The sequence below is a fragment of the Heterocephalus glaber genome, unplaced genomic scaffold (assembly GCF_053883595.1).
Source record: "Heterocephalus glaber isolate CG9 unplaced genomic scaffold, H.glaber_assembly_v1.0 deba00001744, whole genome shotgun sequence".
NCBI classification, from domain to species: Eukaryota; Metazoa; Chordata; class Mammalia; order Rodentia; family Bathyergidae; genus Heterocephalus; species Heterocephalus glaber.
This window is the reverse complement of record NW_028258450.1, coordinates 1,648,259-1,706,344: the sequence shown is the minus strand read 5'-3', so window position 1 is coordinate 1,706,344 and position 58,086 is coordinate 1,648,259. Positions and strand designations below refer to the sequence as shown.

Below are 58,086 nucleotides of genomic sequence, written 5' to 3'. Positions count from 1 at the left end.
TGGAACTCAGTTGTTAAACAAGGACTGTCTGTATTATGCTTAGGGGTTTCAATACTGTATCCCTGCTGCCTGGAACGCTGCCTAGTACATAGTAGCCCATCAATAAATATTTGAATGAATAGATATACTTCTATTTAATTTGCTGAGCAACTTGGTAAGTTAGGTATTAGTGCTGTGTTACAGATGAGAATGCTAAGGCTTTAAAAGGTTAAGAAATTCGAGAGGCACACTTGAATAGGAGGTGTTATGACCAGAAATCCAGGCCTTTGCACTTGCACTTACTTCTACCCTCTTCTCAGCTCAGATCTTGACAGCTGCTGTATTTTCATGCAGTCCTAGCAACTATCCCTGACAATCTGATTCAATGTTGCCTTGCCTATACCCGCTATATATATTCCATTTGATAGAATTTGCATTTTGGTTGGTAAATAAGAATCTGCCACATTCATTTTATTTTTCCCATGCCCTTTTTTGATTAAAAGATATCCATTAGTAGATTTCTTTACCTGGCGGAATGCAAGCACCCTCAGAATGGGTACCTTGTGCATCTTATTTACTGCCATATCCCCAGTGTTTGTTGTGGTGTCCAAGGTGTGCTTAGGCCCTGAATGCACTTAGCATATAACTTATGAAATGAACAAACTGGGGAATAAAATCCATTCTGGTCTAAAGTTGGTATCAGAAGAACCCAGTATCCAGCTCTGAGCAGCTTCAGTTCAGGTTAGTGTCATTCTCCCATTTAAGTATTTTATTGAGCACCTGCTATGTACCTGGGGAAAACTAAAATCGCAGTCCTCATAGAGTTCATATTTTAGTGGGTGGAGAAAGACAGGTAAGCAAGAAAAATAAATGGGAGGTCAGATAAGTTTTATAGAGAAAAAATGAAGCAGAGAAGGGATTTGGGGAATGCTAGCAGAAGGACTTGCCATGTTAAGTAGGATAACTTCACTTAAGAAGCTGGTGGTTGAATAGGAACCTGAAGGAGGTGAAGAGGCCTGTAGACATCTAGGGAAAGAGAGTCTTTGGCAAAGGGAACCTCCACAAAGACCCTGAAATGGGTGCATAACCATCTATTAAAAGAACAGGATGCCATAGGGGCTAAGCACAGAGAGAAAGAGGAAAGATAAGTCATAAATTAGGTGTTAGGAGGTGAGATAGTATGTGAGCTTTTGGTCATTGAAAGGACTCTGGTGAAAAATTTTGTGTGAAGTGATGGTTTTGGCTGGAGTGATAAGACTTTTAAAAATCCACTTGAAGCCACTACATTCGTGTAGTCTCAGCTACATAGTGAGTCTTCATTTCAAAAAAAAAAAATTACCTGGACATTGTGTAGAAAGTAGGGGGCCAGGACAGAAGCGGAGTGATTTGATAAGAGGTTACTACAGTCTTTCAGGCAAGAGGTGATGGTAATTTCCATGTGTCAAGGCAGAGCCTCCTGGGGGGCAGCTGAAGGGGTCTGTTCATTGAGGGGTGGGGAGGTCGTTAGGAAAGCTCACCCATGGTTGGGCTTACCTGAACCGAGCAGTGTTACACTCTGTCAAGTGCACTCAGCCATGTCTCACTGAGTTTTTGGACACGATTTCTGAGGGTGCTGCTGCAGTGTACAGTTGGGCAGGTTGAGTTCCACACAAGGGGAACCACATTTCAGTTGTGCTGTTCAAGTTGAAGAACACACACACACACACACAAACACAAAGTTTTTCAGTGGGTAATAGTGAAAAATATCTTGTGCTGGCAAAATCAGTACAACAAGTTTCCAGCAGGTGGGAGAAAGGTACACTGATGAAAGGATGTGTTTTTTTCCTAGTTTGCCCAGCATTGCATGAACTGGCAAGAGCCCTTTTTGCAGTCTTGCCACAGACCTTTAGGGCCTACACTGATCTCACAGAGTCCTTTGGCTCAGACCCTCACAGATCACAGAAATACAGCTTTGACATGACCACACACAAAAGAAATGGGCTTTACCTGGCATGGGGTTGCTAGGCACATCGGGAAGATCTTGTGTTAGTCTCTCTCTTTCTGTCTGCAGCTTCTGGAACTTCTAGGGGCAGGCATCAGGAAGCAGGGTTTGGGGGAGAACATAGGACTTAAATTTCTATTTGTCTTTGTGGGCAATTGCAGTAGCAGCAGCTGCACTTTTCCTCTGTGTCCTCATCCCTCAAGAAGTTGGTATGGCTCCCTGGTCACATTCCTGTCACCAATCTGAGTAGTGAGCAGATTGAGAGATCAAAGAAGCAATTGTGGGAGAGAGTTGTGTGGACTTCGGCAGGTGGGGAAAAAGCAAGGGTCTTGAGGTGTCCCGTGGTGGATAGCTTTAGTGCCTCACCTGCAGATCTACTGTCCACCTTTCTTACCTGCCTTCTTCCCAGAGAGGCCTCCATTGCACCCTGGTCTTTATTGCCTTTAGCCTGAGGAAAGAGTTTGCACAGGGTGGGGAAAGCCAGCTGGAGTGTTTTTGGTACCGGGAATCGAACTCAGGACCTTGCGCTTGCGAGGCAGGCGGCGGAACCACTGAGCTAAATGCCCGGCCCCAGCTGGAGTGTTTTAATGAGAGAACATTCATTAGACTTTTAGTGCTTGAGGGAACTTGTGGGGTCTGATTGGTGAGTGGCAGCGTTACTGTGTACAGCTAGCCTTAAGGTCCTAGTTGGCAGTTTCATCCTTAGTTGCTCAGAAGAAAAAAATAGTCTTACAGATAAGGCAGGCTGGTGTGCTGGACTGTCTTAGCAGTGCCATTCCTGGAATAACTGTCTGAAGCCTAAGCAACCTCACTCCACCCCGCCTGGCTTCTCAGCTGTATTTTAGATAGGTACAGAGTGTTTTCATTTGTGCGCCCAGGTTTCCCAACTAGCAACTTTAGAGGGTTTCTGCAACCTGTTTGGTCTTCCTGTGGAGTTTGTCTTCCTGAGTTTGTAGCTCAGTCTGTGTGCATGTTTTCAGAGCAAAGGATGTCCTAGGTGTGTCCTCAATTTTTGCAGAGGCAGTGGGGCTTCAAGGGGAGAGAATGAGAGAGAGAGAGAGAGAGAGAGAGAGAGAGAGAGAGAGAGAGAGAGAGAGAGAGAGTTGTAGAGCTCAGAGTTAAGGTATTAGATAAGGTTTTAGACCACAGGCCCCAGCCATATAGGAAAAGGTTGTGCATATGGAGGTGGAAGCACAAGTGGCCTCGGTCGTCCTGAGATTGCTCCAAGTCAGTCTTCCTGGAGCCTCTTTCAGAGTAATGAGGATGGAGAGGATGCCAATGTGCCATAAGCCTGGAAAGGACAAGAATGTATAGGTTTTGTTTTGTTTGTTTTTTGGTACCAGAGATCAAACTTGGGACCTTCCACTTGCAAGTCAGGCGGCGGAACCACTGAGCTAACTCCCTGGCCCAAGATTGTATAGGTTTTGACCCACAAGCTCGAGGAGAGAGATGAGAATTATACAGGGGCCTAGGGTTAGGGTCCAGGGTTGGGGGAGTCTTGAGGATGTGAGAGTTAAGTCTGATGTGTGTGACAAGAAAAGAAAAGAAATCCTGGGGAGGAGAACCTGTGGGAAAATTGTACAGATAAAAAGGAAGCAACACTCATTCCTGCTAAACTCTTGGGTGCTTTCTTCTCTGCAACTCTGCTTTCCCAGGATCCTGCCCTTTCCAGGAAGACAGTGTGACTAAGTTCCAGGTAAGATGAGATTCCCTTTCTTTCTCTTTAAATATTCTGTCTGTTCCGAGGAGCCAGCAGTCTGTTTTCTGCAAGGAAGCCAGCGTTTTCCAAGTGACCACCATGTGTAGGTACTTTCCCTTGCTTCTAACAGCTGCGTGAGGTAGGGGTTGTGGAAGAAACAGGCTCTGAGATGTCAGGATGTCCAGTTCATGCTGCTCCAGGTGCCAGCCCATGTGAAGAGAAGTACAGAAAGCTAGAGTCAGAGTTTGGAAACTCTTCTAGCTGTAACACTGCATCGCACCCAAGCACGTGGCCATATGTGTGACCACACGATGAGCAGCACCAGTTTAGTTCACAGAAATAGGAAGATTTGAATGGTGCGTGTTGATCAGAGTTCCATCAGCCAAGCAGAACCAGTGGGAGACAGAGATGATGCAACTGAATTCAAGGAATCAGCTCATCTGGTTGTGAGCTAGCTAGGCGGGTCTGGAATCCTCAGAGCAGCTTAGAGGGCAGGCTAGAACCCCTAGACACAGCCCGAAGCCGGTGTCCGCAGGGGAAACTTCTTCCTCAGGGAAGCCTCCGTCCTGCTCTTAAGGCTGAATCAAGCCCAGCTAGATTAAGGAGAAGAATTTCCCTTAAAGTCACCTGGTTATAGATTGTAATCACATTTACAAAATATCTTCACAGCAACACCTAGATTGGAGTTTGCTTCAGTAGCTGAGAACTGTAGCCTGACCAGGGTGACATATCAGATCACCCCAGTGTAGAGCAAGGAACTTCTTTTAATCATGAAATGAAGATTAAAGACAAAAAAATACATACAAAAAAGCAAACAGTATTATGAGCCTCCATCTATATATAGTATCACTTGTGCAATTCTAAGATTAACATTGCCACATCTATTTAATTTTTTTCATCTGTCCTAGTGTATTTTAAAGCTCCCAGACACACATTATTTCATATTGTGTCAATTTTTTCTGAGCTTGTCACTTTTTCTTTTTTTCCTTATCTTTTTTCCCCCTCCTTCTCTCCTTCACTTCCTTCCTTCCTTCCTTTTTTTTTTTTTTTTTTTGAGATGAATCTCACTCTTTTTCTTTCCTGGACTTGAGTGAGCCTCCTCCTGCCTTAGCCTCTCAGGTAGCTGGGACTACAGGCATGCCACTGTGCCAGGCTCATCACTTTCTTATAGTAACTTGTTACATGCAGCCAAAACAAACAAGCTCACACTTTCATCCTTCTGTTTGGAAACCATCTTGGCCTAGGCCATGGATTCATTAGGTTCTTTTTTATTTTGAGTCAGGGTCTTGCTAGGTAGTTCAGGTTGGCCTTGAACTCACATTATAGCTTAGGCTGGCCTCGAACCCCTGGGCTCAACACCTATCAAAGTATTAAGTATGTACACCCACAAAATGCACTCATCTCTGCTCTAGGGGTTTATTCTGTGGAAAGGTTCCTTTACGTGCTCAAAGACAGATGTTCATGGATGTTTACTGCAATGTCTTTTGGATGCCCATGGGCGGATAAGAGTGACATAAACAGTACAGAGGACAGAAGAGGAATGTCGACCCACTCACAACTTTGAATTTCCTCTGTGCTGCTCATTTCTTGGTGTTAGAAAGAGTCCATTCAGGAGACAAAAACTGTACCAGCTATTTGAACACAGAGAATTCAATATAAAGAATTGTTAATGAGGTACTGAGTTGTTAACGAGCTGACTGTATGGTGTCATGGAAGTAGCAACCACAAGGAGGAACTGTACATCTAGGAAAGGAAATAAAGGAAAAAGACCAAATCATTAGGACTTAGCACTTTGAGAAAGGGCCCAGGGAGCTGACACTGAGACGGGGTCCTAGCTGGCTGGTGCTGCTGAGCTCAGAGACGGAGCCCTGTGGCCATGGGCCCAGACTTCAAATGAGAGGACACCAACTGGCCTGTGCTGGTGTTTGTGTGTGGGCCACAGTGAAACCAGTTCTGCAAGTGTTGGAAAAACTCATAAAGGAGTCACCATTGCTGCAGAAAGAAATCGCTGCCATCAGAGCACAGTGGCATTATTGGGTGATAAGGAACAGAAAGCAAATTGAGAGGAGTGAGCCCCTTCTTCCTCCGGTAGGTTTGAGAAAGCCCTCTGGTGTCCCTCAAGTTTCAAGCTAATACAGAGGCATCTGGCAAATTAGAAGTGTGATTGATAGAGTCCCAGCTCCAACAGGACAGGGTGGTTTAAAGATGGCAGTTTGGAGCAGACAGGTACCCAACAGGTGGCACAGCTTCCAAACTGCTTTCCTTCCAGCAGTCAAATTATGGGCTGAATGTTTGTGTGCCCCCCCCCACCCCTTCCCCAGTTCTTATGTTGAGAGCCCAATTCCACATGTGACTATTTGGAGAAAGGGCCTTTATGGAGGTAATTAGGTTAGACGAGGTCATAAGGGTGGGGCCCTAATCTTATAGGATTAGTGTCCTTGTAAGAAGGACATACAAGAGAGTCTGCTCTTTCTTTTTCTGCTGTGTAAAGGCAAAGTAAGAGAAACCAAAAGAAAAGGTCTCAGGATGAAGCCTGTCTTGCTAGCACGTTTATCTTCGACTTCTCAGCCACCAAAAGTGTGAGAGATAAATTTCTGTCTCTTAAACCAGTCTGTTTTGTCTTGTTTTGGTAGCTTGAGCAGGCAGAGCCAGTCACCTGTGTGGATGGCGTGTGTGCACTTGGCGTTTTAGGAATACGTGACCTTCAAGGACATGAGTGTGACCATCGGGAGGAAGAGCTGGCGCTGATGGACCAGGGCCAGATGAACCTGTATCAGGATGTGATGCTGGAGAACCTCAGAGACCTCATCTTGGTGGGTGAGTAGCTGAGCATCTGACCACTGGACATCTTTCCTCAAATGATGAGCTTCACAGCAGATAGAATATTCCAGCTGGAGTCCAGAGAGAAACTTTGGCCATTGGAGAGAAAAATCCTGTAGTTAATGAGCTTTTCCAGATGCATGTGGCCCTTAACGGGGTGCTGGAGAGGGGGTTCTCCCCAAACCCTGTGTGCCCAGCCTGTGGCCTCTGAGCAGTTACCCAGCCCGCCCCTGCCCTTCGTATTTTTCTGAGTGAGATCGATAAACTTCACATTACCACCAAGGGCCTGATCCCTTGGTTGTTTCTGGAGAAAATCCAAGGTTTTGGACAAATAAGTGTTAAAAGAAAAAAGGGAGAATTTTGGATGGATTGCACGTATTCAATAATAGTACCTGGTATATTGTAAGTGTAACCTAAGCGTTAACCTATTTACTTATTTTTGGATAAATATCTAAGCTTATTTTGATTTCTGGAGGTCCATATGCAGTTGTGAGCTACTGTCGTTTAGTTTATGAGACACTTGCTATTATTTATCCCTTTTACAAATGAAACCACTGAGATACAGAGTAGATGAATAACTGGCCTTTGATCACTCAGCTTGTAAGAAGAACTAGGATTGGAGCCCTCCCAGTTCAGCTCTAGACCCTGGGCTTTAATAACCATATGAAATTAAAGTAACAGTTATGTCTGCAGATTAGAGATGCAGGGCTATTTGCTTAAATCTGCATGTCTCTGCACTTACTTCCCAAACTTTAGGATATAACCCCATGGATCAGTCCTGAAATCAAGTTATAGTACTGTGTCATTACCAGCAATTTTCACAAGGCAAAATGGGCTAATAGAACTGAAAAGAATTGACCAGAGTCTGTCTGTATCTCTTGATCTGTGTACTGAATTGCAATATAATTGCTTCTTCTGTTGTGGGTTACAGTCAAAACATTTGGGAGACCACCACCCTGAGCCTGTTCTGAGCAGATCAAAGTCTGCCTTTCCCTGATACCACCTTATGAACAAAAGTCATTTGCAATAAAATCGCCCAGAAACTGCCTTGAACCAGAAGCAGGATGCAGATGGACTTGGCCATAGTACTCAGTCATTCTGAAGCCCATTTTAGGGTCATAAGAATGTGATCACCCTCTTCTTCCACAGCCCCCTATTTGTAATGATACTGTCTTCCTTCCCTGGTCCCAGGCCATCAGCATTGCCACATCTCCCATTCCTCTTTTTCATAGTCATGGCTGTTTGTAATCTGCAAGAACTTAAAAGGGGAAACATAGAGGAAATGGATTGCAGGATCTCAGTGGAATTCAAATCTTCGTGAAGACAGAGAACCTTATAGAAACTAAAATGGATGTTTCTTAAAGCCTGTCTGAAAGGTGTACATGTATATCCCATCTTCAATCCCAGGGCTATCTCACAATATTATCCCTGTTTTAACCCCCACTGCTGATGTAGCCCCCCATGGACAGTTGTATAGATTGTCCTGTTCCATAGGACAGTGATGTGAAAGAAGGGATGTTATCAGGAGACAGGATTTGTTGCTTGTGCCTGCAACCTTTTATGTGGAACCTTGGAAAGTCATTGTGCCCCTTTGTGTGTCTCACCGTGTACGAAATATAACACCCCATTATTATGTATTATTTCTGTATATATATTATGCAAATAGACTTACATTATGTGGATTCTTCATAAATATATTCTGTGGGAATGATTTGGAAGCTTTTCTCCTACCTTTTATAGCAAATTGTTTAAAGGTTTTTTTATTGACCATTCTTACATCACGGAGGTAAATTTTTTCATATATAAATTCTTCCCAGGATTTCTTTTGATTTCCCTGCAACACCTCATTTCTAATTGGCAGCTCACAGGTTTGAATGTCTGTGATGCCAGTTGCTTCATGAGTGAACAGAAGCCAGGGATAACTTCTGACCCTATCCTGCTTGATTTTCTCGAAACCTCTGGACAGATGATTCACGTGTTTGCTTAGCTAAATTTTCTCTCTCTTCCTAGGAAATGGGCTTAAAAACATTATCTTGAATCTTTGGAAAAAAACGTTGAGTTACCTCTTACAAGAAGTGCTCCACTGCTGCCAGGTGTGGAAACAAAAGGCCTGTGAATGAACTGCCACTCAGGACTACGGGAATCGTCGTAGACCTTCAGGAAGACCGTCCGCCATACTTAGAAGCGGATGTTTCCCTCTGGGAAGAGTGGGTAGGGGTGTCTGTTCAGGTTTCTAAAAATGAAAACTTTGTAGTAAGTGCCTTTCATGTAGAGAACCAAGATGTTCCAGCTTGGGAGGGCCTGACGCAGACCCTTCCCGCAGAATCTTGGAGGAAAGGTGACACAGTGACTGGGCCTCAGGGGACAGATAAGAGAATTCCTGTGGAAGAGAAATTGTGCAGATGTGCTTGGTGTGAGGACACCTTCAGCCAGCCCTCTCTTGATCATGATGGTTCTCAGGAACCTTGTAGATGTAGTGACTGTGAGAAAAACTTGGTTTTAAAATCAACAGTTGAACAGCATAATGTGGTCCACACAGTACTCCCATCTTTTACAGGCAATAGCGTGGATTTAGATTTATGGATGCTGCAGATCCTCATGTTCATCACAGCACTCAGAGAAGAAAAGTTTTACAAATGTGACCAGTGTGTAAAGGACTTTAGTCAGAGCCCAGATCTTGTTCCTTACAGAACCCGTGTGGGTGAGATGCCTTGTGAATGCCATGAATGGGCTGAGGGCCCAAGTAGAGCTCTCACCTTCTCAGGTTTCAGCAAGACCCCTCTGGAGACAAACCCTAGAAATGTAAAAAATGAGGCAAGGGCTTCCAGTGCAACTCCTCTCTCCACAACCATCACCGAGTGCACACCAGCGAGACGCCCTACAAATGCAATGTGTGTGGGAAGGCATTTGTATTCGTACTGCTTTGTATTCATCAGGGAGTGCACACAAGGAAGAAGCCCTACAGATGTGAAGAGTGTGGGACAGGCTTTGATCAGAGCTCCGACCTTCTTGTCCACCATGGAGTCCACACCTGAGAGAAACCCTACAAATGCAGCAAGTGTGGCAAGTGCTTTTTAGTTCAAGCTCCAAATGTTCTTCAGGTGCACGGAGGTTGCATACGGGGAGAAGCCCTACAGATACAATGTGTGGGGAAAGGATTTTGTGTACAGTTCGGTTCTTCACACTCATCAGAGGGTTCACACTAGAGAAAAACCATATAAATGTGATGAATTTGTAAAGGGCTTCAGTCGGAATTCAGATCTTCGTGTTCATCTCAGAGGCCACATGGGAGAGAGGCCCTGTAAGTGTAAAGAATGTGGAAAGGGCTTCAGTCACAACTCCTATCTTTGTGCCCATCAGAGAGTACATGTAGATGAAATGCGATATCCATGGTATGAGAGTGGGAAGGGCTTTCATTACAGCTCAAAACGTCTCCCTCGTGGAAGACTGTATAAGAGGACAGAAACATTATAAATGTAGAAACTTGAGATTCAATCATGAAGACAGAAGCCACTCTGCATCCACACGACTGAGGCTTACTCAGCCATTGAGAGGATCCTGGGGGGCAGAACACAGGGACTCTGCCATCCGAGATGTCAACCAGCAGCACCAGGGCAGGTTCTTAAGAGCATGCCACATGGCTACTGTGGGTCTCAAGAACCTCTGTGAACTCCAGTCAACTGCTATATACTGCAGTGGCAAAGTAAGTGATTCTTGACAAATGTGTAGCAGTGGAAACAGGTCAATTTTTCATTAAAGGATGTGTCCAGGAAGGAAGTTCTAGTTGGGATGAGTACAGTAAGTTTTCAGTCCACCCAAAGGTTTTAGGTTTTTTTATTTTTCCAAGCATCACCACTAAATAGATACTTTTTATGTAAACATCCTAAACTGTGCTCAGAAATGAAACCCATGCTAATTGGTAAGAGCATCCATCCTCATGTTTTCATGCCCATTAGATTTTCTACCTAGGAGACAAGCACTGTAAAATGATATTTGGAGGTTATAGCAAAGACAGTGCTATGTGTTTATTATACTGGTTCTGTTTCCTTAGTCCTAAGAAGATGCTCTTTCCCGGCAACCTTTTCAGTTAAGAGTGAGTTCTAGCCAGTGGAGTGTGAGCAAAAGTAGTTTAAGCCACTTCCAAAAGTTTTAGCCCTGTCTTAATTACTTTTTTGTTGCTGAGACAAAATACCTGACACCCAAAGTTAGAGGAAAAAAGGTTTATTTCAGCTCACGGTTCAGTCCATAGTTGGCTAGCTCAAAGGCATCATGGCATGGCAGAGGAGCAGTGCAGAGGAGAAACAGTTCATGGCCTGGAAGGGCAGGCAGAAGGCACCAAAGCAGTGAAGCAGCAAGTGACAACAGCAGTCCTCTTTCTGTCCCTTATATTCATACCCAGGTTGGGGCACCTGTGAGACCAGAATGTACCCACGAAACGCCAACTTACAAAACTCCATCTTGGCCTGTAGATGAACTCTCCTCATACCCCTCCCTTATAAAGTAGATGTATTCATAACTGCTTGTTCTGCTTCTGTAAACTTGCTCCATTGCTTCTCGGAAAGAGGTAGTGCCTGGTGCCCTCCCTTTACTGTAAAGTGCCCTAATCTGACAAGATAACAAGATAGCTGACTTATGAAAAATATTTTTGCAACTAGTCAAAAACATGTTAACCTTCCCTTGAACTTGTCTTCTTAAAATAACACCTATAAAAGCTATGCTGCTATAACATCCTATATAAACTGTGCTGTTCCAGGACTCAGGACTTCACTTCACTTAGGGAGTGGAGTCCACGTGCGTGAATAAACTCCTTTCAGTTTAACTTTGTCATTGGTCCTGGTGTTTGATGATTTACCGGCTCACTTGGCACAACAGCACCCTTAAGCCTAGCATCACTATGAATCAATCCCAGCATCACATCCTTAATCTCAGCATCACACACTCTGGATCCAGCCATCTCTGAAAAGCTCCACCTATGACCATACGAGGCTTTGGGGGGACATCTAGATACAAGCCGTAACAGGCTTTTACTGAGCATCTTGTGATGTCCTAAGGTTTCTCTTTTCCTACCAAGGTGCCCCTGGAGGCTGCTTGTTCCACACTGGCTTGCTGTCTCATCCATGTTGGATTTTTTCTTTTAATAAGAAATAAACATGTATTACATTACACCACTGAAATCTTCTGGTGGTTTATTTGTAACTATGACATTGCCTGAGCTATCCTAACTAATATAGAGGGATTTAATAGCAACACATTGCCATCACTGGATAGTAATACTGTACAATTCAGAGTTCAGAACTTTTAAGTCATTAAGGCTTGATGTAGAACTGAAGCTATCTAACCTTTAGATGTATGGATGAGACTTCTTTAGTGAGAATCATCATTCATTGGTATATATACAAAAGAAAGATGTTCTAGGTGGTATACAAAGGTGCAGTCTACAGACATAAATCCTATGCAGTAGAGAAATTCTGTAATGTGTGATGGCATACAAATTTGTCAGCTAACACCTAAAGTAAAAATTTCACATTGCAGGTACCCTGCAATGAATCTTGATAAAATTAATTATATAACTAACACTAAAGTGAGCGACTACTTTTAGAAGACCAATAGTGTTCCTTGTCAGAAGCAGACCAACACAATCCTTTCAGTAGTCTTGGATGATAAAGGATTTTTAGAGGATACACTTTTATATCAACTTTCCTAAAGAATTGTAGTATACTTTGGATTATTTAGACATTAGTTGAGATAAACTATGCATATTTTCAGTAAACAGGAATTCAAATTGGGATGCCTATTAGGTAAGACCAAAAATTGTTAATTTGGTTTCATAAGGTAATGAGGGCCTTCACACTGAGTTGTCTGGTCACCAGTTCAGACTGGAGAGGTTCACATGAGATTTGGGTAGCCCAAAGAAGAGACAGAGAATCTGGACATGTCTGAATGTGCCTTTATTCTCTGGTGCTGCTCAGTTGCATGCACTGGTGTGGCAATCCTTGGCTAGTTTCCTGCCAGCCCTCATGGCAGTCTACTTTTTTTTTTTTTTTTTGTACCGGTGATCGAACTCAGGACCTTGAGCTTGCAAGGCTGGTGGCGGAGCCACTGAGCTAAATCCCCAGCCCAATCTACATTTATACGAAGACACACAATAGTGGCCATGTGCCAGTGACAACCATGGTTGTATAAGTTATTTATACCAGCCACCATCGACCTTGATTATATCAGTTATTTACACTGAGACCACCGAGGTGTGCCTTTGGTGAAAGCTTGCTGACTTGGATTTAATGACCACGGAAAATCACCACCCCCCACCCCACAGCCTGAACCCAATTGTAGCTGTGTTAGCCGTTCATTTTTCCCTACATGAGTTAACCGCCTCAACCTTTTTTTAGTTTTTGTTTTTTGAGATGGTCTTAGCTAAGTTGCCTAGGCTGGACTCAAACTTGCGATCCTCCTGCTTTTGTCTCTGTGTTGAGATTACAGATGTGTGCCACCGTGCCCTGCAATATTGCTATTTATATTTTGTACTTGGGAGGAAATTATGTCAAAGATTTGATCTAAAATGTTTGGTAACAAAAGGCAAAATGGTGATGTGTTGAATTTAGGGTGAGTGGATTTGGTGTTTTATGTCACTATTCTCAATACTTTTTATAATTTTTAGAGGTTTCATATCAAAATGTATTGCCTACCCAGAAGAAAGTGTTAAATACATGCTATCTGTAGATTCACTTGATGTAGTTATCTAGACTCCATATAGTTATTTACCACTTCCACCTATATCCCTCCCCTTGTCCTGAGTAATTATGAACACACATGGTTTAAACAAGATTGAGCCATGACCTCATTCACTGTCCTGCAAATCCTCCTGCCTTCCATTAGCAACTAACAGTATTTATTCTATCAAGAACAGGATGAAAATAGGTGATGTGACAGTAGAAGTTCCAAGAAGAAAAAATTTCAAGATTTCATAAAGGATATATCCTTCCAGTGTTGTAACATTTGTATCAATGTTGTAAGCCTTTCCCTTTGCGTTCTGACTCACATCTCATAATTAGCAGTTAAAGCCAAGAAAAATGGGAAAAATTTGCTGTTGCTGCTTTATAGGCCCATTAACGGTTCCATCTGTGGGCGTTTTGTTGTTGTATTTTAATTCTTGGCACCTACGTTCAAATCTTGAAGATTCTGGAAGTAACACTTTATTGTAGGTAGCAGTTCCATGGTCGAGTTCTCCATGCACCCATGTTGAAAGAGAATGAAAAAGGCAATCCAATCAAAGTAAGGTTGAGATCTTGCATTCCTTAAATTCAGCACCTAGTGCAAGCCAGTTTCCTTTCAGTATCTGCATTATTAGCTCATGCATCATTTCCTTTTTAATAACCTGCTTTACTTTTTCAAGCCTCTTTCTCTTTTATAGGGCATTTTCTTGGAATAGGTAGGTAGTGTGCTTTGATTGAGTTTACTTGGGTGTTTGGCACGTTTGAAAGAATTTTTAAGAAAGGGGTTGGGGTGAGGACAGCTCAGCTCCACTAGTAGTCTAGAATTAATTCAGATTGGCCATCCAAGACTACGGTGATTATCCAAACGCTATCCAGCCTCGTTGTAAGGGCTGTCGGGCAGGAGATTCCGGGGAGTGTAGTCCAGAAGACTCACATGGTCACAGACAGGCTCTAGGAAAAGCGCCTTTAATGCGCAATCTGCAGGAGGATATAGAGAAGTATACAATACGTCAGCATTATCTGTGTTTGGAAGATTTTGTCAGCAGGTAAGCGGAGCCGGGGAACCCATTCCTGAGGGGCAGCCTGTGAAATAATTCAGGGTTTCTAGCAGCTATTACTTCCGCTCTGGGAAGTTAACGGGGAACAAGGAATTCTGGGAAGTGTAGTCTGGGAACGCTGGGTAGCCGAAATTTCCCCTACCGGAGGCCGAGGCTGCGGCCCTGCTCCCGTCGGGAATTCTGGGAAGCATAGTCCAGATGCACTCGGCGGCGGAGCCCACTTCCGCCCCAGGTATGCGAGGCCGAGGCCTGCGCTTCTCGCCGAAAGGTGAGCCCTCCCCTCGGCGCATTTGCTCCCGGCGCCCGTGCAGATCTTTCGTCCTTTACCTGGGGCCGGTGGCAACCAGACGAGGGACCTGGGGGAAGAGAATACGCCTGCGGGGAAAGGTGGGGTTTGTGGTCCCTTTGAATGGACTTTGACAGTGTGGGGCGGCTGGCGCATCCCCGCTCGGGCCGGGACCAGCGTCGTACGGGACGGGGATGAAGTGTCTTCTGGGCTCTGTACGTCCCCAACTCTCTGCTGACCATAGCCAACTTTGCCATTTCCCAAAAGAATACTAGTTGACTTTTGCTCTTCTTTAAAATGGTATTAGTACCTACCAAGTATTTACTGTACAGGACGTTGAACCCTGGGCCTTTGCACTGAGCTACAACCCATCCATACTCTCCTCGATACCTTGCTCAGGCTGGACATGAACATAATTCTCCTGCCTCAGCCTCCCAGAGTGCAAGGATTACAGGCGTGCACCACCACGCCTGGCTCCTAAGAGTGAGTTTGAGAAGAGTCAGGCGCGTGGTAGAAGAGACGGTAGGGCAGTTGTCACTAGTACTCTGTAAAGTTTTGAGAAGCACTCAGTTCCCTGGAAGCTTCAGTGTACTTAGGATGGGGTCAGAACTCCAGTTGCAGCCTCGCTGGCCTCTCTGATCCTTGAAGGAAGTGGGGCTGTACCAGAATCCCAGATATGAATGACTTTATTCTTTTCGTTGAGAGGGTCACTCCCAGCTGTTGTCTGGGATGTCCATTGTAATTTATGGGGAAGTCCTGATAAAGTTCTGCTTTCTCTCCTCTTTTACTTTTCCAGCCTCCACTTGGGAAAGGCTGTAGGAGGAGCAAATGACCCTTTGGCTCCAGGCAGCAGAGTCTTATCTGACTAGAACTTGGCATCCTTTCTTCCCCAATGTCTTCTCTTCTTGGGAGAGAAGATATTTTCTTTATTTATTGGCTAAATCTGCTAGGAAACTGCCCTGGTATTTGTTAAATAAGTGCAGGAAGGGATGAGAGAGTGCTTAGGCATGAATAATACAATATATAAACATGGTGTTAAATATTATTGTAGGATAATTTTATGAATTACCATCAGTAACCATCACAAGACTCCTACGGTGGAGGGGACTGTCAGCTCATTCTAAAGATGAGGAAACACATTGGTTGCTTGTCCTAGTTTTTACAGCTAGGCAGCTAGGAAGAAGCTGACTTTAGGTAGTTTGCTCCATTGCCTTTGTTGTTTGGTGTGTGTGTGTGATTTTTTTTGTTTGTTTTGTTTGGTTTTGGTTTTGTTGTGAGACGGCGCCTCCTTATGTAGTCCATAACTGGTGCCTGGAACTGGTGATCTTCCTGCTTCAGCCACCTGAGTGCTGGGATTACAGGCATGGGTCACCATGCCTGGTTCTACATTGCTTTAGTTCTGAACATTCCTGCCAGCTTGAACCTCCTGTGGTACATGCACGACTGTCCCATCTGGTGGCTTGTACTGCTGGTTTTACATAGGCATAGATGGGACAGTCGTGTATGTACCACCAGTGCTTCAGGCCGTTTGTCTCGTCATGAACATGTTTTGTATCAGATTGAGAAGATGTGTTTGGGTTTTTGTAGAGTCCCAAAAGCTATGTTAATGAACTTTGACTTTTTGATAATTTTTTTTTTAATCATCTGCAATTGTAGTCATCTGTATTTTATTTGAAATATATGTGGTTCACATTTTGATTATAGAAATGATTACATATTATAAAGATTAGGAAAATATATAAAATATAAGGAAGACATTTAATTACCCATGAACACAGGGTGTACTAGTGATGATAATATTAGTATTTCCATGTTTTCCTATTGAGTAGATTTAGTTTTGGATTTTTTTTTTGGTACCAGGGATTGAACTAACTCGGGTCCTTGCGCTTGCGAGGCCGGCAGCAGAACCACTGAGCTAAATCCCAGCCCTTAGTTTTGGATTTTTACCTAAGGATAGGTTTTATTTTTCCCTTGTGTTTTATTGCTTTGGAAATTTATAAGAATAGCCCTGATCTTCTCCCCACCCCTATATATATGGATGTTCAATTGTTTGAGCACCATGTATTGAAAAGACTCTTTTCTGAATTGCCTTTGCATTTTTGCAAAAGTTACTTGACTGTGAGGCCAGGGATTTAGCTCACTGGTTTTGCCGCCTGCTGGGCAAGTGCAAGCACCCACGTTCGATCCCTGGTACCGAAAAAAAAGAATACCAAAAGTTACTTGCCTGTGATCTATGGCTGGGTTCTGTGTTCCGTTGCCTTACTCTGTGTGTCTGTCCACTTGCAGATGCCACATGGTCTTGATTGCTGTTGGTTTGTATCACACTTGAAGTCAATGTTAATCCATCAGAATTCCGCTTCAAAATAGTTTGGACAATTGTAGTTCCTTTGCCTTTCCATTGAAGTTTTGAAATCGGTTTATCCTTATGTACCAAGAAACCCTGCTGAGATTATAATTGGGATTACATTGATTCTATAGATTAGTTTGGGGCAATTCGTATTTTCACAGTATTGAATGTTTAAATCTAAGAACATATTACTTTTCCATTTAGGGCCTCTTTGATATCTCTCACTACTATTTCATATTTTAGGTCCTTCAAGGAATTTAGTAGTTGTGTTTAACACATTGAATTCATGAATGTAAAGTTATTATTTTAATATCTGTTGAGTCTGTAATGATATCTCTTTAATTCTTTTTTTTGGTGGTGGTGGGGTTGGAACCCAGGTCCTTGTGCCTGCTAGGTGTGCACTTTACCATGAGCTACATCCTCAGCCCCATTTTTTCATTTGTTAGTCTGGCTAGAAGTTTAATTTTGTTTGTTTGTTTGTATCAAAGAACTACCTGTGGGTTTGATTTTGTTCAGGAGTCAGTAAAGATTTTCTCTTAAGAGTCCAAATTGTGCTGGGTGCAGTGGTGCACACCTATAATCCCAGATACTCAGAGGATGAGGCAGGAGGGCCACAAGTTTAAGGCCAGTTCGGGCAACTCAGCAAGGCCCTATCTCAAAATAAAAAGGAGTGGGAATGTAGATCAGTGGCAGAGAATGTGCCTACCATGCACAAGGCCCTGATTTGATCCCTGGTACAGCAAAATAAAACATGCCCTGATTATATTTCAGCTTTTACATTCCATTGGCAAAAATATTATTATTTAGGTACTTTTATAACTTGAGAGAAGCTTTTTATTGACAAAATTGAAGCACTAATGATTGAATACAATTTTTTGTATTCTATATATTAATGAGAACAGTGGAATTCTTGTTGGGGGGATAAAATTTCACTTAATTGAAGTTTAAGGTTACTATTCTCTATCATCAAAATTGACTGCAAATGTTCACCTGTTACTAGCTGATATGTAATGAAATTATATGTGTTTATCTTTGAAAATGACTTTAAAACAAATGAGTACTTCCAAATACTAGTATCAGTCCATAGGCAAATGATTTTAGTTGTGCATACTAATAAGTAGATGTGGTGGGCTGAATAGTGGGTCCTTGTAAGAGAAAAGCAGGAGGACTGAAGTTAGGAGTGATGTAGTGATGGAATCAGAGATTGGAGTGATGCAGCCATAAGCTAAGGAATTCCGTAGCCTCTAGATGTTGGTAATGGCAGGCAAATGGATTCTTCCTTGGAAGTGTTGTGTCTGTGGGATTCCGGGGATGTGTAGCTCACCGGGATTTGAAACTCCATACCAGTAAAGGATCAAAGATACAGAGATTAAGGAAAGGAAGACATTTTATTGGAGACTTTATTGGAAGGGAGGGAAAAAGGAGATGGTAGATAGCTACCTTGGCAAATCAGAGTATAGGGGCCTCTGGAAAGATGGAGGACCTGAGGGCCCTTTGTTCCTAGCTGCTTTTATCAAGTGACAACCCCCCCCCCCAACTTCTCACAACCTGATTGGCTGTTTTCAGGCCATAAGCCCCTTAATTTGGTACCATCTCTTGTTTTTGTCCTGTCAGTCTTATCTAAAAACTAAAATTTATGGGTTTGTTAAAAAAAGAAAAAAATGACCTTACTTATGAGGTCAAGTTAGCAATTCAGTAAAGGTAAACACATATCCAGGCTCGAGTATCTGTTTTATATACTAAGTGAGTTTTCTGTTATGTAGTCCCCACCTTTGTCCCATGGTGAGCAGGGACAACTAACTTCAGTTGGGGCGCCTAACAGAGCCACTCTGCTTATCAGCTTCTCCTCTTAATTGCTCCCTCAAGCAAGGGTTTAACTCTTTCCAGTCAGGATTTGCCAGACTGCTTACTGAGGCCTTTAGCCTGTTATTTCCCTGCCTGTCTATCTGCCCCTTCCCTTACAAAAGGAACAGGCCTTCTGACACCTTGACTTTGTCCCTGGTTTTGAACTCCTGCCCCCCATAAAGAAACAAGGACAATTATATGTTCTTACACCAGAAAATTTGTCGTAATTTGTATACAGCCGCAATAGGAACTAATGCAGAAGCCACTTATAGAATTCTTGTAGGTTCTTTTGATATTTCCCTTTTAATGTGTCATTACATTTCACAGTAATCACTTCCAATGGAAGGTCAGAAGGAAGTGCTGCAATTGGGCATTGGATCGGGTTTTGAAATATGGAGAATCTGTGCACTTGCAGCGGGATCTGAAAACACTGCTATATTTGTGAAGTTTAAGCTCAGAAAATGTATAGATGCCAGTTTATGTGGGAATGGAGATCCCGCTTGTTTTAGTTTCTGACAGCACTGGAAATTTATAAAGTAGTTTGGCATTGCCTGAGATTTAAACATTAGTTGTCTTTGAAATGACTTTACGATCTTCACAAACCAGGGCTGTTTTGCCTTCTGTGTTTAGGGTGAATTCATTAAAAAACATTATAAAATCTGTAGCTAATGCTAATTTCCAAAGCCATCCAATATCCAATAACAATGATTGAGGACACATCTTCAGAAGCATTTCAGTCATATCCCTGAGTGGGGGAAACCACAATAAATTTTATTGTTTCTCAGGCTATTGAACTCTTGCATGATTGGCAAGCCAGAATTCTTCTATTTCTGACAAAATTCATGAAACTGATGATTGTTAAGTCCGTGAGAGTGAATGGAGTTCACTGTTGACCAACACCGCTGGGTCAATCACACATGATTAAAATATTGCCAGCAAGATTGCTGCTGATGAATAAATAACACAGTGAACAATAGGCTTTAAATGCACTTCCCAAGAAGCCTTATAAATCTGTCCATTTGGCCATTTTCTGCTCCAACATATTTTTACCATTATCATTTTTCACACATTAGCAGATTTAGTTTGATTATGCTGCTTGGGTTTATACTGAATTAGTATTCTTTTCAACTCCCTTGGAAATGTTTCATCTTTGGTTCTTCTTACAGACTATTCCTAGAGCCTCATTTTCAGGCACTTCAAACTTGGCATTGATTCCTAGAATAAACAACAACTGAGCAACCTCAATAACATCTGTGGAATCAGCAAGAGCCAAATATAATTCAGCAAAATCTTTTCTCTTGTATTTTAATGGATTATAGTGCTGTTTCCATTGTCATCAACTCTTACAGCAACTATTCTTGCCCAAAGTCCCATAATTTTAAACAAAATTATTTTTTTCTGGACACATTTCCTTGCCTGCCGCAATCAAACAAGATCTAATCAACTCCACTGGTAAATAATTTTCTTTGCTTGGGTGAGAAATAGAAGCTGAATATCTGAATAACCAAATCTTGCTTTGGTTGCAGCCTCATTTTCATTATTGGCTTTTGTGAAAAAATTCCGCTCTGATGAAACATTTCATCTGAAATTTTTCTAGTTTTCCCTAGTATTGCTTTATTCTGAGTTACTGGGATGAGTGCTGACAGTGTTGACACGTATTCTTTCAGTGTGGCTATGTTGTCACTGCATAATAAGCAAAGGCTTTGGCATCTAATTCGATATGTCATCACCATTATGCCTCAGAAGTATGACAAACCCTGTTTTTCTGTTCTTTTGTGATGAATATGTACTGACAATAAAAAATTAAAATACGTGATACAGCAGTACATGTGGTACTTGAAATGCTGTTCAGTTAGCAGCATTTTAACACAGTTGAGTCAACCCAGTCCTGGGTCCTGTGATTTGTATTGTGCTTAGCAACAGTACAGAGAAATGGGAGCGCCACACAGTTAGAGCTCAGCTGCTTTGATCCGATGCGGCACTAGGCAGCCATGACATGTTTTAACCAAGAAGGAACATAGTCAGATATTAACTGTATCTAATAGGAAAAGAACCAAGAACAATATGTAGGTTGACCATTGTTTAAATGCTTATGAAACAAGAATTGCCTTTTATTTTTAATGGTTCTGTGGTTTGCATTACTAGAACCCAAGGCCTCGCAGGTGCTAGGCAAGCTGCAGTCCCAGCCTGTCTTTTTAATTCTGAGTCCCTGGGGCGGGGGGGTTAGTGAGGCCCTGCTTGGAAAAGCTGATGAGGCAGGTTTTGACTGGAAGCCTTCTTCATGCTGAGTGTGTGCTTGCAAAGGCATCCACAGCACACCTGCTACTCTTTCCTCCTAGCGACAGCTCATCTTACAATAGAGACAGGGAGCTGGGAATCAGGAGGCTTGGATCCCGGGCCCTGCTGCTTTGTTCCTAGCTGTGGTTCCATGACAGTTCCTTTAAAGGCTGTTAATTGTATGGGCTCAACTTGCAAACTGCCTGTATTCATCCTGTAGTCTGTAGTTTACAACTTCTCTGCAAACTCTGGTCACCTGTAGGGATTTCATAAAAAGGCTTTGATAGGTCCTGATTTATAGATCCACCATGGGACTCTGGGCATTGATACTATTTTTTAAAACTCAGGGGATGCCAGTGACCTCGCATACTGAGAGCCACAGTCCTAGAAACTGAGAGCAGAGTCCGGGCTAATTATCCTGGCTGTTTTGCTAGCTAAGTGGATAATTATGAGCAAATAACTTAAAATCTTCATGTCTTGGTATTCTCATCTGTGAAGGAAGGTACTTACCACTGTCCCAGTGAGGATTAAGTGGGGCACTTCCTCTAAAGCATGTGCTTTGGCTTTTGGCTTCTCACCATCTTCTCTGTTTCCTCTTCTGCTCCAGGTATTCTTTAACTCTCATTCTTTTCAAGCACTCTGAGGAGCCCCTGTCTTAGAGTTCAGCTCTGAGTCAGATCAGCTCTCCACTTCCCATTGAGACCCTGCATCCCTCTTCCTCATCAAACCTGGGCTGTGGCCTTTTCCCTGTTCCCCCAAAGGAGGCTGTGCACACTCTGGCATTTATCCAGGAACTATATCCCTTTTAGTAGGTGATTGGAAAATGGGATATGTGAAAGAAAACTCCATTCTTCCTCTGCTATTACTCAACCAAGTTGTGCGCACATTCCATGGATTCCCCAGCAGCGGCCCTTGGGCAGGGAGTTTGGAGGAGGTGAGGTACGGGTGCAGCAGACCTCTCTCCAAGGTGGTGCTCAAAGGCTCTGCCTGATCTTCAGTTCATAGTTAGCTTTTTTTCTTTTCTTTCTTTCTCTTCCACCGGTGGCCTTGAAATTACGCCAGAACATTCATAAAGTAACAAACCTTGAGGAAGAACTCGCAAAATTAAACTTCTGATTTCCAGATCCTTCCAAGGGTCAGCGCTGAGTGGCTTCACACACGTGAGCACGCTTCAGCCCATAAACAACCCTGTGGGTTGGTGTTATCATGAGTGCGAGCAAAGTGAAGCAGAAGGTCGCATCTTTTAACATCAGAAATATATGGGAGTAGGGCTGGGGATTTAGCTCAGTGGCACCGCACCTGCGCTGCAAGTGCAAAGTCCTGAGTTTGATCCCCAGTACCCTGGGTGGGTTTATACGGTAGTAGCAGGCTGGGGGAGTGTAGCTCAGTGGTAGAGCACCTCCCCTAGCATACTCAGGCCCTGGGTTCCATCCTCAGCACTGCAAAAAAAAAAAGCCTAACAGATTTCATCTTTTTTTGTTGTATCCATGTGGGATATATTTGTTGTAGCTGTGAACCTCCTCTGGCTTCAGGAAGAATATTAACCAACCATTTGGGTGAAGGGTGACTTTCCCTGGACAGAGCAAGAATCACTGCATCCAGATGTCTCACAAAATACACTCACAAGGGCAGTTTTATGATGCAGAATAGTGTCTACTTCTCTGCAGCTGCAAGGAAATAGAGAATGTTGGTGTTTTATGATAGCTTTCCACCTTTCTCACATGCAGTCCTAACAACAATCCTATAATGTTGGCACTATCAGTCTTCCTAACAGCAGTCCTGTAACGTTGGCACCGTCATGATCCCCGTTTTGCAGATGACAGAATTGAATCACTGGGGAGGATAATGGATTTAACTGTGGTTACTCAGCAAGTAGAGAGCAGCGCCAGGTTCTGAACACCGGTGTTTTGTACCTGGACTCCACTTTTAACCCGTGCACTTCACTGCCACATCTTTCCCAGGTTTCGTGGCATCAGAGTGAACACCCGGGGAGACACGCTGGGTACAGCTGTGCAGGCTGTTGGTGGCCAAGTGGTAGCTGGAAGCCAGCCCACCCTGCTCACTGCTTGGCAGATGTGTGTGGCTGCATCTTCGAGCAGGGAACAGACAGACACCTTTTCCCTATATGCACAAGGGTACATTTCCCTTTCTCTCATGGCTTCTTTCCTGTTACCCTGTTCTGCCTTCTCAGGTCTCTGCTTTTCCCTAGAAAAAGGAGGAGAAAATGCCCAAAGTCCAGGTAAGTTCATTTTCATTTCTGCCATTTATATCTCATTTCTCAGAGGGCAGACTCATCCCCCACCCCTCTCCATTCCTAGCCAAAATTAACAATGGTGACATTCTGTTGACACTGTTTACCGTCAGGCTCTTGGCTTCTGTTTGTGTCCTTTAATTTTTTTCTTTAGTTTTTTGTTTGTTTGATTTTTTTGTTTTTGGTACCAGGGATTGAACTCGGGTCCTTGCGCTTGTGCAGCAGGCAGCGAAACCACTGAGCTAAATCCCCAGCCCGTTTGTTTGAGACAGGGTCACACTATGTTGTTCAGGCTAGTCTTGAGCTCATTATGTAGCCCGGGCTGGTGATCTGTGGGAGGGCAATCAATCCACCGACTGCCTAGAAAGGGGGACGTTGAGGGTGAAAGAAAAAAGGACAATAGAGACTTTCGTAATTTCTGAGTATGTGAGGGGCTAGAAGGTCACACCTCAGAGCGGCCGAGACAGACTCTGAGCTAGCCGCTGTTTATTGGGTTCCTAGGGAATATCAGCTGACTCAGAGGGTGGTGGTAATCCTAAATTGACGAGGATCTTATAATCGGAGGGAGTATCAGATGGCTCGTGGGTGGCGGTGATCCTATGAGGATGAGGATCTTAGGTTGCTGAGGGTCTTAGGTCGGTGAGGAGCTCAAGTTGATTAGGACAGTGAGATGAGCAAAGCGTTCTTACAGCAGTAGGCGGGATGAGTTAAGCTGTAGGTAATTTGCTCTTCCCCAGGTGAAACCTTTCTCATTTTGAATTACTACTTGGTTCTTAGAGAACCAGGATGTCTTCCAGCTGATGGAATCTTGCCCTTGAGCCCCACAGCATCACGGGACCATTGAGGCCTCAGCTGTGGCTGGAGGCAAAACAGTTATGTTTCCACGTGCCAGAGCCCGCCCGCAGGCAAGAAGACTAGGCCTCTGACAGCCCTAAGCATAACTTGTGAAATGATTTGTCCCCAACATTATGTAGAATGGCTCTCAACCGTGACCCTCTTGCCTCAGCCTCCCCCGTGCTGGGATTAACAGGAGTGCACTACCACACCTGGCTTCTTAGTTTTTGACTTTTTTGTTTCACAAATAATAGTGTAAAAGAGAATAGAAATTTTAAAATCTCATGTTATTTTGCTTACAAATCACTTGGTTTTTTCATAGTTATTTTAAAATATGCTTTCATAAATATATTTGCAATAGGAGATATAACTTTAAATTAATTTTTTCTTACTTCAAATAACGTTATTATCCAATACTATTTCTGTTATTTTTTTTGTCTTTAATGTTCTAGAGACTCAAACACTCCTCTCCCAGTGATGCCTTTGGATCATTTTAAGAAGAATACCTAAAATACAGTATTGTGTAACAAAATCTTACTGAAGCTAAACTTGAAAAAAATATTTTTCACATAAGAGTTAGATAGTTTCATCCCAATATCTGAATCTTTCTGTGTGTGTTCTCTATGTTTGTGTGTCTTGGTATGCTTCATTATTCATGAATTAATTTATTTCATTAACTAATTCAGGTGAAAAAACTAATATAGGTGATTGATTCAGGAAATTTTATGTCCTACTATAGGACTGATAGGGAGTTTTTAGCTGTCCCTTTTTCGTATCTCCAAGCAACTGAATGGGACCTTGAGAGCATTCACACCATTCCCATGAAGATAAGAGGTTCAGGTTCTCAGAGACAAGGGTCCAGCCAGCTTCAGAGCCTTTGCCTTCTGGTCAGCATAGTCAGGCAGACCCCTAGGGGAAAGAGACAAAACTGCTGAGCAAACCAAACCAGAGTTCATTCAGAGCTGAGGTTGGGATACTCGGAATTCCAGCCAGCCAGGACAAGTGCAGTGTTGGACAGGTCTCCATGTAAAAATGTTTAATTTCCCTGCAGCAAAAAGTTATAAGACAAACAGCCACATAGAAGGAAAAATATGTTTTCAAGATGCATCCATTGACTTAGAAATGTCTCAAGTTTATCCTTCTTTATGGCTGAGTAGTACTCCATTGCATTGTCTCTCTGATGTGAGAAACTGAAAGTGTAAGGACCAAAATGTATAATAGATATTGTGAAATAGGAAGAAATTGTTCAAAAGGAAAGGGGAACTAGGGAGGGAGGAGGGGGAAAAGAAGGAATGGAAAAGAAAAAAATGAGAAAAGGAGGATACAATAGAAATAGAGCTTTGTAAATAAGGAGGGGAAGAGGGGTTGAAGGGAGGGGAGAGGAATCAAGATATACCATGTCCAGGTACAAATTCCCTGTGATGAATGTGATCATTATGTATATCTAAATTGTACTAATAAGCTTAATTTTTAAAAAAGAAGGAAAAATATTTCCATTGTACTTGGATATACTTTTGTGCCCCCAATGAATATTATTATAAAATAAGAAATAGAGATAAACAGCAAATGTATGGAGAGTCATCTTTATTACTATTCAACTTTGTGAGAATATTTAAAATTTTAAAAATAACTAGTTGTTACTTTCCAAATTTACTTCTGAAATTATCAGGGTTTTTGTTCATTTGTTTAAGTACAAAGTTTATATTTAGTGTTGGACCAATATAGGATTAATATTTTCTTGGAGAAAGACTAAGTTTGAAAAACCTTTTCTTGGAGAAAGGTTTTTCCAGCTGCCAATATGATTTCAAAATGTTAAAAGTCATTATTCTTCAACATGGTCATTTCTACTTTCTGGTATTTAGTTTGAAGAGCTAATCAACAGAAATTCCAGGACTAAGAAGTATGTAAAAGGATATTTTTTTGCACCATTTTTTATAATAGGTAATCTAAAAGTAAGTATGTATTAATTGAATCAACTCATTATATTTTAGATCAATTCCGTGAATTACTATGTAGCCCTAAAATGGTATAAAAATAATGATAATGAGGTTAATACTGATAGCTGACATTTATTGGATACTTACCATGTGACAGGTACTGTTCCTGGATGCTTTACATACAGCTACTAGTTTCATTACTGAGACTCTGTGGCCCAGGTTTCAGCATATAAATGAGAGAAGAAGAAACCTCTCCACGATCACAAGATCTGCTAGCGCAGAGCAGAGCATCTGGATGTGAACACAGGCAGTCAGGCACTGGATATCAGCAGCCCAGGCTGCAACAGAGTTCCAGGGGTGTACCTTTAAGAGTGCCAACAAAAGGCAGCAAATGCAAGGATTTCTTCTCCTGCAGCCCCTTTGGTGGCTCGAATCAGCAGTATAAAAGGCAAACCAGAGAGACCTACTTGAATTTGATCCGAGTCCCTGAGAATCCAGAGTAACTTGCCTCACTTTGTGCTTTCTCAGCCTTCATCCTGTTCCATAAACAGTCAGTATATGTTTGATGTGGTAGGAGATGGTGACCTTCAAGGACGTGGCTGTGGTCTTCAGCGAGGAGGAGCTGGGGCTGCTGGACTCTGCCCAGAGGAAGCTGTACCGTGACGTGATGCTGGAGAACTTCAGGAACCTGCTCTCTGTGGGTGAGGCTGGCTCCCTGCGTGACCCATGGGTGCCTCCTGGGTGTCTCTCTGGGCTCAGCTGTTTGAAGTTCTGGGACTCTTGAAATCATACTCTGAGCTTGGGTGCCTGGAGGGCCTGGGTTCCCTGTGCAGCACAGACAGGAGGCCTCTGATTGTTCTTTCCAGGCCAGAGTCCGTCTTTTGAGCTGTAAATGGGCAAATTAGGGCCCTGCTCCATTGGTTTGTCATGAAATCAGCTCAGTTAGTTGCTCTAGTTTTGTTTTGTTGTTTATTTGGGCACCAATAACTGTTTATTAATTTGATTTATGGGAAATATTACTATTTTTTCTTTAACAATATATTTGTAAATAACTTCAAATTTGTAGAAAATTTATAAAAATAAAAGAGCAAGAGTACCTATGTGGGTTTATCTAGATTCACTTACAGTAACATTGTACCCCATTGGCTCTCTCTCCCATATATGTATAAGCAAAAGCATATGTATACTTACAATATTTTTTTCTGAACCTTTGAGGGTAATTTACATATACTATAGTCCTTTTTCTCAAAATACTTCAGTATTTCAGTATATGCAGAGTTCAGGAGTCCCTAAGACCTCCCTCACTTCTGACACTAACTGAAGTTTGGGCCAGGGATTTAACTCAGTGGTTCTGCCGCCTGTCTCGAAAGCACAAGGTCCTGAGTTCAATCCCCAGTACCAAAACAAACAAAGAAACTCAAGTTTGGAGGTCCCCAGGACCACTCTGAGGCATGAAAATTCCCTGGAGGGACTCAGAACTCACCAAAGGGCATTATCTTCACAAGTCTGGTGTATTACAGGGAAAGGAGACAGATTGAACCCCTCCAAGGGAGGAAGCCCATGGGCAGGTCCAGGAATGGTCCAAACCTGAAACTTCCAGTTATCCTCTCTTTGGGGAGTTAATTATTTAAAGTCAGAGTTGTTTCAATCTGGTTCTTTCAAGCTGGCTTCTATGCCTGTGTGACGTGCCCTCACAGTGTTTTGAGCAGTCTACAGCACAGTGGTCTGCGCTCACCTTTTACTTTGCCCCAGCTCTGAAATCATCCATGTCTTTTATTGGGCAGTGATTTAACAACAAGATCTGGATGCTATGGTCATTGCCACTATGGTATCTTGGTTTCTTGGATTCAGAGGATAAAACTCAGAAGTGTGTGTGTACACATGTATGTGTATTTACTCATACACATATACTTATAGGTACATGAATACACAGATACCCATACAAATCTTTATACGAGTGAATAGATGTTCAGTTTAATTCAAAATAAGAGAAATATTACAATTATACTGATATATCATTTTTTACTCATGAAATTGACAAAAGTTCAGAACTTCACACTACTTTTTTGGCAGACCATATAGAATAAAGTATTCTCACACATTGAAAATAAAAATGTGGAGGCCAGGGATTTAGCTCAGTGGTTTCGCCACCTGTTGGGCAAGCGCAAGGACCCGAGTTTGATCCGCAGTACCGAAAATAAAAATGTGAAATGATGCGACCCACAGGGAGGGGAATGGGTCACTACCTAACAAAGCTATGTATTTATCCTTCCTCAGAGATCCATTTCTGGGAATTCTCTCTAAATACAGCCAAGTGTGAAAAAGCATTAATAGTACACTACAATTTGGGTAAGAAAGAACAGAAAATAAGTAAATGTGTATCTGTTTATCTTAAGAAACACAGGAAGGAAAGATTAATCAGAAAGCCATGAGGTTGGTTTCTCACACTGAGTGGGGTAACAGCGGAGAGGATGTCACAGAACACCATACTTGGCTGTGTGTACCTGATTAGCTAGTTTTGACAAAGTGGACGTTATCAGGCTTATTTTGCTTTGCTTTTTTTTTTTTAACAGCACATCAGCCCTTCAAACCAGACCTGATAGCCCAGTTGGAGAGGGAAGAAAAGCTTCTGATGGTGGAGACAGAACCCCAAAGAGATGAATATCCAGGTGAGAACTGTGCAGTAGGAACAAGGCAGTCAGAGCCCCTTAAAGACGTGTCCATTCTGCTTAACTCTCCAGCAGCTCCCACATCACACATACTAAAGAGCCAGTGAGGCCCTGCCGTTTCTCTCCCTTCCCCCTGGAGCCTTCCCTAGTCCCTACTGTTGTTTGTTTCTGCCCACCCTGTCTGTCCCAGCTGCCTGTCAGACCTGTCGGCTCCGCTCTATGTTAGGTTCATAACTTGCTCTTCTTTCTGCCTTGACCGAATGAATCGGTTAATAGATATGTGGTCTTTGCTGTCTTCAGCCCACCTTCAGACAGCGAACAGGCATAGAACAGACAGTGTAAATGAAGGACACTACAGAATATTGACTGTCGTCTGATGAATGCCTCTCCTGAGTGTTCAGTGTCCTTGGGTATTCATACATAGGTAGCTATTATTCTTAAAAGACAAGAATAGGCTCTTAAAAAGTTCTACATCTGTATTAACTTTAGACAGAAAATATGGATAAAATTGCATCTTGCTAATAAAATGTCAATTTTTTTTTTTTTAATGAGACAAGGTCTTGCTATGTAGTTCAGGCTGGCCTTGAATTCACTATGTAGCCCAAGCTGGCCTCATGCTCACAGTGATCCTTCTGCCTCAGCCTCCCAAGAGCTGGGATTACAGATGTGTGCCCCCATACCTAGTGACAAATCTATTTTTTGAATTACACATATTTGGGCAACTTTTTCTTATGATTTGTAGATGACTTTTGATCATCTGTATTGATAGTGATTCTGACATCCAGTCTCAGGCCAATTTTCTGCTATAATATCAAGAGAGTCTTTGTTTTCTGCGTTTCACTCACGCTGCCCCCACCCTGTGTAAGTTTCTTCTGGTTTCCATATATTATATGTTGTTCCCTCTGGACTGAGTTAAAACTGTGACTGGGGTGATAGCTTTGTAGCAGAGCAACATGTTAGAACCAGTGTTGATGTAAATGATTGAAAGATAGGACTCGTTCAATTCCATCCGAATGTGAGAGAGAGAAGTGGAAGTGGACAGGAAGTCTCCTCAAGGCTGAATATACTCAGAGAAGTAGAGGAAAAAGATAAGCCGAGGTCTGGTTGAAAGGACAGCCAGCTCAGCAGCTTACCAGTCTGTGGTCAGACTCCGCCCCTGCTGCTGTATCTAGTGCTACCCGCAAACATGCCTCCGTCTCTCCTGCTGTCTACGAGCACAGTGAGGATGTGGGCAGTCTCATCCTGGGCTGCCTGAGCTGATGGCCTTAAAGCTTCTATTGAAAGAGAAGTAAAAAGGGAAACATAAACAAAGGTGGTTTTCTCTTAGCTCATTATTGCCATCTAAGGATTATTTTGGTGTTTACTCAAAAATAACATCTCTGTTATTGAATTGATTGATTTAGGATGCTGGCATGTTTGGCTAAAAGCGCTAAAGCAGGGTTACTGTGAAATAAATCCTCAGAAATTCTCAACCTCACCTCCAGTGAGGCCCTTTTGTGCTCTTTCGTTGTGTGTATTTTCTCCATTAAATAAAGTTCATTTATAAACTTGACTTAAAACAATTTCTCATTAGCACTGTACCACTGACATTAAAATTTAAATAGTGGTACCTCGGTTCATGAACTTCTTTCCATGCTTCTGGTTGCAAACCAAATTTTCTTCCGTTCAGCATTGAATCTAACTGTTGAATTTCATTCGGTTCTCGTTCAATTTGGTTTGTTAATGGAAATGTGGGAGGAATCAAGTTCGTAAACCAAGGTACCACTGTACTGAGATATGGAAAGGAAGTGACCAAAGTGCTTTAATCTGTACCACTGACCAAGGGCAATTTAAGTTAATGTTTTTAAAATGTGGTGGTCTTTTCCATGAGTCCTTGAGGCAAAGTGAAGTGACCCTTTTTTTCTTCCTTTACCCTCTAATATTGTAAAAACCACTGGTTAGAGAGAAACTTCAATCTCTTTTATACACTGGAGAGATTATTATATCGTAAATTATATATGAATATATATTGAAACAATTGATTTGTTTTTTGTCTGTTTTGTTTTGTAGTCCTGGTAATTGAACCCAAGGCCTTCCAACTGAGTTACATCCCCATCCCTGTTTTAAATTTTTTATTTTGAGACAGAGGTGGGGCTCAAGTTTGCGATCCTCCTGCCTCAGCCTCCCACAGTCCTGGGATTACAGCCCTGCACCAGCATACTTAGCTGAAACAGTTGCTTTGTGAGAAGCTTCTTTCATGTCATTCCCCAAAGACTTGACATATTAAATTCTATCTATGGATGTTTACTGGATATTTTTGATGACATTAAAACAAAACTATAAGCATCAACTAACAGGAAGCCCAAACTTCTTGTGTAGAAGCTGTTTGTCTGACATGCCTCCCTATAATGTGTTCCTTTGGTTCACTGTTAGGTGAGAAAGTATTAATGTGGTTACTGAAAGCTTTGCTTGTGAGAAGGCAGAGGTATCCGTAAACATGTTTTTAAAATACCAAGATGAGTAGTTTTGGATGTGCGGCCAGTGTTTTCCCACCGTCAGTGCCCTGCTCCAGAGCCATGGCACAGGGGACCTTTCTTCATTGCTTTTTCTTAATTTGGGGATAAGGTGGGTCTTACAGGTAAAACTGTGTTCAAGGAAAAATACATAATTTTTTTTTTTTTTGAGACAGTGTCACTATGTAGTCCACCATGTATCCTCTGCCTCAGCTTTCCAGAGTGCTGGGATTACAAGCATGTGCCACCGGCAGAAGTAACTTTGAAAATTAAAAAGCAAGTGCAGTGGCACATGTCTGTAAACTCAGCACTTTGGGAGGCTGAGGCAAGGGGATCAAAAGTTCAAACCCAGCTTGGGTAACTCAGCAACTTAGCAAGACTTTGTCTGAAAATAAAAAATAAAAAAAGGGCTGGAGATGTAGCTCACTGTGAAGGAACTAGTTCAATCCCTATTACTGTGGGGTGGGATGGGACCAAACAAAATTTAAACTACTCGATCCATAGTTCCTGCCTATGGGTCTTTTAGATCACTGGCTTTCACTTCATTCACAAGAAATCCTTGTGAGCTTTGCTTTTCTCACCAGCAGCATGACCCTGAGTGCAGGCCTGCTTCTCACACAGCCTAGCAGCCTCCAGCAAAGTTACCTTCACCAGTTCCTCTCCCAAAAAATATAACTTGCATTTGCATACCCTTTTAGTTCACTGAGTGAGAATGACTCAGACTATTATTTAGTCATCAATCTGTGTTTATTGAGCAACTACTATTCCCTAGACTGGGTTGGAGGCAGCGAGCATAACGCAGTGCACCATTCAAAGTGCCTATCCTGTGGATAACACATTAGCTGTGGAGAGACAGACACACACAAATAAGTTAAGAATTACTGTGTTTGGGGCCGGGGATTTAGCTCAGTGGTTCCGGCACCTGCCTCGAAAGTGCGAGGTCCCAAGTTTGATCCCCAGTACCAAAAAAAAAAAAGAATTACGGTGTTTGAGGGTAATAGACATAAAAAAATTCCTTTTTTACTACCTCTTTTCTGGTATATGTGCTGCACACTACCTGTTTTTTGGATACCTCAGAAACTTAATGTACTTAACCAGTTGTCTTCAGAAAGTATACTTCTCATCAGGCAATAAAGATCTACTATCTGCCTACCAATGAAGCTTTAATAACTAGGCAGCAAGCCATTTCTACCAAAATATGCCTGTCTTCAGCTTTTTTTTTTTTTTTTTTTGTTCCTCAAATTCCCAAAATGTTAATTTCCCAGTAAAATGGTACAAGTCAGAGTCAGTGTTCGCTGAGCTGTATTCATGACTGATGAAATCCCTCAGAGGATACCTGATAGGTGTCAGGAAACTTAACTGTCCTTACCCTCCTCAGCCTCTAGGTTGTTTTGGTTTTTTTTGTACCGGGGATCGAACTCGGGTCCTTGGGCTTGCAAGGCAGGCAGTGGTACCACTGAGCTAAATCCCCGGCAGCCTCTAGGTTTTTTTAATGATGTTTTTTGAGTTGAATCCTATAACACTGTTCCACATTCTGATCTACACCATGCTCCTTGGTAATTGTAAAATATCTTTTCAAAGGAGTTAAAAGTGATGATGGTTTACAGTGACATAGAAGAGATTATTCTCATGAAGATAAATACCTTGTTAGAGACAGGGTATAATCATGTCTCAAGCATAGATTAAAGGTTTGTGTTTACCATCTTCAGCACAGCATTTAACACATAACTGCCTCACAAACAAAAACATTATCGTGTCCATGTGCTAAAGAAAAGAGAAAAAGTTATTATCAGGACAAAAATCATTTGTCCACTTACAACTACTACTATTCTTTACAATTTGAGAATATTCCCTTCTGTTTTATCCTTTGGATCTTTAGGCAACCTGTGATAAACCCATAATAACATGCTTTGCTTTTACTAGGCCTTTTGAATGGGATCACCATATTTGCTATCTAGTGGTTATGTTACAAAACCCTGATTTTGATGCATACAGATATCCTGAATTTTGTCCATCATGCTTACATAGCTATGTAGCCAAACAAGAGGCATTTTTCTAAGAATTCTTAAAACTGGTGACGTGAATTTTCTTCTGTTCATTCAAGTTTCATGTTACAACCTAAGTGTAAAATTTTGAAATCTCTGAATAAAGCATTCATTTGTGCACTTGTCTGAATTCTCTTTATCCTTACAGGAAGCAACATTCAACATAAGAAGGAGTGTATTCAAGAAGTGGGATTAAGTTACTTTTCCCCCAAAGAGCTTTCCTCTCATCAGACCTGGAAACAAGGTGCCGTCAAGTTAGCCAGCTGTCAAGATTCAATGAACAACTTTCAGGGAAAGAATTTTCAGTTGCAGAAGCAAGGTGATTCTCCCTACCAGATCTGGGCAGGAATGCCAATCGAGATTTCTGAAGATGGGAACTACAAAGTGACTCATGTAGTGGATAATTCCAATTATGTAAAAAATCAAGAGTTTCCATGCTTGAGAGCCCAGCACTCTTGGAGGAAAATGTATCTGGCTGAGCCCCATAATCCTCAGTGTAAATGTCAACAAATTTCCATGAAAAATAATTTCTGTACGTGTAAGAATATCAGTTGGATCTCACATCACAATGATAATCTGGGAGTACACAGAAATGAAAGAAACTATAATTGCAATGACTGTGGAGAAGATCTCATGGACGTATCATTTCTTAATCAGAACTCAATTCAGGCAGAGCAGAAACCCTCCCCAGGTACTGAGTATAGAGAAGATTTCAGTGACCACTACAGCTCTGTCGTTCATCAGCAGCTGCACCTAGAAGGGAAACCCTGTATATACAGTCCATGTGGAAGGGGCTGTAATTATAGGTCAGTTCTTCACAGTCATCAAAGTGTTCAAAGAGGTGAAGATGACATTGAGAGTTTACATCTGCAGTCCCATCAGAGAACATGTACAGAGAAATCATGCACATGTGGTGAGTATGGCAAGAACGTCAAGCAGCACTCCTCTCTGAGCTCTTATGAACTCGCCCACACAGGAGAAATATCCCGGAAGTGCAAGGTTTATGAGAAAGCCTTCAGTTGTAGCTTAGACCTTAATATTTTTAGGGTCCATACTAGGGAACAATCCTGTGAATATGAGGAGAATGGGAACATTTTTAATCGGAATTCATGTCTTCAGGTTCATCAGAATTTCCATACTGCAAAGAAACTATACACCAATGTGGAGTACGGAAAGGATTTACTTTGTAGTTCACATCTTAATGGTCAGCATAGAGTACACATGGAAGTGAATCCCTGTAATTCTGAGGAGTGTGGTAATGACTTCAGCCTGGCCTCACATTTTCAGGACTTTCAGATAACCCACCCCAGGGAACAACCATATAAACACTATGGGTACAGTAATAACTTTAGTCAAAATTCATATATTCAAGACCGCCAGAAGATTCACATTAGAGAAAAACCGTATAAGGAGTGTGGAAATGGCTTTGACTGGAGTTCAAAACTTAAAAATCATCAGAAAGTCAATGTTGGGCAGAAGCCATACAAATGCAATGTGTGTGGCAAAGGCTTCAGTCACAGATCGGTTCTTAATGTTCATCAGAGAGTCCACACAGGAGAAAAACCTTATAAATGTGAGGAGTGTGATAAGGGATTCAGTCGGAGTTCATACCTTCAAGCGCATCAGAGAGTGCACTCTGGGGAAAAACCATACAAATGTGAGGAATGTGGGAAGGGCTTCAGTCGGAATTCCTACCTTCAAGGCCATCAGCGTGTACACACTGGAGAGAAACCATATAAGTGTGAGGAGTGTGGTAAAGGTTTCAGTCGCAGTTCACACCTCCAAGGCCACCAGAGAGTTCACACTGGAGAAAAACCATTCAAATGTGAGGAATGTGGGAAGGGGTTCAGTTGGAGCTTTAATCTTCAAATTCATCAGCGGGTTCACACAGGAGAAAAACCTTATAAATGTGGAGAATGTGGTAAAGGCTTCAGTAAAGCCTCAACTCTTCTGGCCCATCAGAGAGTCCACACAGGTGAGAAGCCGTACCAGTGTAACGAGTGTGGTAAGAGCTTCAGTCAGAGATCATACCTTCAAAGTCATCAGAGTGTCCACTCTGGAGAGAGACCATATATATGTGAGGTATGTGGGAAGGGCTTCAGTCAGAGAGCATATCTGCAAGGTCATCAGAGAGTCCACACTAGAGTGAAACCATATACATGTGAGATGTGTGGGAAGGGCTTTAGTCAGAGTTCACGCCTTGAAGCCCATCAGAGGGTCCACACAGGAGGGAAACCATACAAATGTGAGATGTGTACAAAGGGCTTTAGTGAGAGTTCACGCCTTCAAGCACATCAGAGGATCCATGCAGAAGGGAGACCCTATAAATGTGAACAGTGTGGTAAGGGTTTCAGTGGGTACTCAAGTCTTCAGGCCCATCACAGAGTCCACACTGGGGAGAAACCTTACAAATGTGAGGAGTGTGGGAAGGGCTTCAGTCAGAGATCAAACCTTCAGGCTCATCAGAGAGTCCACACAGGGGAGAAACCCTATAAATGTGATGCATGTGGGAAGGGTTTCCGTTGGAGCTCGGGGCTTCTAATTCACCAAAGAGTCCATAGTGGTGATAAATTCTATAAAAGTGAAGAGTATAGTAAGGTTTATTCTTCCTCAGAGAATCTACACAGAAATAAAGTTTTGTAAAATGATGACCTGGTCTGTTTTGAAGTCCTCCAATGGGAGCTGAAAATTTGCTAGAACTAGAGTTCTTTTAGTAGAAAATATTTTTTAAAAATGAAAATGTAATGTTTCTTCCAACTTCAACAGCTGTGATGGTTAGGAGGCCACACAACAGAGATGTTTGATGAGAGGGGCTCCATAAGAGATTTTGTCAGAACTTTAATAAGTTACCGCACAGGAGCTAGGCCTTATAAATATGAGTATGGTCAGGAATTTAACAAAATTACAGTGATAAACATGCCTAACTCTATATCCAATGGAATGTAAGCTTGATGAGAAAAGGGACTTTGCTCACCATTGAATCTATAAAACCGTGACATTTTGTAACTCCTAATAGGTACTCAATATTTTCTCCTAAATGACTAAAGTGTGTAAATGTATAATATTTCAAAATTTTATTCAGCTAATTTCAAAACATTTAAGAATGGATTTGGAGGAGAAATTATGCAAATACTCTCAATATTACTTCAAGTAAATATTATTTGAATGTAGAGCACCTAGCAATATTGCAATCTGAAGTAACATGAATTTGGTTGTAACCCTGTTCGAATTGGTTCCCATCATTTGTCCCATCTTAAGGAAGGATGAGCTGAATTTCTTAATATGTGGTCTCTTTCTACACAGTACACAGTCAGTTTAAGTGTGTGTGTGTGTGTGTGTGTGTGTGTCTGTACATGTATGCACTTTAAATGACAATACAAACATTAACAGTGTTTCTGGATGGCTGCAAAAAATGGAATGCTGCATTTTACATAATTACATTTTTACTCCTGCCCTCTGTATGAAGGCAGAGTTTTACTGTAACATTTGGAAAGTTTCAGAAGTGATTACTAATGACAAATAGTTTTAAATAAATGTCAAAGTTATAATGCTTGGTGTTTTACTGTCTGTATTTCCATTAAACTTCATTTATCTGACTGATTTCTAAAGGTAGGCTTTGCCCAATCCAAACCTTAGCCAGGGTTTATGACAATTTTGAAAGGCTAACTTTCTCCTCCCCTGCCTTTTCTCACAGTATTGCCATTTACCTACTGGTCTCTGTCTTCAAGAACATGTATTTTGTTGGTGGGAGTGAAAAAGACAAGTTTATCCAATAGATACCAAAATCTGAATATATAGAAATGTGTTAACTACCAACAGGGACACATTCTGAGAAATGTCGTTGTGTGAATATCACACTGTACTTAACACAAACTAAGAAGGCTACAACCTCACTAAATCATAGTCTTGTGGGAGTATCATTATATATGCAATTACTGACCAAAACATTACATAGTGCATGACTATATCAAAAGTAAAATGTGCATACCTACCTGGAAGTCAGAATAATAATTTATGATTAAGCAGTTTTAATAGTGAAAAAGGGTTACATAATACTAATTTTTAAACTAGAAATAAATGTCACCAGATGTTTGGATAAAGTTGTTTCTATACTAGGGAACTACAAAAATAAGAAATAGATCTAAGATGATAGTATAAGATCATACACAGTGTTTAGAGAAAATGCAGATTGTACCTCCATAATGTCCAGTTAAATTTGTATAGAAATACGTTCAAATACATGCTTATAGATAGTTTGTGAAAGATTACTCATTATGTATACAAAAGTTTTCTCTGGCAAGCAAAATTTTTCTTTGTGTAGTTTATTTTTAAAAATTACAATGAACAGAACCTAGGGATTTAGCTCAATGGTGCCATGCCTGCCTTGCAAGTGCAAGGTCCTGAGTTCGATCCCCAGTACTGGAAAAAAAATTACAATGAACAGATACCAGTTTCACCCAAGCAATAAACAACCACTGAGCTATTAATCCCTTAAGAACCTATGATATAGTTGTTCTATTTCATTACATGGCATTCTGGCCTAAATTAAAGAATAAAACCTGAAGTTAATTTTCAAAATTTCTACGCTTTTGAGAATACAGATGAATTAGGTGTCAGCAACTTTATCTTTCTGTGTGAAATTTCTTTAGGTTTCAGTACGCCTCAGAAGCAGAAGCCTAGGACATCATAGTGTAATTCAGCAGCATTAGTTGCAGCAGGGGTTTTGTCAGATGGATGAGTAGGGTGAACAAAGCCCTGGCTTGACCTGGCATCCGAGGTGCTGGTTCAGGAAGCACATTATCATCCCAAACCTGGGGCTTCTGCTGTATTTCTTTGCTCTCATCACTTCCAAGGGAAAACAATGAGAGCCCATGATGGTTTTATCTATTCGGATGCTGTAATTTCTAAATATCAGAATATTCACAGTTGTTTAAACCAAAACTATTTCTCAGTCCACATAAATAAAAGACATAGAGGGGCCAGGGATTTAGCCCAGTGGTTCCAGCACCTGCCTTGCAAGCACAAGGTCCCGAGTTCCATCCCTGGTACCACACACACACACAAAAAAGACATAGAGACTGAGGTCTGGGTTGCAGAAGGCCTTTACATTGCCTCCTCTCCTCCCCTGCAGTATTGGGGATTGAACTAGGCCATTTACATTGAGCTATATCCCCAACCACGTCCCCCTTTTTTAAGACAGAATCTCACTAAGTTGCTAAATTGCCCAGGTTGGGCTCAAACTTGTAATCATCTTGTCTCAGCCTCCCAGAGTATTGGAATTATAGGTGTGTCCCACCCCTCTGCTAAAATTCTCTCACCTCTATGTGGATTGCTCACAAGATGGCAAGATTACCTGATTTTTTGGTTCACAGCCAAGAAAAGAGAGTTTATATCTCATTTAATGGAGTGTATTTCTGCTCCTGAAATTGCACAGAATCTCTGAGACAAAACCAAGACAACAGAGGACACCCCCCCCCCCCACCCCAAACAGGCTAGACTGCTTCTGGTGACAAGCAACAGCAGGCTTCACTGAAAAGGGGAGAACATGGACAGAGAATTCTTCAACTACACAAGTGCACAGGGACAGAGGGTGCAGCAGGAATACCGGGAAAAATCCTTCAGCACTCCAACACCCACCCTAAGCAAAAGGTCATACAAGAGAAGTTTGAAACCAGTGGTACACTTCAAATAACTATCACAAAAACAAACTCAATACCGAATTCCTGGCCATATCAATTCAACCTTCCAACCTACTATCATAGCAAAATGGTGTGCCAGTTTTTAGGCAAAAATATTGTTTTCTTCAGTGTCTACTGTTCTGTATATATTATGTGGCTTTTGATTTTAAAAAGGAAGAACCCTCTGCTAAGAGACAGCAGACTTAAAAATCACACTTAGAGATGACCTATTTTAGACCTAGTAGGGAATTTTACATAAATGGTGTGCTCAGGTTTTTAGTGAAAAGGGCAGACAATGCACATGAGCAGATGCAGGTGGGGGGTTCAGTGGAAATTAATAAAGAGTCAAATAGAAAATACTAAAAAATGTTATTGTAAAGAATGCTTTTGAAGGACTGACTCATGATTAGGCTCCACATAGCTGAGAAAAATGTCAGAGAACTTGAATGTAGTGGGTCAGTGGAAATCACCAAAACTAAAACACAAAAGCAAGTGTGAAGAAAATCATAAAGCACACAGGAATTGGCTAACACTGTGGAATCTAATATTTGTATAGTTGGAAACCAAGGATGGAGAGGAGAAAAAAGAAGAAAAAATATTGAAGAGATAATAGCTAAATTTTCAAAAGCAATGAGACCTAACCTTGATCCAAGAAACTCAAACTACTAAAGCAAGATTTAAAACAAACAAAAACATGTAATCCTAGACACATTGCCAAACAGCTAAAAATGGACAATCTTAGAAGAATTGCTGGTAGAGGGGTGAGAAAAATAACAGACTTCTTATCAGAAATTATGCAAGGAGGGCCGGGGACTTAGCTCAGTGGTTCAGCTGCCTGCCTTGCAAGTGCAAGGACCTGAGTTTGATCCCTGGTACCAAAAAAAAAAAAAAAAAAAAAAATTATGCAAGGAGAAAACAGTGCAGTGACATCATTAACATTTTGAAAAAATTATAGTACTCCCAATCAAACATGCTAAGCCCTATGAAGAGTTATTCAAAATTATGCAAAATAAAAGACATTTTCAAATAAAAGTTGGTAGAATTCATCAGTAACTGACATGCACTACAAGAAATATTAAAGGACTTTCTACAGACAGAAGAAATGTCATACCAATAATAGATTTGGATCTACCAAAATAAAGAAGTTTGAAAATGGTTAAAATGAAGATATAATTTTTATTTTATACATTCTAATATGTCCACTAAAGCAAAAGTAGGAATGAGGTTTATGAGCTTATATCATATATAAAACCAGTATGTATTTATAACAATACCACAAAACAATGCAGATAGTAATCAGAAGTATAATTTTATACTCTGCATGAATTGGCATAATACTTGAAGGCAGACTGAAAAATTATAGAAGCATATTTTAAGACCTACAGCAACCATTTAAAAAGTTTGGTTCAATCATAAACCAGTAGTAGAAGTAAAAGAGAAACATAAATATTGCTTAAACCCGAACAAAAATATTGAACAGATAACGCATCAAATAAGGAAGCAATTAGCATGATGGTTGGCTTTAATCCAATGATATCAGTAATTACACTAGATGTAAATGATCTAAGTATCCCTTAAAATTGGGATTACCAGGTTTTTAAAAGCAAAACTCAATTGTATGCTATCTACAGGAAATCCTTAAATACAGAGTTAAGTTAAAAGCCCAAGGATGGGATGAGAAAAGGCATATCATACTAAAACTAATTAAAACAAGCTGGGCTGGCTAAATTAATATTTTAAAAGAATTTATAGTATGGAATATCACCAAATATATACCAGGAAGATGTACAATCTGAAATATGCATGCACCTAAAAACAGGTTATGAAGCAAAAGCTGATTAAAAAAACAAACTACAATTGTAGTGGAAAGCTCAATATTCCTGTCTTTGTCAATGATCAAACAAGATGACAAAAAATAGTAAGATGTAGAATACTTGAACAACACTATCACCTAATTTGACTTATTTGACACAGAACAGTTCAGTAACATTAAACACATAATACAGTGTTAAAGTGCATTTGGAATATTCACATATTCTTGGACATAAAAAGACCACATCAAGGTCAAAAGAAGTAAAAATCATACAAAATAGAATCAAGCTGGATATCTGGGGGAAAATTATTTGAAAATTCAACTGCTTCTAAATACCACATGAGTCAAAAAGAAAACAAAGAAATACGAAAATATGTGGAGAAAGCTTATCAGCAGGCCAAGATCCAAGGATTTCTCCAGTAAAATCAGCTAGCATAAATGGTAGTGACACAGACTGTTGAATCAGTTTCAAATTCCCTGCAAGGAATGGGAAAAATAACCTAAGGATCATAACTGGATAACTGATTAACTCTTTCTACCCATGACAATAAGAGAAGCTATGAGCTTAGCAGAACATGTGAGGTTTTTATGGCCTCTATGGCTCAAAAAGAGGCATTTTAAACTTTTTAATGTAAGAGTCAGTTGTCCAATAAGTCCAGTAGGTAAGCAGGGAGTGGGAAAAAGAAACAGTTCAATAGGAAATTGTGGATCTATATAATGAATAACTTGTTCCACTAGCTGTGATTCCTTTTCAGCTTCTGGGGTGAAGGTACGAGGGCAGGACATATCAGGATTACCCCAAAGAATATTAAATAGGTATATCAATTGGTGAGTAGGAATCCTTGAACCAGGACGGAGCCAATTAATATCACCTAGCATTTTTTGCAAATCATTTAAAGCAGCCAATTGGTCCCTCCTAACAGAGGGCTTTTGGGGCTTGATAGTACACTCTGTTAAAATGTAACCCAAGTCATGTATTTATCAGGTGCTGCAATCAGTCTGAAACTTTGGGCTTGTTCTAACAGTTGATGATATAGCTTTAAAAGCTCTAGGGGGTCTGCATTACTCAACAAGATACCATCCATGTAATGAAAAATAATTGCTTGAGGCCACTGCTGTCTGATTGGTGATAGTGCCTGCGCCACAAAGTTTGATATATAGTAGGATTTTTAAACATACCCTGGGCAGCACTTTCCAATGAAATCTCTGGGAGGGAGCTGAGTTGTTGATAGAAGGAAAGGTGAAAGTGAGCCTTTTACAATCTTGAGGAGCCAAAGGACTGATAAAGAAATAATCTTTTAGATCAATCACTATCAATGGCCAATCTTGGGGAATCATAGATTGGGAAGGAAGCCAAGGCCACAAAGCCCCATAGGTTGAATGACTACACTGATCGTATGGAGGTCATGCAGTAGTCTCCGTTTCTCTGACTTTTTTGGTATGACAAAAATAGGGGAATCCTAAGAACTCTGGAAAGTTGTATACGTCCCTGTTGTTACTGCTCCTGTACTAAGAGGTGAGCTTGATGTAATTTCTCCCCTTTTAGCGATCACTGCTCAACCCATTGGCTCCTGTGTGAGCCAGGTAAGAGCAAGGGGAGTAACAGCAGTGGCACCTATGAAAAAGGTGGATTACCTAATGAAAAACCTCACTGTTGTCACAGGTCTCTGCCCCAAAGATTAATAGGTATATCAGCAATATATGGTTGGATGAGCTCTGTCTTTCCCTCTGGGGCAGTTACAGAAAGAATAGCACTGCTCTGGAGCTCAAAAGACTGGGTTTCAATGCCTACCAGCCCAGAGGAGGTTCTTTGGCAAGGCCAAGTTTGGAACCATTGTTTTTTTTGCAATAATAGTAACATCTGCTCCTGTGTCTAGCAGTCCTAGGAAGGTTTTTATTTTTTATCTGAACAGTCAGAGTAGGTTGAGAAGCTATGATGGGCTAGGCCCAACAGACCCCTCCATCTCCAGTGCTACTAAATCCCTGATCTCCCCTAACCTTTTCTTTAGACCGAGGAACCCAGTATGGCAAAAGGAGGAGTTGAGCAATTTTCATTCCAGAAGTAAAGATTTGGATTCCCTTTCCCTGCATTCATACTGTAACTTCTCCTTGGTAATCTGCATCTACAGTACCCAGAACTACTGTTACCCCTTCAGCATTTAATCCAGATTTTCCTAAAATGAGTCCTATGGTCCCAGTTGGAAGGGATCCAAAGACTCCCATTGTGACCTTTTGATCGACCTTTCCCTGTTACAGCTTAACTTTGATTCTAGTGAGCAACTCCATTCTGATGTGTGCCTGAGTGTCCATGCAGAGAGAAAGGATCGTTGTTTTCCCATCTGATCAAAGGCCAACACCCCCATTATTTGTGGGGCCCAGGGAAGGCCCCATTGGGAGTTTCCTGAAGAGAGGGTTGCTGTCCTTATCATATTTAGAATGGCATTAATTAGTCCAAAGGCCTGGGGACTGAGAAGTATTAATTGGCCCAGCACGTGAAGATTCCCCTGTCCTCTGTCTGCAATCTTTTTTTTTTTTTTTTTTGGGGGGGGGTACAGGGATCAAACTCAGAACCTTGCGCTTGTGAGGCAGGCATAGCACCACTAAGATAAATCCCTGGCCCTTGTCTGCAATCCTTGTTAAGATGACCAGGTTTTCCACTTTGAGAACAAGTAATATTTTTCCCTTTATTAGGAGGCTGAATGTCGGCAGCAAAAACCCTAGCTTTATGTGTCTCTGTGCTCGCCAGTTGACATGCCTTTATGAGATCCCCCACAGCCTGAGCTCAAACACAAATAGGTTTCATAACATCCTGGCAGTTCCTTTTAGCATTTTCATAGGCAAACTGAAGCAAAATAATATCTATGACATGTAAATGGCTAACCTATGCAGGGGACTGATCAGACCCACAGATACCTATTGAGGGGCTGACAAGGAATAAAGAAAGACAGAGACAAATTTCAAAGTTTAAGGGGACTTGGAGGAGATATACCTCTAGTGGACAATCTCAACAATCTCCATGGTTGAACCACTTTTATTAGAAAGTGAAAGGTGCAGGGGGAAGGAGTTGAGCATCATTTGGAGGAACAGTAACAGTTGAAAAGGTAGTTTGAAAAACAGAGCAGGTTAAACTTTTATAAGGGGAGTGTGTGAGAAAGGAACAGGTTAAATTTCATAATAGGGGACCAAGTTAATGAAAAACTAGTTCTTTTTGTTTTCCTGCAGTTTTACAAGAGCCTCAGTAGATGCTATCTTCCCTCAAGAATGCCACAGTCACTGATTTTCCTCTCGAAGCTAAGAGACACCATTTTCAGTGTGTCCCTTGCTATGGAGACAAGGTGCATCAACCTCAGGTCACTGGGCCTGGGTCATGTAGCCCCAGCCCCCAACAATCATAATTTCTAGTTCCTAGTAACCATGTGGGTGAGTCCCCAACAACCTGCCTCTGGATGGTCTTTTTAATCGGTCAACAAATTGCACTAAGGGCTCCTGTTGGGCCCTGCTTGATCTCCACAAATGACCTTGGGGGCTGGCTGGAGGCAGGAATGCCATCCCAGGCCCACGTAGAAGAGTGCATTGTTCAAGAGCTGGGCTTGAACCACGGTGTACAACCCTCTCCCTTGTAACATCTAAGCAATGATTTGTACTCCCTCGTGTTCTTCACAAAGATCATCAAACTCAGTTCTTCACAGCAAATAATGAGTGGCTTCTAAGCAAGCACTGCTAATGAAATGGCACTCAGAGGGCAGGCAGACCAAGGAAGTGAGCGGCACTCAGAGAAATGAAGGGAAGCAGGTTTATTCGCTAGCTAACGCTCCCAGCAGAAGTCACCTTCCAGAGTCTGAGCCCTGTTTCTCCTTTTGTTCTCATATTTATCTGTTCTTTTTTTTTTTTTTTGGTACCAGGGATCGAACTCTTGCGCTTGCGCAGCAGACGATGAAACCACTGAGCTAAATCCCCGGCCCTATTTATCTGTTCCTTAGCCAGGGCTGGACAGCAAGCAGAATTATTCAGAAGCAGAACTTGGCAAAGGGAAGGGAGGTGGAGGTAATGTTCCTTTTTTCACTTTCCTTACAGTTTAAGACATAGGGAGTAGGCAGCTGTGTTTCAGCAGTTCATCTTCCAGGCAGAGTGACCTTCATGAGTTTAGCGGGAGGAGCAAGTCTTAGACTGTCAGCCTTGAAACCAATGGTCTCTGCTCTGTCTTTTGTTTTTCCCATTTCACTAAGGTACTCTAATCCCAGGGGGTCATGTGATACTGACTGCCTAAAGCATAATCAGCCTTTTAGTAAAGGGGCTAGTTAGCCCATTTTCTCTGATACTCTCTCTGATCTCTTTATAGACTTCAAACTGTAGAGGGGGGTATGTAACCTGTTCCCATTTTGTATTTGCACTGGGAAAGCTGTAATCTCCCCCTCAACAGCTGCCTCCCTCAGGCAGTCTGTAAGTGCAGATTGGGCCATAGATTCGGTGGTGATGAAGGCAAAGAAGTTGGCCATAGCTCAAGATCTTTTAAGCTAGCAGTCAGAGGGCTTGATAGCTGACTGATTAGCCTCCTGACTTTCATTCTCCTGATTAACTGAGACCAAGGCAGTGAGGACAAGGCCCCATGTTGTCAGGCTGTCTTTGAGCCCTCCTCAGATTTCCCCCCACTCTATCCCATATTTCTAGGTCTAAGGGTACCATGGTTGGGAAACCATGGATTATGTTCAAGCACAAGCTCTAAAAGCTTAACAAGCTGTTCTTCAGTGACCAAAGCATCAGCTGCCTTCAACAGCTGGCACAAAACCTTGATGTAATACTTTTGCTCTGTTGTTAATGACCACACCATTGTTACCCTGACTGAAAAATCGTTCCAAAGGCTCAGAAAGTCCCTAATTGAAGATCCACTTACCAAGTTCCTCTTCCAGTTTCACTTTCCTTTGGCTTCCTCACTCAACCTCACACCAGCTTCAGGTCCCTGTTCCAGCACCACTTGCTGGGTTCAGGCCAGCCAACCCTAATAGAAAGAAGAATGACAACTTGAGAGACAGAGAATTTCTTCAAGGAGGATCAGGGGATCCCACCAAAATGGAGCCTTGAACTGACTCAAACTCCCAGATTTATTGAGGAACAATAAAGGCAGAGTCTGCTGAGCACAGAAGTTTGTTTTAGGTTAGCAAGGCATGGTGATAGTTTGGCTGAATAATTAACTTTTATCTGATTGTCCCGTAGGGAGCTTCCTTGTTTTTTTGTTTTTTCGTTTTTTTGGTACCGGGGATCAAACTTGGGTCCTTGGGCCGGAGATTTAGCTCAGTGGTTTCGCTGCCTGCTGCACAAGTGCAAGGACCAGAGTTCAATCTCTGGTACCAAAAAACAAAACAAAACTTGGGTCCTTGCGCCCAGGAGCTTCCTTGTTTTCCCCATAAGATCCATCTCTGCTCAAGTTGGTAAAACATCCCATCTTTCAAGGCATTCTGGCTCTGGAATTTGCAGTTTTCCAACCCAAGTCAACCTGAGCAGACATTGACCCATTGGGTGTCGCAAGGAACTCCATAAAATTAGTTTGAATTAAAATGACACTGCATATCAAAATGTGTGGGATGCAGCTACAGAAGTTATTAGAGGGGACTGACAGCATTCAATGATTACATTAGAAATCATGAAAGTTCTGAAATCAATTCTCTAAGCTTCTATCATTAAGAACCAGAAGAAGAGCAAATTAAACCTCAAGAAAGTAGGATGAAGACATAAAAGAGCAGACATCTGTGAATGCAAAAATATGTTAATAGAGAAAACTTAAGCCAAAACCTGATTCTTTGAAAAATTTAAATATAATAAAATAGAAACACTTCTAAGTAGACATTAAGAACAAAGGAGGAGCTATAGATTTCTAGTGTCAAGAATGAATAAATTTCTTCTGTGATTTTCATCTTATTGGCGTATAGGTTCTCAAAGTAGGTATTGATGATCTTCTGGATTTCTGCTGGGTCCGTTGTAATTTTATCCTTTTCATTCCTAATTGCATGGATTTGGGCCTTTTCTTTCCTTTTTCTGATAAGGTTGGCTAAGGGTTTGTCAATTTTGTTTATTCTTTTAAAGAACCAACTCTTGGCTTCATTGATTTTTTTTTGTATTGTTCTCTTAGTCTCCATCGCATTGATTTCTGCCCTGATCTTTGTAATTTCCTCCTTTCTATGGACTTTGGGTTTGTCCTGCTCTTCTTTTTCTAGAAGCTTGGGGTTCAGCATCAGGTTGTTTAATTGGGCTTGCTGTTTTCCTAATATGAGTATTCACTGCTATGAATTTCCCTCGTAAGACTGCTTTCATTGTGTCCCATAGATTCCGATATGTTGTATTGTCATTGTCACTTAATTGAAGAAACTGTCTGATTTCTTCTTTAATTTCCTCTGGACCCATTGGTTATTCAGAAGTGTATTGTTCAATTTCCATGTGTTTATGAAATTCTTGTGGTTTCTTTTGCTGTTGATCTCCAATTTCATCACACATAGGTCTGATAATATACAGGGGATAACTTCAATTCCTTTGCACTTACCTAAATATGTTCTATGAGTGAGTATGTGGTCTATTTTGGAGAATGACCCGTGTGCAGCTGAAAAGAATGTGTATTCTGATTTTGTGGGGTGGAACACTCTGTAAACATCTGCTAAGTTAATTTGTTCAAGAGTTTGATTGAGTTCTAGTATTTCATTGCTTGTTTTTTGTCTAGTTGATCTATCTATTTGTGACAATGGGGTATTGAGGTCCCTCACTACTAGTGTATTAGTGCTTATATGATTTTTCATGTCTGTTAGTATTTGTTTTATATAGTTGGGCACACTAGTGTTTGGTGCATAGATATTTATGATTGTCATCTCTTCCTGTTGGATTGTTCCCTTTACAACGATGTGGTATCCTTCTTTGTCTCTCTTAATCAGTGTGGGTTTGAAATCCACTTGGTCTGCAAAGAGGATAGCTACTCCTTTTTTGGGGGTTCCTGTCGCATGAAGTATTGTTTTCCATCCTTTAACTTTCAGTCTATGAGTTTCATTTTGAATTAAGTGTGTTTCTTGTATGCAGCATATTGTTGGATCTTGCTTCTTGACCCATTCTGCCAGTCTATTTCTTTTCATTGGTGAGTTGAGACCATTAACATTGATGGTTATAACTGATATGTATTGACTTATCATTGTCATGACTTTTTCTTTTTGTTGGATTCTCCCCTTTTGCTTCTAATTTCTTGTCGTGCCCGATGGATTCATTCTGCTGTGCTTCCTGGGGTAGTGATCCTCATTGTCTTTTCCTAGGATATTGTCTAAAAATTTTTGGACTGCTGGTTTGGTATTCATGAAGTTGCTAAGGTGCTCTTTGTCATGAAAGTATCTTATTTCACCACCAATTTTGAAAGATAGTTTTGCAGAGTACATCAATCTGGGTTGGAGGTTTTGTTCCTTTAGGGCTTGAAATACATCACTCCAAGCTCTTCTTGGCTTGAGGGTTTGCATTGAGAAGTCTGCTGTGATTCTGATGGGCTTTCCTTTATATGTGATTTGTTTCTTTTCTCTAACTGCTTATAGAACTTTGTTCTTCTGTTGAGTTTCTGGAATCTTAAAAATTATATGCCTATGTGTACATTTTTTTTTTATCAAGGCTAGTTGGAGTCCTATATGCCTCACTTATCTGTATGTCAAGTTCTTTTCTCCTGCTTGGGAAGTTCTGTGCCATCACTTCTGTGAACAGTTTTTTTAGGTCATCTGCACTCTCCTGTTTCTTCATTGACTCCAATTAGTCTTATGTTATTCTTCTTTGCATCATCTAGCAGTTGCTGGATTGATTTCTTTTGGTCCCCTACACAGAAGAAATGGACAGATTCCTAGATAGATGAATTACCAAAGTTGAACGAAGACCTAAAAATTCTAAATGACCCAATATCAATCAATGAAATTGAAAATATAATTAAAAACTCACCAACTAAGAAAAGGTCTTGATGGCTTCACTGCTGAATTCTACAAGACATTTAGAGAGGAACTACTGCCACTACTGTTTAAACTCTTCAATGAAATTGGTAGGGAAGCAATACTCCTGAATTCATTCCTGGAAGCAAGCATCACCTTGACCCCAAAGCAGAGAAAGACCCAACCAAAAAAGAGAACTATAGGCCAATCTCACTAATGAACATAGATGCAAAAATCCTTCATAAGATACTGGCAAATAGAATGCAGAAGATCATTAAGAAGATCATACACCCTGACCAAGTGGGATTCATCCCAGGGATGCAGGATGGTTCAACATACACAAATCAATAAATGTAATACACTATATCAATAGAGACAAGAACAAAAACAATATGATGATCTCAATAGATGCAGAAAAAGCATTTGATAAAATCCAACACACATTTATGATAAAAATCCTACAAAAAAATTGGAATAGATAGTCTCTACCTCAAACTGATTGAAGCCATCTATGAAAAACCAACAGCCAATATCATAGTGAATGATCAAAAACTGAAATCCTTCACACTAAAATCAGGAACAAGACAAGGATGTCCACTATCACCACTCCTGTACAATATAGTTTTGGAAACATTAGCCACAGCAATTAGACAAGAGAAAGAAATAAAAGGAATAAAAATAGGAAATGAAGAAGTCAAACTGTCATCATTTGCAGATGACATGATACTCTATATAGAAGACCCCCAAGAACTCCACCAAAAGTCTTCTAGACTTAATAACCAAATTTGGTCAAGTAGCTGGATACAAGGTCAACACACAAAAATCAACAGCTTTCCTCTACATGAATAACAGACTCACTGAGAAAGAAATAGGGCTTTCACAATAGCATCCAAAAAACTGAAACACCTAGGAATCAACCTAACAAAATAAATCAAAGACCTCTTCTCTGAAATCTATAGCACTCTGAAAAGGAGATTGAAGATGATATCAGAAAATGGAAAGACATCCCTTGCTCCTGGGTAGGTAGGATCAACATAGTAAAAATGGCCATACTTCCCAAACTGCTATATAGATTCAATGCAATCCCAATTGAAATCAGAGCAGCATACTTCATGGACCTTGAGAAAACAATTCAAAAATTTATTTGGAACAAGAAGAGACCCAGAATAGCAAAAGCAATTCTAGGTAACAGAGACATGGCAGGGGGTATTACAACCCCCAATTTGAAACTATACTACAAAGCTACTGTGATAAAAACAGCATGGTACTGGCAAAGAAACAGACCTGAGAACCAGTGGAACAGATTAGAGGATGCAGAAACAACTCCAGACACACTCAGCCACCTCATCTTTGACAAAGGAGCCAAACACCCTCACTGGAGGAAAGATAGCCTCTTTAACAAATGGTGCTGGAGAAATTGGGTTTCAACTTGCCAAAGATTAAAACTAGACCTATATCTCTCACCATGCACTAAATTAAAATCAAAATGGATTAAAGCTCTAACTATTAAAACAGAAACGCTGAACCGGCTGGAACAGAGGTTAGGTAGAACTCTTGAAGACATTGGTGTAGGAAAAGATTTTTATGAACAAAACCTCAGTTGCCTGTGAACTAGCACAAACAATCAACAAGTGGGATCTCTTCTTACTAAAAAGCTTCTGCACAGCAAGAGAAACCACCAGCAGTGTGAAGAGACAACCCACAATGTGGGAAAAAATTTTCACCAGCAATCCCTCAAAGGTCTACTATCTCGAATCTATAAAGAACTTAAAAAAACAGACCTCCCAAATTTAAAGACCCAGTCCAAAAATGGGCATCTGAAATGAACAGACATTTCTCACACAAAGAAGTAGAAATGTTAATTAAACATACGAAAAAATATCACTGGTCATTCGAGAGCTGCAAATGAAAACAATGCTGAGATTCCACCTCACCCCAGAAAGAATGGCTGCTATCAAGAAATCAACCAATAACAAATGCTGGTGGGGGTGTGGGGAAAGAGGAACACTGCTCCACTGCTGGTGGGAGTGTAGACTGGTGCAACCACTGTGGAAATCAGTATGGAGATTCCTCAAAGAACTAGGACTGGAAGACCCATTTCACCCAGCTATTCCCCTGCTGGGTATCTTCCCCAGGGAATTAAAAAAATCATACCACAGGGCCGGGGATTTAGCTCAGTGGTGCCGTCACCTGCCTCACAAGCACAAGGTCCTGAGTTTGATCCCTGGTACAAAAAAAAAAAAAAAGAATCATACCACAGTGATATATGTGTACCCATGTTCATAGCAGCACAATTTGTAATAGCTAAAACTTGGAAACAGCCCAAATGCCCATCAACTGGAGACTGGATAAAGAAAATCTGGTTTTTTAAATAAAATGGAGTACTACTCAGCCATAAAAAATGAGAAATTAGAGACATTTATTGTTAAATGGATGCACATTGAGGCGGTACTCTTAAGTGAAATCAATAGGACACACGTGTAGATACCGAATAGTTTCTCTAGTGTGAGAAACTTAAAGTGTAAATAAGGACTAAAAGATATAATAGATAATGTGAAATAGGAAGAAAAGGGGCAAAGGGGAAGGGGTAGGGGAAAGGAAAGAAAGGGATGGAATTAATATGAGAAAATGAAAAAAAGGAAACAAAATCTCTGTAAATAGGGAGGGATGGAGGGGTTGAAGGGAGGCCAGGGGAAGGGGGAAAAATAAAAACCAAGAGAGATTATGTAAAGGTGCAAAAAAAAAAAGAATGAATAAATTACTATTGATCCTCTTAATACCCAGAAATATTAGGAATACCTTTATGAGAACTAATTAGGATGATGACACTTCGTCACTTTGAGTTAGGCATAAGGTGCTTAACATGATCAATATAAGGAAATCTGGTAGATTTGACTTGATTAAAATAAAACTTCAAAAGACATTATTATGCAAGTGAAGCTTTCTGAAAAATGGGGAGAAAATACTTGCAATATGAGACTTGTAATCAGAGTAATATAAAAAACTCTCAAAACTCAAGAGATCACAATGTTAAAAAACACACTTAAAAGTAAATTTTAAATGGGAGAAATAGGCAATTTGGGGGGAGGTGGTACTGATTGAACCCAAGGCCTTCACACTGAGCTATGTCTTCAGTCCTTTTTATTTTCAAACAGTGTCTTGCTAAGTTGCTAATTTTCCCAGGCTGAGCTTGAACTTGTGATCACTCTGCCTGAGGGTCCAAGAGTGCTAGGATAATAGCCATGTGCCACTACGCCCAGCTTAAGCAAAAATTTTAAATCAGCACATCACCACAGAACATATATATGTATGGCAAACACATGGTATTATGCTCAGTGTCACGGCTGACTAAGGAAATGCAAGTTAAAACTGCAATAAAAGCCGTAGCAACGTGGAGTCGCGCGGAACACTTCGAATCAGCCCGCTGCAGACAGGCAGGTCTGCGGACGCCGTAGCAATGTCTCGAGTTGCACAGAACACGCTGAATCAGCCCGGGCCCTGGCAGCAATCCACTGGAACCCTCCCACCCACCCCCACCGCCACTCCTCTGTACAGCCACCTGGTTCCACACTACAGAGACGCAGAGGACAGCGGACCACCAGACCACTGTACTGAGTAAGTTAGAGTCATCTTCACCTCCCATCAGGAGCAGGACTATCTTCAGGGGAAGGGCAGGTGGAACCTGCAATACAACTCTGCAGAGTTCAACCCTACAGGAGGACAGAGAGCTCAACTTGGGACTTGCAGCCAGAAATCTGCCTGAATCTCATGGGTCTGAGACTAGCTTGCTGAGACTCATTGACTTATATCTATACACTGCAACCCACGTTGTCTATTGTGACAGTAGAGACATACCCTGAAAGAGGCCCTTCATCTTCATGGTTATTTTTTATTCCCCAAATTAGTTTTATTCCTCTTTTCTTTTCTTTTGCTCCTCTTATCTTTAATTTTCTTTCCCTACTCTTTGCAAATATTTGTTTTTCTCTCCTTTTTTCTTTTCTTTTCTTCTTTCTTTTCCCTTTCCTTTCTCTCTCTCTTACACTCACTCTCTTGCTCTCCCACATTGTTCATCTTCCCTTTTTGTCCCTGTTTTGGTCCTCATTCAGAGTTCTTCTTTATTTTCCTATTATTCTCTTTTTCCTTCTCACCTGTGTCTTCTGACCACACTGCTAACCTTCCCTTATCCTTCTTCCCATCTGTCCCTCCCTCCCCAACCCCTTCTAACTCCCCATCCCAAAGGGTAAAGTTGTTATATTGAAGAGTTTATTCACTATATGTTGGGTTGGTCCTCGATCTTGATTTAATTCACACAGCTAAAGGTGATGGATTAATAACTACCACAAAATGCCATTTTCAAAGATGTACTTCATGCAGTGGTGTTGCTGATTGTATCACTTGGGCTAAGGTATTGATATTGATCTAGTCAATGAACCTTCCTAGTATAAGGAAAATGAAATAGCCTTAGAGTCATTAGAGACTCAAAACTTAAAGACCAGCTATATCTGGAAGACACCTCTGAGAAGCAATCATTCCATAAGGGTTCTAATTACAAGCAACAAAGATACCTACAATAAGCAATTTCAAACTATCAACCCAGGAGTTAAACCAAGGATAGTACCAAAAACAAAAATGAGAAGACATTTAAGCAAGGCACAAACTCAGAATTCCACCCCACCAAGGGTAAATCCTGGGGGAAATGAGATGGAAAAGTCCCATAACCAACCACCTGGATACCATGAACTGATAGCACAGGAAGTAACAAAACAGATGAATGAGGCTCTAGAAAAATTCAAGGCAGAAATAATCTCCCAGGTATCCACAGAGATGGTGAGCAGAATGAAAGACATGATTAGAGGATCTAGAACAGAAACAGATAAAAAGTAGATGAGCTCAGAAACATGCTGGAAGCCATGAATGCCAAGCATAAGAAAGAAATGGAAACTATGATCGCCCAACATAAGAAAGAAATGGAATCCATGAAACAGATTCAAACAGATATTCAGGAGATCAAAAACTCCATTGAAAGTATCCACAGAAGATTAAAGGAATCTGAAGATAGAATATCAGATATAGAAGACAGGATCGCAGTTAGAGACCATGAAAATAGAGATTTCTTAAAAATAGTAAGGGACCACAAGAAATCAATCCAACAACTGCTAGACAATGCAAAGAAGAATAACATAAGACTGATAGGAGTCCATGAAAAAACAGGAGAAAGCACAATTGACATAAGAAAACTGTTCACATAAGTAATAGTGGAAAACTTCCCAGACAGAGGTAGAGAATTGAACATACAGATAAGTGAGGCATATAGAACTCCAACTAGCCATGATCAAAAAAAAAATCTACATCTAGACATATAATAGTCAAGATCCCAGAAACCCAACAGAAAAACAAAATCCTACAAGCAGTTAGAGAAAAGAAACAAATCACCTACAAAGGAAAGCCCATCAGAATCACAGCAGACTTCTCAACACAAACCCTCAAATCAAGGAGAGCCTGGAGTGAAGTATTTCAAGCCCTAAAAGAAAATAACTTTCAACCTAGACTGTTGTATCCTGCAAAATTATCTTTCAAAATCGATGGGGAAATTAGATACTTCCACGACAAAGAACACCTGAGAAATTTCATGAACATCAAACCAGCACTCCAAACAATTCTAAGGAATATCCTAGAAAAAGACAATGAAGGTCACAACTCCATGAGGCCCAACAGAGGGAAGCCACCAGGCAAGGTAAGACACTAAAGGGAAAGGGGGGGGGGAAGAAATAAAAGAGCCAACAAAAGTAAAACATCATGACAAGGATAAATCAATATCTATCAATTATAACCATCAATGTTAATGACCTGAATTCACCAATCAAAAGAAATAGACTGGCAGAATGAATTAAAAAGGAAAATGCAACAATATGCTGTATACAAGAAACACACCTAACTCAAAAAGAACTCATAGATGGAAAGTAAAAGGATGGAAAACAGTTCTCCACGCCACAGGAACCCAGAAGAAAACAGGGGTAGCAATCTTATTTGCAGACAAAGTAGATTTCAAACCAAAACTAATTGAGAGACAAAGATGGTCACTACATCCTTGTGAAGAGAACAATCCAAGAGGAAGAGATGACAATCCTAAATATATATGCACCAAATACAAATGCCCCCAACTATACAAAACAAATATTAATAGACATGAAAAACCAAATAAACACTAACACAATTGTAGTAGGGGACCTCAATACCCCACTATCACAAATAGACAGATCATCTAGACAAAAAGTTAACAAGGAAATTCTAGAACTGAACCAAGCTACTGAACAAATGGACTTAACAGATGTTTATAGAGTGTTCTACCCCACAAAATTGGAATACACATTCTTTTCAGCTGCACACGGGTCATTCTCCAGAATAGACCACATGCTAGCTCATAGGACATATCTAAGTAAATGTAAAAGAAATGAAGTTACCCCCTGTATATTATCAGACCATAGTGCAATAAAATTGGAGATCAATAACATAAGAAACTACAAAACTCCTACAAACACATGGAAACTGAATAACACCCTCTTGAACAACCAATGGGTCACAGAAGTAATTAAAGGAGAAATTAAACAGTTTCTACAAGTAAATGAAAATGCCAGTACAACATATAGGAATCTATGGGACACAATGAAAGCAGTTCTATGAGGGAAATTCATAGCAGTGAATGCCCATATTAGGAAGACAGAGAAAACTCAGATAAATAACCTAAGGCAGAACCTCAAGGTCCTACAAAAAGAAGAGCATAATGAGTCCAAAGCTCGTACAAGAGAGGAAATTATAAAGATTAGGGCAGAAATCAATGCAATGAAGACTAAGAGAACAATAAAAAAAAATCAATGAATCAAAGAGTTGGTTTTTTGAAAGAATAAATAAAATAAAATAAATTGATAAACGTTTAGCCAACCTTATCAAAAAAAGGAAAGAAAAGGCACAAATACATGCAATTAAGAATGAAAAAGGTGAAGTCACAACAGATCCAACAGAAATCCAGAGGATCATCAATACCTACTTCAAGAACCTGTACTCCAATAAAATGGAAAACACAGAAGACATGGGCAGATTCCTAGATACCTAGGAATTGCCAAAATTAAATGAAGAAGATATAGAAATTCTAAACACCCCAATTACAATGAGTGAAATTGAAAATGTAATAAAATATTTACCAACAAAGAAAAGCCCAGGTCCAGATGGCTTCACTGCTGAATTTTACAAGACATTTAAAGAAAACCTAATGCCATTACTCTTTAAACTCATCAAGGAAATTGAAAGGGAAGCAAGGCTTCCAAATTCATTCCTGGAAGCAAGTGTTACTTTGATTCCAAAACCAGGGAAAGACCCAACCCCAAAAAAGAACTACAGGCCAGTCTCCCTAATGAACACAGATGCAAAAATTCTCAACAAGATACTGGCAAACAGAATACAGAGGGTCATCTAGAAGATCATACACCCTGACCAAGTCAGATTTATCCCAGGGATGCAAGGATGGTTCAACATTCGTAAATCAATAAATGTAATACACTATATTAACAGAGTCAAGGACAAAAACCACATGATCATCTCAATAGATGCAGAAAAAGCATTCAACAAAATCCAGCACCCATTCATGATAAAAACCCTACAGAAAATTGGAATAGAAGGTCTTTATCTTAACCTGATTAAGGCTATCTATGAAAAACCAACAGCCAACATCATATTAAATGATCAAAAACTGAAAACTTTCATGCTAAAATCAGGAACAAGACAAGGATGCCCACTATCACCACTCCTGTTCAATATAGTTCTGGAAACATTAGCCACAGCAATTAGAAAAGAGAAAGAAATAAAAGGAATAAAGATAGGAAAAGAAGAAGTTAAACTGTCATTATTTGCTGACAATATGATACTTTACATAGAAGACCCAAAAATCTCCACCAAAAGACTTCTAGACTTAATTGACAGGTTCAGTAGAGTAGCTGGATACAAGGTCAACACTCAAAAAATAATAGCCTTCTTGTACACAAATAACAGACTCACTGAGAGAGAAATTAGGGAAACAATTCCTTTTACAATAGCGTCCCAAAAAAATGAAATATCTAGGAATCAAGCTAACAAAGGACCTCTACACTGAAAACTACAGCACTCTGAAAAAAGAGATCAAAGAGGATACAAGAAAATGGAAAGACATCCCTTGCTCCTGGGTAGGAAGAACCAATATAGTGAAAATGGCCATACTTCCAAAACTACTATATAGATTCAATGTAATGCCAATTGAAATTCCAACAATATACTTCACGGAACTAGAGAAAACAATCCAAAAATTCATTTGGAACCATAAGAGACCTAGAATAGCTAAAGCAATTCTAAGCAACAGAGACATGGCTGGGGGTATCACAATCCCCAACTTGAAACTATACTACAAAACTACTGTGATAAAATCAGCATGGTACTGGCAAAGGAACAGAACTGAGGATCAGTGGAATAGATTAGAAGATGCAGAAACAACTCCAGACATGATCAGTCACCTCATCTTTGACAAAGGAGCCAACCAACATCATTGGAGGAAAGATGGCCTATTTAATAAATGGTGTTGGAAAAACTGGATTTCAACCTGCCAAAGATTGAAACTAGACCCATACCTATCACCATGCACTAAACTAAGACTGAAGTGGATTAAAGATAAAAATATTAAGACAGAAACACTAAACTTGCTGGAAGATAAGTTAGGTAGAACTCTTGAAGACATTGGCATAGGAAAAGACTTCATGAACAAATCCTCAGCAGCATGGGAACTAGCAGAAAGAATCAACAACTGGGATCTCATCTTATTAAAAAGCTTCTGCACTGCAAAAGAAACCATCAACAGAGCTAACAGACAACCTACAATATGGGAAAAAAATTTTAGCTGCTGTACCTCAGACAAAGGACTACTATCTAGAATATATGAAGAATTGAAAAAAATCAGACCCCCCAAATTCAAAGACCCAATTCAAAAATGGGCATCTGAAATGAACAGACATTTCTCAGACAAGGAACTAAAAGCAGCAAACAAATATATGAAAAAATGTTCAACATCACTCATCATTTGAGAGATGCAGATGAAAACAACACTGAGATTCCACCTCACCCCAGAAAGAATGGCTACTATCAAGAAATCAACCAATAACAAATGCTGCCGGGGTTGTGGGGAGAAAGGAACCCTTCTCCATTGCTGGTGGGAGTGCAGACTGGTGCAAACACTGTGGAAGTCAGTATGGAGATACCTCAAAGAACTAGGACTAGAAGTCCCATTTGACCCAGCTATTCCCCTGCTGGGTATCTTCTCAAAAGAATTAAAAGAATCATACCACAGTGATATATGTGCACCCATGTTCATAGCAGCACAGTTTGTAATAGCTAAAGCTTAGAAGCAGCCCAAG

The 58,086-nt window shown here is 40.9% G+C and overlaps 2 protein-coding genes and 1 long non-coding RNA gene across 6 annotated transcripts; 2 read left to right on the top strand and 1 right to left on the bottom strand.

The window, feature by feature from the left end:
- Window positions 1–5,552: 5,552 nt before the first annotated feature.
- Znf285 (zinc finger protein 285) lies at window positions 5,553–11,306 on the top strand. Its single transcript, XM_087200584.1, has 3 exons — window positions 5,553–5,747; window positions 6,293–6,476; window positions 8,536–11,306. Exons 1-3 carry the CDS (start codon window positions 5,553–5,555, stop codon window positions 9,555–9,557), a joined length of 1,401 nt encoding a protein of 466 aa, XP_087056710.1. The 3' UTR covers window positions 9,558–11,306.
- Window positions 11,307–14,361: 3,055 nt separating this feature from the next.
- On the top strand, window positions 14,362–36,781 carry LOC101708915 (uncharacterized). 4 transcript variants are annotated; one of them, XM_013068572.3, is made up of 5 exons: window positions 14,362–14,518; window positions 23,197–23,244; window positions 26,602–26,728; window positions 28,601–28,696; window positions 33,382–36,781. In XM_013068572.3, exons 2-5 carry the CDS (start codon window positions 23,230–23,232, stop codon window positions 35,874–35,876), a joined length of 2,733 nt encoding a protein of 910 aa, XP_012924026.2. In that variant the 5' UTR covers window positions 14,362–14,518; window positions 23,197–23,229; the 3' UTR covers window positions 35,877–36,781. The 4 variants fall into 4 exon arrangements, with proteins under 4 accessions (XP_012924026.2, XP_012924030.1, XP_012924031.2 ...); XM_013068573.3 differs by having other exon boundaries at window positions 14,494–14,637; XM_013068576.3 differs by lacking the exon at window positions 23,197–23,244 and having other exon boundaries at window positions 14,381–14,518.
- Window positions 26,722–50,879, bottom strand: LOC110347254 (uncharacterized). The gene is made up of 4 exons (XR_015447114.1): window positions 50,810–50,879; window positions 45,616–45,720; window positions 29,830–29,970; window positions 26,722–26,913 (listed from the first exon to the last, which is right to left on the bottom strand). It is a non-coding gene; the product is annotated as an uncharacterized LOC110347254 (long non-coding RNA).
- Between the last annotated feature and the right edge of the window lie 7,207 nt (window positions 50,880–58,086).

Bases quoted from the DNA above. Each gene is read 5' to 3' on its own strand.
- Znf285 (XM_087200584.1), top strand. From the start codon at position 5,553: ATGAGAGGACACCAACTGGCCTGTGCTGGTGTTTGTGTGTGGGCCACA. The intron at 5,748-6,292 runs GTAGGTTTGAGA...TTGTTTTGGTAG, and splicing joins GTGAGCCCCTTCTTCCTCCG to CTTGAGCAGGCAGAGCCAGT. The intron at 6,477-8,535 runs GTGAGTAGCTGA...GAAAAAAACGTT, and splicing joins CAGAGACCTCATCTTGGTGG to GAGTTACCTCTTACAAGAAG.
- LOC101708915 (XM_013068577.3), top strand. From the start codon at position 14,485: ATGCGAGGCCGAGGCCTGCGCTTCTCGCCGAAAGGTGAGCCCTCCCCT. The intron at 26,729-28,600 runs GTGAGGCTGGCT...TTTTTTTAACAG, and splicing joins CAGGAACCTGCTCTCTGTGG to CACATCAGCCCTTCAAACCA. The intron at 28,697-33,381 runs GTGAGAACTGTG...TTATCCTTACAG, and splicing joins CCAAAGAGATGAATATCCAG to GAAGCAACATTCAACATAAG.